Genomic DNA, 72,089 nt, shown 5'->3' with positions numbered 1-72,089 from the left:
GTATCGCTGGTTTTGCTCATTCAGCATTTGTTGCCTCTTTTGAGCCCAAGGATATTGGACACGCTCTTTCTGATTCCAATTGGGTCAATGTCATGCATGAGGAACTTGAAAATTTTGAAAGAAACTAAGTTTGGGTTTTAGTCGAGCCTCCACCTGCTTGTAATCCCATCGGAACGAAGTGGGTTTTCAAAAACAAGTAGGGTGAGGATGGTTTTGTTGTTCGAAACAAGGCTCGTCTTGTTGCCCAGGGGTTTTGCCAAAAAGAGGGTATTGATTTTGAGGATTCCTTTGCCCCTGTTGCTCGTTTGGAAGCTATTCGAATCTTTCTTGCATTTGCTGCTTCCAAGGGTTTTAAAGTTTTCCAAATGGATGTGAAATCTGCCTTCTTAAATGGTTTTATCGAAGAAGAGGTTTATGTGAAACAACCCCCTGGTTTCGAAAATCCCAAGTTTCCAAACCGTGTTTACAAACTTCAGAAAGCACTTTATGGTTTGAAACAGGCACCCAGAGCTTGGTATGATAGACTGAAAACACTTTTGCTGGCTCAGGGTTTTAAAATGGGATGTGTGGATAAAACTTTGTTCCTCATGCGGTCTGACAATGATTTCCTATCAGTTCAGATATACGTGGATGATATTATCTTTGGTGGCTCTTCTCACGCTCTTGTCTCCAAGTTTTCTGAGCAGATGTCCAGGGAGTTCGAGATGAGCATGATGGGGGAGCTGCAGTTCTTCCTCGGGCTGCAGATCAAGCAAACTCCTCAGGGCACGTTCATCCATCAAGCCAAGTACACTAGGGACTTGCTGTGGAAGTTCGACATGAGTGACTTGTCACCTCAGCCGACTCCGATCAGCACTTCGACAGCGCTTGATGAGGACTTGGACGGTGAGGCGGTGGACCAGAAGGAGTACAGGAGCATAACCGGCTCTCTCTTGTACTTCACGGCGACGTGGCCGGACATTCAGTTCGGCATCTGCCTCTGTACGCGGTACCATGCTTCCCCGCGCACCTCCCACAGGCAGGTGGTGAAACGCATCTTCAGGTATCTGAAATTCACACCTGAATTTGGTCTTTGGTACTCTGCGGATTCTTCTCTGGTTTTGGTGGGTTTTTCTAATGCCGATTTCGGTGGGTGTCGGTTGGATCGCAAGTCGACATCCGGCACTTGTCAATTTCTCGGTACATCTTTGGTGTCTTGGTCCTCTCGCAAGCAGGCTAGCGTAGCGCTTTCTTCCACAGAAGCTGAGTATGTTGCCGCTGCTAGCTGCTGCTACCAAATACTTTGGATGAAACAAACTTTGCAGGATTATGGTTTGAGTTTTGGTAGGGATCCCATCTTTGTAGACAACATGTCCGCTATTAGCATTGCAAAGAACCCTGTCCTACACTCCAGAACCAAACACATAGATATCCGGTTCCATTTCCTGCGAGACAATCATGAGAGAGGCCACATAGACTTGATCCATGTCCCTTCAGAGAGGCAAACCGCAGATATCCTAACCAAACCGCTTGAGCAGGACACCTTTGCTCGTTTGCGAGGGGAGCTTGGGGTTTGTTACCCTTTTTGATCGCTGACTTTTCTTTGGTTAGCTTTGTAGGTTGTATTTGCTTCTCTTCCTTTTCTAGGTTTGGTAGTTGCATTATGCATATACATTGTACATGTTTGCATGTTTCATTGTCTCACTTGCACTAACATTCTTGTATACATTGCTATGATCTTCTAGTGCCTGCTAGTGTGAGTTGATAAATTTGATCATGTATAGCTTGCTCCACTGTGTATATGACATCATCTGAGTTAAGCTATTTTGATTTGAAAATCTGAAAACATGATCACCCTGTCTTGCCTACTAGCATGTTAGGGCTTGTTGATATGCTTTGCTATCTCATTCATGCTAGTGTAGCCTTTCGTTCAGCAATTCATACTTGACATGATCTAAAATTGATAAAATTGCTTGAATTGTGCTTGAAATGGAATGGAAAGATCCAGGTGGGATTGCTTGTCGCACTAATCGAGCTTTCGGGACGGCTCACTTTGCACTTGTGAGAACCCGGGCAAGGCTGTGCATGACTGAAACGAGTGTCTTAAGCTTCTGACTGCCTTTGGCATAGGCTTGACCTCGTTGCTAAGTAAAGCATGACAAGCTTTCAACCCCTGGCATTAAGAATTGCTTGATATAATTTGATTGAAAAATGAATGTTTGCAACATGGTTTGGCTGGTTTGGCTCACCTTTATGAGTATCATTAGCACTGCTTTCCTTTCCCTTCTTGTTAGTGCTATATCATGGGTGATGTTTTTATTTCTCCTAAACTGAACTTGCCTAGCTCTAGACTAATTTGATATACCCTATTGAGCTAGATGCAGGTCTTGTTTATGGATACACACATCCTTGTGACTAGATGTTGCTCATATCCTTGTATCCCTGAATGCTTTCACTTACACCTCCTGCATTGCATTCATTGCATAGCATCTGTTCAGGGGGAGCCTCAGCTTCAGGGGGAGCTTTAGGTTTGTTTAGGCTTGATGTGTGCATGAGCCAACAAGGGGGAGAATTTTTTGGGAGAAGAGATCGAACAAGGGGGAGACTTGTTTGATTTTTGAGTTATCGAACAAGGGGGAGACTTGTTTGATTTTTGAAAAACTTGTTGTGCACAGGGCTTTGAGAGTGCATCATTTTGGGAGAGTTGCACTTGTGAGAGGGAAAAGCTTTGCTTGGGGAGTGTCTGCTTTGTTTCTGGCTCTTGAGTTTTCCTCGTTTTCCCTCCTCTTCCAGCATGACTGCGTCGAGCGTTACCTCTGTCTTTGAGGAGTCATGTTTTGGCTTTTGATCGATTGCGTCGAGTGGTTGCCCTTGTCTTAGGGAATCGATCTGCGTTTGAGTAAATGACTATTCTTGACTCTGAGCTTTTTGTCACTTGCTTGAGTTCTTCACTTTCTTGCTTCTACTTTATCACTTCTCTAGTTTCTGGTGGTGTGTTGACAATGCACTCATCAAGGGGGAGATTGAGGAATGTTGAGTACTCTATCCTGCCTATGATGAGTGAATTGTCAATCGTGCAGTGTGATCGTGCGCTTGGTCTTTGGATTGCAGGTACACAAGCGTCGAGTGTCGACGTTGAGCTGCCGTGGAGGAGCTCTGGCCTGGCGACAGCTGTGGCGTCCAATCCTGGATCGAGGGCGCAAGCGACGACGGAAGACGGGTTTCTTGGTTTGCACCACAAAACCAAGGAGGCGGACGGCGGTTGAAGACGCCAAGTCGTGGAGGCACGGGCGTCGTTCTCGGGACTGACGGAGGCGACGGGCGTCGACGGCGTCTAGGGCCTCGCTGCGGGCGAGGAGGTGACGGGCGTCGGGCGGCGTCTAGGGCCGTCAGAAGGCCGAGGCAGGAACGGCGTCTAGGGCCACGGCGTGGAGGCGGGAATCTTCCCGCGCGTGAAGTTTTGGCGGTTTTCTCAAAACCGGCCACCTACCCGGGTTTCGCGGACCCTCCAAAACCGCGGACCGGAACTTCGTCGACGTGGCGGCATCGCAGCAAAGACTTCGAGTCGAAGAAAGAAACTCCGCCGTCGATTGAGTTTGTAAAGCGGGCTGCTGCAGACCCGACCGATCTGACCGGTCCCATGGACCGGTCTGGCTGCAACAGCCAGGTATTTAAGTTGCCCCTTCTCCAGGTCGTGGGCTTCGAGTCTCTTGAGTCCTTTTCGGTTTTTCCTTCCCCTTCCCCCTGCTCCAGGTTAGGGCCAAGGTCTCCAATGCAAAGGAAGGTTAGATAATAGCTAATCTCTCCAATCTAGAGGGTGGATGATGGTGTGGTAGGCTCTAGCCTTTGTATAGGTGAATTCCTCTAAGATTAATGAATGAAATTTGTTTGAAATTCACCTTTGTGTGCTGAGTTCTCGCCCTCTCCCTCCTCTCTTGCGTTTTGGGTTCGAATTCTCCTCTTTTGGTGTGTTTTGTGTTTGGAGGAGACAGCCCTTTGAATTCGTGCTTTGAACTCTTTGTGACGATTCCGATGCATCTAGCCTAGTGTCAAACCCCCTGGAATCGCGAGTTCTCACGAATTAGAGTTTTTGTGTTCTTAAGAAAATCCCAATCCACTTTGATCTTCCCCCAATTTCTCAAGATCCTTTAATCTTTTGGGAGAGACCTCTTGGGGATATGTTCATGGGACAGGTGTGAAGGTATCCTCCAAGTTTCGTTGGATTTTGACTTCGTTTGCTTGAGATTTGCCATTTGGAGCTTTGGTTGCGAGCTGTCTAGGAGTGACCGGTCTGACCGGTCTGGGTAACCGGTCTGACCGGTCTGGATTTTCAATTTCTAGCACAACCGGTCTGACCGGTCTGAGCTAGCGGTCAGACCGGTCTGACTCAGCAGAGCTGCTGTCTGGGGAGTTTTCTCGTATTGTTTCTGTTTCTCTTCCTAGGGTTTTTTGCTTAGAGATAGCTAGTCCATAGCTACTCTCTCTTCCTAGGTTCGAGGGCTTGTGGTGATTTTCGGGATATAGGCCGACGGATCAAATAAGGCAGAAATTTTGATCGGCTCCCATTCACCCCGCCTTTGGTCGGCAGCTTCGGTCCCTCAGTTAGTTTGGCTCAAAGTGTGCGCAGAATAGAAGATGCTCAGAGCATAGGTGTTTGTGCTCAAATCTGCCTAGATATATAATTGCTCTTGCACTGCATATTCCTTCAACAATAATGGTACGTGCTCTATTTGGCATGGAGAATTGCTGAACATAAGGCAAATACAGTGTAGCAGCGCTGCAAATTCAAATGGAGAGACTCTTTACCTTCGCCTTGCTGCTATGGATATTCAAGGTTTAGAGAAAAACAAAAGAACGTTTATTATTGCAGTTGCCACTGGCACAAGTGTCGCTGCTTTAGGTCTCTTTGCATTCGCCATGCTAATAATAATTTGCAGAAACAAAAGAATGATTCCCGGTCATATATCAAATACTGCTCAAGATTGCAACGGAATTATCACATTCCGATACAATGATTTGAAACTTGGAACTAAAAATTTCTCGGAGAAGCTAGGAGGAGGTGGGTTCGGTTCTGTATTCAAGGGGTTTCTAAATAACTCAACTGCCATAGCTGTAAAGGAGCTTCGCCATCACGCTCATCAAGGAGAGAAGCAATTTAGAGCTGAAGTGAGCTCGATTGGAATTATCCAGCATATCAATTAGTCAAATTATTGGTTTCTGTTGTGAAGGTGCTAGAAGGTTACTTGTTTATAAGTACATGCCGAATGGCTCTCTTGCCACCCATCTTTTCCAGTACCATGCTACGGTACTGACATGGAGTACTAGGTATCAAATAGCTTTGGGAGTTGCTAGAGGATTGGCCTACTTGCATGAGAAATGTCGAGACTGCATCATACATTGTGATATCAAGGCCGTGTTTAGTTACAAAAATCAAAATTCCAAAAAAATTTTCCGGCACCTGCATGGAGACTTAAATCTAGACGAAATAAAAAACACATTGCGACTGCTGTCTGTAAATGGCGAGACGAATCTAATGAACCTAATTAGGCTGTAATTAGATGCTAAATTGCTACAGTAATGCTACAGTAAATAACCTCTAATGACAGCTTAATTAGGCTCGCTAGATTCGTCTCGCGATTTACAGACGAGTTCTGTAATTATTTTTGTAATTAGTCTATGTTTAGTACTTCAAATGTAGAAAGATGCCTTTTCAAAAACTTTACAACGCGCAACTAAACACGGCCCAAACCAGAAAACATTCTTCTTAGTGATTCATATGTCCCAAAAATTGCAGATTTTGGGATGACCAAATTTTTGGAAAGAGATTTTAGCCGTGTTATAACTACTATGAGAGGAACTATAGGATACCTTGCACCTGAGTGGATCAGCGGAGTGGCTATCACACCAAAAGTAGATGTCTATGCCTACGGGATGGTGTTACTGGAAATTGTATCTGGAAAGAGGAACTCATGTGTTTCGTGTTCTTGTGGTAGCAACCATGACATCTATTACCCCGTACATGTTGCACGGGAGATTATCGAAGGAGATGTTATGAGCTTGCTAGACAGCAGATTGTGTGGCGAAGTGAATTTGAAAGAGGCTAAAATAGCCTGCAAGGTTGCATGTTGGTGCATTCAAGATGATGAGTTTGATCGGCCAACAATGGGCGAGGTAGCTCAGATCCTGGAGGGTCTACTCGAAATCAACATACCCCCAATGCCAAGGCTGCTTCAAACTATCGCTGGAAGCTCAAATTATTCCACTTGCTGCTAATCCTCTTTTTGCCAAGCCAAATATATTGATTACAGTATCCATGGAAGTTGTAGTTTTGAATAAACTTGTGGTTGCCTTGTAATAAACTTGGTGCTTTTCTACCACAGATGCTTTTGTAATCCGATACTGTCCTATCTTCTCTTGTAAAATTAATCTGCGTTATCCATCATTTGAGTAAAATTTAAAAAGCAAATTGAATTACATGCAATCTTGCAGGCTATTTCAGCCTGCAAGGTTTTTGTATTTAGTCCAAATTCAAACACCCCCATATATTTGTAGCACTGCAAATTCACACATTCAGAAGAACAAGTACTTGAAGAAGTAAGTGGAGTAGAATTGAAAAATCAAAAGTCAAGCTCCCACGCATCAAGCACATCCATCACATTCAGAATGCACTACGGATCACACGAGCGACCTGTCGGCTGCTGATGGGGTCTCCGAGGTGGTACAACGTGAGGGCGAACTGCTCGCAGGTGAACTTTGGCGGTCGTAGCACCAGTGCCGGTTCGAGTGTAAATAAGTCTGATGATCTCTTGTTTGGTTTCCAGTTATCTTTTTATTTTCGGAATATTTTTTTGGCCTTCATCGTCATGTTTTTTATCCACTACGTCCTTGTTTTGATGCATTGCTTGGTATTTCACAGATCTTTGTTATGAGCCATGTATGTATTGACTATTGACACAAATGAAATGGAACATGGCCATTAAAGGGGTCATCTGGGACCATATGGACCTGCTTTTCTTTAGAGATTGCTAAATTAGTAAGGACATGAACTTGTGATTTTAGGGACGAGGACAAGGTTCCTCTCTTGTGACCGTACCCTATCTGATGGAGCTTTACAGACCTTTTGCTGCAAAATGAAGAAACGATTTGTACTAGCTCCTTCACTCATATATATCATCTGGTAAAGAAAAAGAAAAAGAAAAACAATTAATAAAGTAAAAGACAGAGCAAAGCCAATAGTCTTGCATAAAGTAAATAGATCCACAACGCTCTCTTGTGTGCTCGAGAGAGAAGATTAATGCTTGCTGACTCGTCGTTTCTTCAATGGACAGCAATATCTAAGGCAGAGAACACACTGATAACGCAGACAAGACCTGGAAGAATTTTGACAGAGGCACCAGAACTAAACCTAACAGGTAATGACCATCATCAGACAAAGCTTGGGACACACCAGAGCAGCTACCCAATTGCTACCAAGTTCATATAATTCTTAAAAACAATGAGTTAAAGCGACATAACTCATGGAACTTTGAAATCCCGCAGAGCTAATCTGTCGCTTCACTTCTCAGTCTGAAGTAGCATCCGTTCGGTCCACAGATCCAATGGATATGGTTGAAACTGCCATCAGCAACACGAACTTGCTATAATTAGAGCCAAATATCACACAAGAACTCGAGGCACCATTCTTCCATTACGGCTTCCTGTCTTGCCCTTACTGCTTCTTCATAACCTGGTAAGAATCGAATCATGCTAAGAATTTGTTCAATGTTTGCATTCCCTGGCCAAGCTCTCGCTCCGTCTATGCCTTTGCTGCTATAAAGCAGTCCATGCTCCGCCATGCCTTTGCTGCTATAAAGCAGTCCACGGTAACCTCAAGGAGCTCAGCATATGCCACCTTCTTCTTCTTCTTCTTCCCCGTCTTCTCCCTCTGCCTCCCCTTGGTTCCTCTCCATCTTCCTCATCGCTTTCTTCATCATCATATTTGGTAAAGATATATATGAGCATGAAAACAACAACAGCAAAGAAACTAATCACATAGCGCTCCCTTGCGTTTCTTAGTACGAGCCCATCTTTCTTATTTGGGTATGAACATGCCTGAGAAGACTTTCTTTTGTTGTTCCTGCCAGCCCTGACACCATCTCCATCCGTGCGCGAGCACACATCTGAAGGTTCGTCTAGCATTTCTACAAATAGAAAGAGATCAATGAAGATTTAAATAGGTATGTACATTCCAGTCCCTTCAGGAAGATGATGACTAATTCCAGTAAGAAATATGAACTGAATTTTGCACCTACACACATATACCAAATATCTAGAATACTAACAGTAATGGGGAACCATTCTAGATAGGGGATTTGGACAAAATCGTATAGGAAGTTTTTCAACTAAATATAAGTACTAGTAATGGAGATGTGTAATCAATAAAAAAAAGACTAGAAATTTGGGCGCATTTTCATGAGTAAGGATTCGATTGGATTTCCATAGCCCCTTAGTGCGATGTGACGGTGAGCCGTAGAACGCATTCCCCTCAAGCTGATTGCAACACGGAAGAATCAGTAAAGCAGACACGAGCCGACACGGTGAGGGAGACGCACGTACCGGGTCAGATCTCGGCGGTGGCACTCTGGCAGGCCACCGGCGGCGACGATGGCGATTTGATGCGGGGAAGATTTGAGAGATTGAGGATTTGAGGAGCCAATACCACGCCAAGATTTCCCCTTTTCAAAGCAAGCTGTGGCAACTGGACGCTTTTACATATATACCATTACAAAAGATGGCCCTGACGTCCATACCACTAAAAAGTTTGGTGATACTTCTATACCATCGTGTTTTATCGTTTTGACCTCTGTACCATTCCGTCCATCTGGTGTTAGAACTTAACGGATTGGCATCCCTGACAGGTGGTACCCACATATGGAATTGTCCATTGTGCCCCTAAATCCATTTACCCCTTCAGCGCTGCCTGTCCACGAGTCGTCGTCGTCAGTCCGCCCCCTCCCTCCCCTGAACCCTATCACCTGCAGCCGCATCCCGCATCTGGGGCCGCCGGCCAGCTGCCGCCCCACCGCCCCTCAGGAACCGTGCCGCCCCTCCGGATCCGCGCCGGCCGGCTCTCTGTAGCACCGCCCGCCGGCCGCGCGTGGAGGTAGCGCGGGGCGTGCGTGGGCCCGTGCGTGGTGGCGCGCGTCGGGGGCGCCGCGCCGGGGCGCCACGTGTCGGGGGCATGCGTGCGGACGCGCTGCGTGTTGGGGGAGGACGCTGCGCGTGCGGAGGCTGAGATCAACATCGAGCCTTTCTTCCCCCATTTTTCTAAAGTATTTGCAGCAGTTTTGATGGTCGCTACAAACAGAGGCTCATGATGAACACAAATCAAGTGAAGCTGGACTTCTACCAAATAAACAAGCCCTGAAACCAAGCAATAAGGTCGTGTTAAAATGGTCTTTCGCTCATTCCCCAGGACAAGTCAGAACTTATATCCTATAGTCCTTCCCAACTTTACATGGTTGAATTCCTGTTCGTGTGCCTGTGTTGTGTTGTAGAATGCTATGAGACCTTTTTTTTTCTTTTTTCTGCAGACAGCTATTGAGTGAGAGGGACGCACTCGAGCTCCATCTCAAGGTGGCCACGCTCAACATTCTGAAGCCTGACAGTGACCACCTGCTTCACCTTGCCGTTGACAATGGAGATGGCGCTGCGCTGTCCCTCGGGATCCAGATGCCATCTTTTGCCATCCATTTGTTAAGCTCCTCATAGGCTCTGGCTGCAGCAACCAGAAGCAAGAAGAAACTCAAGCTTGAATAATATGTGATCCCTGTGTGTTATTTTGTTATGTAATATTATGCAATGGATAAGTATTTAAGATACTTTAGTTTCGATGGCCAGTCCTTTTGTGGAGATGGAAACTAGTAACTTAGGTGCTTAAATGTTGATGCAATGAACAAATACTTTATGTTGCTATTTGTTACTATGAATTGTTGCTCTTAGGTATGCAAATATAATGTTGCGTTGCTGTCCACATGAATGGTTGTGATGCTGTCCAGGTGATGTTAGGATGTCACATGTTTTTCCCTTTTTTATTTAAGTGGTATATCATTTTTTCCTTCTTTTATTTGTGCAAGAATTTAAAAAAAAATATCTTATTGCAAAGTATATTGCATTTCTGCGTGGAGTGGCATGGAGGGCAAAGAAATTTTGGCCGTGTACTCAAATTTTGGAAGCAAAACAGAATGGCATGGAGGGCAAACCAATTTTTGGGCACCCAAGGGCATTATGGACTTTTTGCAACTCCATTACCTCCGTTAGCATCCCTTCTATCCATAATGGTACAGAGGTCAAAACGAAAAAATGCGATGGTACAGAGGTATCACCAAACTTTTTAGTGGTATGAACATCAGAACCATCTTTTGTAATGGTATACATGTAAAAGCCTCCAGCAACTGACGACCGCAGCGAACCAAAGTGGGTTGTGGCCTTTGACATCACGGCCTTAGCCCACACTCGAAATGCAGCCCATTAGCGGCCCTCATGGGTGGGTGCCTGGTCGTCTCCAACGAGCGGAGCCAGCCAAGCAGAGGCAGCAGCCACCACCTACCAAGTACCAACCCGTGAGGCAGCTCTCTTGGCGTGCTCACCTCAGTTTGTTCCAAGATTTTCTGTCACCTGCTCGATATCTATTTCCTTCCCCATCCCACCATAAGAACAAGGGTCAGGGAAGCAAGAAGGCTACAGCAAGAGCGCCCGTCGGCGGTCGTCCATGGCGGGGGAGGCCAAGAAGCTTTTCGCCGCGTCCGAGGTCGACCCCACTCCTCCAGGAAGGACTGCTGGGTAGTCATCGGCGGAAAGTGTTAAAACTTTAGGATCGACTAAACACAGATCAAGAGGGGTTTCCATTAATCTTTCCTTTTCATGAGTACAAAAGAGTCCTAGATCTAGATCAAAGAGAGGTAGATGAGAGTACACAGAGAGATGAGGGATAGACCATCACCGCCGGAGGAGCTTGAGGCCGCCATCTCGGGTTCGGTGATGCAGATCTGCGCTAGGGCAGTGGCGAGTGTCGCAGCAGCCTCACGGTCGTGGTGGCGTTGTCGTGGATGGCGCGCCAACGACGACAAGTTAGGGACAACGGCGGCGGCAGGGATGGCGGTGCTTCCCACTGCTCCAGCGCCCCCTCCAGATCGGCTTAGGGTTTAAGGATGTGGGTGAGGGTGTCGGCAGCACAGTGAACCTCATACTGAGCGTCCCGGCCCCTCACCCCTATTTATTATGGCGTTATACAGTGGGGCCCACCAACCATTAATGGGTTGGGCGCCCCCGATCAGGGCACGGATCAAGGGCCTAATAGGCCGTTGGGCTTATTAAGAAAGAGATCAATCCAACATTCTCTCCCTTGATCTCACTTTGTACTTCAAACTTTATACTTTAACTTAAACTCTTTGTCTTTAATTGTTCCATCACAGATTAGTGTACAGAGCATGCTTCATCGTCATGGTCTTTGGCCGATAGAATTAACAGCTACCACACACATCACTGTTTTGAAATAAATTCTTTAACTTTTGGGCCCTTTTATTCTCTAGAAATCACAGGCTTTCCCTTAAACCCATGCCAGCTATATGTTCATTGAACACACTGGGTGGTAAGCCTTTTGTGAGCGGATCCGCAAGTATTTTTTTTGTACTTATATACTCGAGAGTAATGGAGTGATTATGGATTTTCTCTTTCACAACATAAAACTTTATGTCAATGTGTTTGGCAGCACCACTTGACTTATTGTTATGAGCATAAAACACTGCTGGTTCATTGTCGCAGTACATTCTAAGTGGTCTTTAAATGCTGTCTATCACTCTTAACTCGGGTATAAATTTCTTTAACCATTCAACCTGCCCCGAGGCCTCATAACATGCCACAAATTCAGCGTACATCGTCGATGATGTCGTGACACTTTGTTTAGAGCTTTTCCACGATATAGCTCCCCCTGCGAGTGTGAACACATAACCGGACGTGGACTTTTGGTCATCGATGTCCCCCGCAAAATCCGCATCTGAGTACCCTTCTATCTCTAGGGAATCCGATTTCCTATATGTTTGCATGAGGCCTTTTGTGCCTTGCACATAACGTAAAGCTTTCTTTACCATGATCCGATGTGCCTGTCCTGGATTACTTTGATATCTGCCAAGTATCCCGGTAACAAATGCTAAGTCAGGGCGTGTACAAACTTGAGCATACTGTAGGTTTCTGACAGCTGAAGCATATGGAACCGCTTTTATTTGATCGATCCCATACTGGTTCCTGGGACATTAAAATTTCCCAAATCTATCGCCCTTGACTATTAGAGCAGGTGAAGGCTTGCACATATGCATACTGTACTTCTTTAGAACCTTTTCTAAGTATGCCTTTTGTGATAGTCCTAATACTCCCTTTGTTCTATCTCGGTGAATTTTAATTCCCAAAACAAATGAAGCTTCACCGAGATCTTTCATGTCAAAGTTTGAGGACAAGAATTTCTTTGTCTCCAGCAGCAGACCGACATCACTACTAGCAAGCAGAATGTCATCCACATACAGGATCAGGAAAATAAATCTTCCACTTTTGAACTTTGCATAAATGCAATTGTCCTCCTCATTTTCTTTAAACCTAAATTTCCTTATTGTTTCATCAAATTTTAGATATCACTGCTAGAGGCTTGCTTTAATCCATAAATGGATTTCTTTAAGCGACATCCCATATGTTCTTTTCCTTTCACAACAAAACATTTCGGTTGTGCCATGTAAATATTTTCATACAGATCCCCGTTAAGGAATGCCGTCTTCACATCCATCTGATGTAATTCTAAGTCATAGTGTGCCACCAATGCCATTATAATCCTGAAGGAATCTTTACACAAAACTGGAGAAAAGGTTTCATTATAATCTATCCCTTCCCTTTGCGTGAAGCCTTTTGCCACGAGTCGTGCTTTGAACATTTCTACATTCCCTTTGGAGTCATGTTTGAGCTTGTAAACCCATTTACAACCTACTATTTTGGCTCCTTTAGGAATTTCCTCTAAGTCCCAAACACCATTGGAACTCATTGATTTTATCACATCCTCCATAGCTTCCAGCCATTTAGATGAGTGAACACTTCTCATGGCTTCTTCATATGAAGTGGGATCACCCTCCATATGAAACTCTTCTGTATTGTATACTTCATAGTCGCTAGAAATAGCAGACCTTCTTTCTCTTTGTGACCTTCTAAGGGCCACTGCCTGTGGCACATTTTGTGCCTCAACTTCTGGCACTTTTTCTATAGGGGGCTGTAGCTCCTCCTCCTCATGTCCAACCGTGGGTTCAGGAGGCTCCTGGATGACAGGTTCCGAACCTTCACTCACTATTGGTATGGGTAGAATTGCGATAGGTGTTGACACCATAATATCTGGAATAGTTAGCGCAGCAACAACCGGAGAAGGTACTGGCATCACTATTTCTAGAACTTTCAGTGCAGCATCAACAGGTAGTGAGAAAAACGGCTCTTGAATCATAGGAGTAGTCACATACACCCACTTCCCCTCAAGGTCTATTTCTCTAGGTACTATGCTCCCCCTTATTATTTCGTCTTCTAGGAAGACAGCATGTCTCATTTCTACAAACTTTGTATGTCTGTCTGGACAGTAGAAACGAAACCCTTTTGATTTTTTAGGATAACCGATAAAATGGAAGCTTATTGTTTTTGGATCCAGTTTTCCAATATTTGGATTAAACACTTTAGCCTCAGTTGGGCTCCCCCAGACCCGCAGGTGAGTGGGTGAGGGTTCTCTTCTTGTCCATAGCTCATACGGTGTTTTGGGCACCGATTTGCTTAGCACTCTGTTGAGAATATGGATGGCAGTTTTTAATGCCTCCATCCACAAATTCAATGGCAGTGTGGAATAACTCATCATGCTGCGCACCATATCTATCAGTGTACGGTTGCACCTTTCAGCTACTCCATTTTGCTGAGGCTCCCCCGGTGTCGAATATTGGGCAACTATACCATTTTCCTGTAAAAATCTTGCAAAAGGTCCAAGAACTTGTCCATAAGGGGTATGTCGACCGTAGTACTCCCCTCCATGGTCTGACCTGACTATTTTAATTCTTTTGTCAAGCTGATTTTCAACCTCAGCTTTAAATATTCTGAATTTATCCAACGCTTCTGATCTTTCTCTAATTGGATAGATGTAGCCATAACAGGAGTAATCGTCTATGAATGTTATGAACGAATTATAGCCATCCACACTTTTCACAAGAAACGGTCCACATATATTAGTGTGGATTGTTTCTAACGTTCCTGCACTTCGCTTGGCACCCTTTTTAATTTTCTTTACAAATTTTCTTTTAATGCATTCAATGCATTGTTCAAGATCAGAGAACTCTAGTGGAGGAAGAATTTCATTCTTTACTAATCTTTCAATTCTCTCCCTCGAAATATGGCCTAAACGATAGTGCCTTAATGTCAATGATGTATCTTGAGTTCTCTTTCTTTTCTTTGTTTCTTTCTGTGACAAGGAATCATTCACATTCACATCACATATAGAATGTACTTTATCACGCATAGATAATAAATAAAGATCATTGTGAAGGAAAGCATCACCAATACAATTACTATCGAACCATAGTTCACATTTGCCATTTGTAAAATGACAACCAAAACCATCTGTGTCTAAGTGTGATACACTAATCAAGTTTCTCTAAAGTGAACGAACAAATAAAACATCTTTTAATACAAGCATGAAACCATTAACTAGCTCGAGGGAGACATCGCCAACAGGTTCAACATCTGCTTGTACTCCGTTTGCGACTTTAATGTGTCTTTCGCTTCTTAGCGTAGTCCTTGTCGAACGGAACCCCTGTAAAGAATTTGCAGCATGCACAGTTACACCAGAGTCAATCCACCAAGTAGATTTAGAAAACTGTATATACAGGGATTCATTTACAAATGAAATAACATTCTCACCATTCTTTGCCATTATCATCTTTAAGTAGTTGGGACAATCTTGCTTGTAATGTCTCTCCTTGTGACAGTAGTGGCATTCATTCTTGCCTGCTGGAGGGCGCTGCTGCTGATGCTGATGTGGCATAGGACCTTTATCTTTTGACTGTGGGGAAGAAGTAGCAAGGAAAGGCCTTTTCTTTTAATTTTGCACAAAGTTGATAGACCCACCATTTTGTTTCTTAAGTCTATCTTCCTCTTGTGCACACATTCCAATTGCCTTTTTCCATGCTCCACTTTTTTGGCTGCATGTTGTAGTTTACAACAAATGTTGCAAACTCCTTTGGCAGCGAAGCAAACACTAGGTGAACAAAAAACTCTTCCTTGAGATCCAAGTCCATTGGTTTTAGCTTGGAGTTCAAGTCGCTCATCCCCATGATATGATCCCTTATAGTACCGGGACCGCCATAGTACTTCTTTGTGATCAACTTCTCTATTATCTGTGTGGCATAAGTCTTTGAAGAACCAGTAAACTGGTTCCTTATCTTTTTTAGGTACTCTGTAGCAGTATCACACTCTCCAATTGAGCCTAAAATGTTAGGCTCAATTGTGTTCTTTATTACCGCCATACATTTCTTGTTGGCATTGGTCCACTGTCGTGGTGTGGCAAACCACAGCCGGGTGGCGGAAGGCACCCGCCTAAGCCCAGAGGGTGAGTACTCGGGGGGTTAGCTAGTGACTAGTTCAATCTCGCTCAAGAACACGATGAACACAGCAGCATTTAGAGTGGTTCGGTCCGCCAGAGCGTAATACCCTACGTCCACTGTGTGTTGTATTGCCTTACCTCGAGAGAGTCCGCGAGAGCTTGTGTGTCGTGTGTTCTCGTGTGTCTGTTGTGTACAGCGAGCGCCTCCCTTTTATATCTCAAGGGGACGCGTACATGGCCGTTGGGACCCCGACAGGTGGGCCCAATGATGTAGTACAAGATAACGTACTGTTCATAATTATGGCATCGCAGGCGAAGGAGATCTCTCTCCTGGATTCCATTGTCTGCTCCTGGAGTTCCCCGTTCAGCGTGTCCAGGCGCTGTCTTGTCGGAACGGCGCCAGGCATAGCTAGCGGCGTTGCCTGCCACTTAGCTGAACGGGCCGCGTAGCTTGCGGCGTAGGCGGCATGATGGAAAAGTGCCGTGCCGTCGTATCCAATTAATGCAGCAGACGGGCTCTGTGTGGGTGCGGCACAGGCGGCTGCACTGTATACCTTGGTAATACGCAGTGCACAGTGAGGCCTGACAAAGGCTGTCCCGCGTGCCGCGGCGACAGAGCACGCCTCAACCATCCGCATTAAATGCGGTGGGTGGGCGAGTCTTCCAGCGGAAGACTCGCACACGAGCCTGCGCCCGTGCCTCCGGGACACGTGGCGGCTCCGGACCCCCACGCGGTAAGGGAGGTCCGGATGGACGCAGGAGGTCCCGGACCCCTATGGGGGGTCCGAGGCCTCGGCTGTCAGCTCGGAGCTTCCCTTCCTTAGGGACACGTGGCGTCTCCAGACCCATCCCCAAGCGGGGAACGGGTCTGGGGCCGTTGGCCTGGTGAGGAAAGAGTCTGACCCGTGGGGCCTGGCTACTCCGTCATTTGCGCAGTTACGGATAACTACGCGGGTCCTGCCTTGCCGCAGTAAGAGTGGGTATCCCTGCTACAAGGTACCGACATCCACTTTGCGTTTGCCGAATCATATGACATCCTTAAGGGAGCATAGTCCCTTTCCTTTTGCTGCCACTCAGCATCAGTGTCAGCTGTCCCCCTCACTGGAGCCGGAGGCTCAGTGGGCTTTGGAGTAGTGATTATCTCATCCACTTCTCCAAAGACAAAAGCGAGATCAATCTTCTTGATCCATTCGCCATAATTGTCTCCTTTGAGAGTCGGGATGTGGTTGATGAAGCCCATCAAGTTCATCCCAGCTAAAAATTTCAAAAATAGTGAGAACATAATAACAATAATTGCATGTAATAATTCCAGTGTTGGTTAAAATTAAAACATATAACTGTATATGCAATTAAATCTATATCACCGTTGGGCAGAAATAGAAATAAATGCAAAAACCATTAAAATTACAGTATTGCTATTAACAATGTTAGTCAGAAAATAACAATACCATAATGCTAAAAAATAACTCTTTAATCATGCTCTTAAAATTTAATTGTCCCATTGGTTCTAATTAAATTAAAGAGCAACAATATGAACTTTGCAGCGGAAACATGTTGGAATTTCTATTTTCAGAAGCAATATTGTGAACTTTTATCTCTAAATAATATACATGTTGGTCCAGAATTGAATAGAGATCAAACTATAAACAAATGCATTCAAAATATATTGAAAATGCTTCTGAAAAAATATAAAAACAAAAAAGATCTTTCACTGTTCAGGCGGCCCAGGTGCGAAACCGGCCCGGCCCGCTTGACACGCGCACCCCTACCCCTCGCCCAGGCCGCAACCTGGGCCTGGGCGGGGAAAGTGGCCCGCACGGTGCCTCCCGCTTGAGCCGCATGGCCACGCGCCCGCCCAAAACGCCAAGGCGCGATCCTAGCCGTCGATGAGGATCGGACGGCCGTCCGCGCATTTCGCCGGAACAGAACCCGGTGACGCCGGTGCCCCCCAAACCCTTGGTCATTTCCTCCTTCCCCTTTCTCTCTCTAACGAGCGGCAGCGGACAGAGAGGTGAGAAGACGGCGTTCATGACAGCCGGGGAGGACTGCAGCGCTGCCGCGGACCCCCTCACCCGGCGTCCCGGCGGTGAGCGGCAGCCCCTGTCTGTTCTGCTCGGAGCGGTGGCGTGTCGGCGAGCCAACGTCCCTGCACGGCCGGCGGCTTGCAGAAGAGGAACGGCGGGTAGGTCCCACTGGCCTCAAACCCTAGGGTTAGGGTTTACTGTTTTTCTTCTATTCGAGATCGATTTGCATTTTCTATGTTCGATTTGACTCGAAATCGACCTTTTCTTTTTGATTTGTATCGCATTTATTTCGATTCGTGACTCGAATCCACCTTTCCCCTACTGGATCTATGCGCTAGCAAGGCGACTGATACCATTGTTAAACTTTTAGGATCGACTAGACACGGATCAAGAGGGGTTTCCATTAATCTTTCCTTTCATGAGTACAAAAGAGTCCTAGATCTAGAACAAAGAGAGGTAGATGAGAGTGCACATAGAGATGAGGGAGAGACCATCACCGCTGGAGGAGCTTGAGGCGGCCATCTCGGGTTCGGTGATGCAGATCTGCGCTAGGGCAGCGGCGAGTGTCGCAGCAGCCTCACGGTCGTGGCGGCGTTGTCGTGGATGGCGGCGCCAACGACGACGAGTCAGGGACGACGGCGGCGGCGGGGATGGCGGTGCTTCTCACTGCTCCAGCGCCCCCTCCAGATCGGCTTAGTGTTTAGGGATGTGGGTGAGGGTGTCGGCAGCACAGTGAACCTCGTACTGAGCGCCCTGGCCCCTCACCCCTATTTATTATGGCGCTGTACAGTTGGGGCCCACCAACCATTAATGGGTTGGGCGCCCCCGATCAGGGCGCGGATCAAGGGCCTAATAGGCCGTTGGGCTTATTAAGAAAGAGATCAATCCAACAGAAAGGTCAGTGAGAAGTAGATCTTTTCTTGTACCTTTCTCTTGGTTCACTAGGGAGACAGAGATCTGATTCGGCTTTGTCAGACTCTGATGATTTTGCTGGGCTGTCTGGTTGGTTTCAGGTTTATGATGTGACCAAGTTCATGGAGGACCACCCTGGGGGAGAGGATGTGCTCCACCATGCATCAGGTAGGCTAAGATGGTGCTCCCTGACTTCGCTTTAGTTTTCTTTCGTCTGCTTCATTGTCTTCAATGCTTATCTGTTCACAGAACTGTAATCCGTGTACCAAATCATTTTCCTACATCAATTTCATGATTTCTTATTACCGCTTCAAACTTTTCGAAATGGCATCCCGTTGTCTCTAGCTCCTAGCATAGCTGTTTTTGCCGGAGAGACTTTGCCACGCAAACTGAAGTACTGAATTTGATTGGAAGTTCTGTAACCGGTACATGAGAAATCAGTTTGTAAAACATCTTGAATTTCTCCTTGGAAGATGGCATTTGGGATGGTCCAAAATGTGCTAAATACAGTCGAGTTTCTTATTTGTGTTCCAGGATCCCTGGTTGGTTTAAAAGGATTTAACCTGTTCTAATATGTTATCGCCATGCTATCCATGACAAAATATTTGGTACACTTAGAAAGAATCAATAGCTGGTCCAATTCAAATGTCGACGGAAACTAAAACTCAAATCTGAGTATGCCAAAGCTGCTTGCCAACAGTGAGACTAGTGCATTGTACCACCCCAGTGATAAATTTAAAATTTGAAGTTGAAACCCCGGACGGCTCTGACCGGTATGCCAGGCCGGTCAGACCGGTTGAGCGGCTCCGGCGTGCAAAACGCACATCGCGGCGTGCTGCGTCTCGAGTATCGACGCCGGCAGTGCATCCCCATTTTCCGGCTATCCTCGGCGTCCTGGATGTCCTCATCCATTCCCCCAACTCGAGCTCTGACTGTCTCTCTCTCTCCCTCCCTCAGCTTCTTCTTCCTCCATTCCACCATGGACAGAGCTTGAGCAGCTCGTGTCGTCGGCCAAATCTGTGAGCTCCCCTCCATGGATTCCAAATCCACTGCGCCCGAAGCTTCTTTACCTTCCCAGCTTCCACCCCAACCCCTCCAATCACATCCACAATCATCACCTCGCCGGGTAACAGGGATTCTCTCCGGCCACCGGTCTTCCTTTCGCCTGAAATCCACCTCGCCGTCGAACTCTCATCTCCGGCCACCGTTTTGACAGCCCAGCAGCTCAAATTGATTGTAAGTGGCCCGTTGATGCTCATGCTTCCCTCGTTCTTCGACGTTCACATGGTTTCCACACTCGTTCCCGAGCCTCGCCATCGGTCGGCGCCACCTCCATGCCGCCGGCCATGCCAGGCCTCGTTTCCCCGTGCACAACACCCAGGTCTAAGTGTTATTCATCACGTTGATCGTGTAGGTGCAGCCCTGCGGTCAGTCGGCCTCGCGCTGGCGAGAACGGCGCACCGCGCCGTCAGCCATGGGCACTGGCTGGGCGCGGCTCTTACAGCCGGTCTGACCGGTGCGAGTACCGGTCTGACCGGTCATAACCGGTCTGACCGGTAGCGTCTGAATTTGAATTGAAAAACAAAGTGTAGGCATAATTTTGTGTAAATCTTGGTATTTAATTTGTATAAATCATTTATGCATTCTTATATCATATGCATACGTGTAGAAACCGCAGCCGAGGAGCTTGTGTACACCACGGAACCACAGGAGCAGTCAGAGCAAGTCCAAGAGGAGAGGCGTGAGAACCCGGCCCAAGGCCCAATCGATCCTAGTGTGGAGCAGCAACCCGAAGGCAAGCCCCAGTGCATAACCCACTAATTTAAATTATGAGCATTATATATCTATTATTTGTGCATTACATTTTCAGGAGTTGTTTGTGTCGGTGTTCGGATTACTAGCTAGTAAATTTGTTCGCGCATCATGGGCCCGGATGGTAATGCAAGGAAAGACACAAGGATTATACTGTTTTCGGGCGGAATGTCCCTACGTCTAGTTCGGGCTTCTCGTGTTCTTGCACTCAGTTCATAGTAGGGGTTACGAATAGGCGAGAGAGGGAACAAGGCGTGTTGCGTGGGTGTGTGTGTGTGTGTTCCAAAAGAACGGATCGAGAAAAAGGAAGGAAGAAGTCCCCAGAAAGGGCCCGTTTCCTCCCTCTTATAGTGCAAGGGAGGGAACAGGGGTCGGGCGCCTCCCGACCCCTGCCTTGCGGTCGTTGGTCCTCGTGGGCTCCGCTGATGGTGATGCGGGTCGTGCGGTCCGATTCCTAGCACTGTTCGGGTTGTGACGGCCAGGGATGGGCGGTTGACTGTTGATGACGTCTCCACCTATTGGGGATGGGCGCTTCGTCTGGTCCTTGCCTTGTTGGTCAGCGCGCCTACCATTGCACGACTTCGAGGAGTGGTTGGGTCGCGTCCCGTCACCTCTGCTGTCGTCATGATTCGTACCAGGGCGTAGGAGCTGTCGTGGGCGGCCACGTCCCGCACTATTCGACGCGTTAGCTTGTGAGGGCCCCTCATTGACCGGAGGGCGCCCTATTCGGGCTAGGGGTCGGTCGGCCACCACATTGCGGCGTGGGCCTCCCCTCTGAAATTGGGGGGAGCGAAGAATGCCCCTCGGGGGTCGGGCGAGGCGGTCTTCTCCCATGGAGGTCGGGCGAGGCCGTCCCTTGATGGGCTGCAGGCCGTCCTCAGGAGTTGGGCCGCCAAGCCGTGGGCTGATGCTTGTTGATCAAATCTCCTTGTGTATTTCGGATAGGGGTTTAGCATTAACCGGTTGTTAGCGGCACCGATTACTTTTATCCTCATCACCCCCCCCTCGCAGATGCGCAGGAACCACGCCGCAGGGCGGGGGGGGGGGGGGGGGCTGTTCATATGAGCATCTCGTTGGTTCGAGCGAACTACTTGCTTCGTTTCTTTGCAATCATCGGTAGGTGCGCGCGAGCTGCTATGTTTTTCAGAAGCACATGTACAAAATTTCATGCCAGCATGGACCATGGGTAAGTGGCGTAATGCGATCCAATATTGTCCACTTAAGCTTTGAAACCCCGGAAAATTTCCAATGGTGTTGAACTGCATGTGAATGCGAATGAATACTTAGTCTGAACTCTGAACATTGGGCGCGTGTTGCTGAACTAAAAGTCCCATAGTCTTTCTGACTGAAAATAAAACATCTAGCACCTTTGTGGCATCACAGGTCACAATTTCCCCATAGTCCATACTAAGAAATCATTAACTGCAAATCCACATCCTTTCTCTAGAGAATCCACTAATAACTTTCGATGGATTCAAAAGTCACTCACAACCCTCCTAAACCACGATCACAACAACTCACACATTCTCCTTCTTCTCCCTGACGGTTAGGTGCAGTTTTGTACAAGGAAATTAACACCACCAGAAAAGCAGACACCACTCACCTCAAGCTCAAGTTCACCATCAACGGGGGATCAGCATAGCTGCGGCCATCAATTCAGTCCTGTGCCTTGGTAGGGAACGGCAGGTTCATGTTCTTGTAGCTCGTGAACCCGCCGTCGACCACCAGGTTGTGCCCGGAGACGTACTTGGCGTCGTCGGAGGCGAGGTACACGGCGGCCCTGGCGATGTCCACCGCCTCGCACGTCGCGCCCCTCAGTTCCCAGAGCCCCCGGATGATGGCCGCCACCTGCTCCTCGCCGCCGCCGCCGGCGGCGCCCCCGAGAAGCCCCGAGAACTGGCCCACCACCATCGGCGTCGGCACCGCGTACGGCGAGATGCAGTTGACGCGGACGCCGAGGCGCGACAGCTCGGCGGCGGCGGCCTTGACGATCCCCGCGATGGCGAACTTGGACACCGAGTACGGGTACGTCCCGAGCCCGCCGAGCACGCCGCTGACGCTCGCCATGCACAGGATGGACCCGCCGCCGCCGGCCGCCGGCGGCGCCATGACGCGCGTGGCGTGCTTGATCCCCGCCAGCGTCCCGCGCACGTTCACGGCCATGACGGCGTCGAACTGCGCCAGGTCCAGGCTGGCGAGCCGCGACGTGCCGGGGGTGAGCGGGCCCACGATGCCGGCGCTGTTGAGCATGACGTCCAGCCTGCCGTGCCGCGCCACGGCGGCGTCCACGGCCGCGGCGACGCTGGCCTCGACGGCAACGTCGCAGGGCACGAAGTGGGCCTTGGGGCCCAGCTCGCGCGCCGCCTCGGGGCCGAGCTCGGAGTTGATGTCGGCGAGGATCACGGCCCGCGCGCCCTCCTGGATGAACTCGTGGGCCGCGGCCTTCCCGAGCCCACTCGCGCCTCCGGTGACCAGTGCGATCTTCCCCTCCAGCCTGTGCAGAATTAAGTGCTTGGCGTCAGAATTGACTGCGAATTGAATATAAAAGGCTTGTTGGGGGCTTGATTAGAAAAATGTAAATTGAAAATTGCACAAACTATTTAATTAGTTAATTAAGGCTAATCACAATACACGAGTGTCGTCTATATTAAATGTCATGCCACACCAGCAAATTTGCTGACATGTTGAAGTGATTTATGTGGAGAAATGATAGGGAGTTTCCATAGGTATCATCTCCATGGTAGTCCTCCGGTAAAATTATTAAGTTTTCAGTTTTTGTAACTACTATATGATAACACTCTCCACTAAAACTGGCTTTAAGTTAAATAAATTACAAAGGGGGGGGGCACACGGCACGAAAATATTTTGTGAGCATTGATATGGGACAATATCCTATGCAAAAACAAAGGAAAATACAGTAGATTCAAAAAAAGCAAAGCAAAAATAGAGGCAGGAAAAACGATGCTTTCTTTCTCGTGAACTAAACGTTGCATTTTTATTCTTGCGCGAGAATTGGGTTGGAATTTCAAATACTTTGTGCAATGAGTTTAGAGAAGCTTTCTTCTTCTTAATACAAAAATACATAGATCTCCTTTGTATTAGTAAAAAAATGAGTTTAGGGCAGCTAAGAAGGCCTGAGATTTGCAAAGACAGGGAGCAGACACTGTCAGATTAAACAATTGGTGGGTTGGCCGGCCGTTGGCTGACAAATCCAGGAAACCCTCGCGCGTGGTTAACGGGAAGATTCTTGGCATTGGCAAAAGGGGGCCTGACTGACATCACTGTTGGCCGGCCCTGCCCTTTGCAAATAGCAGGACGCTCGCTGTTCTTGGAAGCTGCCGTGCTTCCAACTCACAAGCAAACGTACACGCGGGCCCACACATCCCCTCTCTCTACTCTTCTACGAGTAGTAATTCTCAAAAATCTTTCTCTGTCTCTCTCCTCTCTCTGGCCCTCACTCTCACTGTCTCACTGAGAGGCTGAGATCAATCACATGACACAACAGTGCCGGTAGCTGCATTAAACCTGCCGTCCTGGAATCTTAACACCCTGGAGAGATCTCATTAAGCAGATAACACCAAAGTCTCTGCATGCACCATGGATCCCCTCTTGGCTAATGGCTAGTAGTAATGCCTTAACTCAATGTAAGAGCGGGATGCATACATGGTCCTAGTATAATGGGAGTGTGGTGTTTGCTCTCACCTTCCTTTGTTGGCCGCCGCCGCCGCCGACAGCCACCGCTCGCCGCCGGCCATCACCGGAGCCGCCCTTCTCCTGGACAGAATTGAATTAACGGACCACAGATCAGAGATTCAGTTGGATGCTACGTACGCGCGGCTCAATTACGGGACAGGATTATCGTCGCGCTAGCTAGGCCATCTCTTTTCGACGGGGAAAAGTGGAGAATGGATGAGATGAGTACCTAGCTTCGCCGGCGAGCCTGTGCATCATGTCGACCTGCTCTTCTTGCTTCTTCCTTGCTATTTGAGACTAGACAGAGAGAGAGGATGATGGCTGCTCTCGTGTGTATGAGAGAGGATGAGGGGTGTTGGAGCGTCCGGAGCTTCAGCTACAGCCTCTTTATATAATAACTAGAAGAGCTTGAGGCCACTCCTCTCTCTCTCTCTCTCCTGTGTAAGTGCAACCAACCACCCTATTTATTAATACAGGAACAATCTGGTGACCTCAGAAAATTAACTCCTACTAATACTTTTTTATGGTCCATGCATGCCATTGGGTTCATCTCTTCTGGCTGGAGGCAGAATTGAAGGCTAACGACTACATTAAGGCTGTGTGCTGGCTCTGATTCTCTGAAAGCCGCTGTGTGTGTATGAGTGTGATGGAATTCGGCTGTGTAGACTGTGGAATGAAAAGGGTTGTTGAATCGGAGGGAGAAGACCAATCAATCAGACTGAAAAGCACAATGCTTGTGCCCCCTTGTCATTCTCTTGTTTTGACCAGCTGTTGAGAGAGCTGCAGACGCTAATATAATTTATGCTGGCGCAGCAACAAATTATTTGAGTGTACTATACATAAGTACATGCCATGCATGTGCACCATGGTGCTCAGTTCACTTAAGGACAGTTCCAATGCAGACTTCACTCGTAGAGTCTAAGCCTCAAAGACTCCATCACAAGAAATTATACTTCCCAATCCAAAGTGTGTTACTTTAGATTATATGGCCTACTTATCTCTCTCACATTCATTCTTGGTTTGCGTGAAGACTTAGAGTCTAAATAAGACTTGGAGTCTTGATTTCTCTCCCTCTCTCTTCCATAAATATACTGCCACATCAGCAAAATACAATAAATATGAGGCTTAGCCTCCATGGTAGAATCTGGGTTGGGACTGCCCTAACTGACCAGTGACCACCACAAATTAATGAGTGCAGACAGCACTGACATATATACAAAGAAACGCTAACTGCTAACAAATTAAACAAAATAAAGAGAACACAGACAAAATATCTGCAATTTGCTAACCAAGCTTGTGTTTAACTTCTAAATAACCAAGTAAGGGTAACAGACTAACAGGGACATAAATAATGTTATTGAATTATTACTACAAAATTTCCACATTTCTTTGCTAGCTCATCATAATAATTTGGATGAATTGGCTCGTGACTCAATTTTGATACCAAGCCAAAGGTAATTCCCTCAAGCCTTTCCTGGCATACGACACGTGTACATATAGGTCTAGAACTTGCGGAAACATCAAAAAGTGGGGAAATAAATTCAAGCATGCACGCTTGGAGATAGAGACGTCCAAAAGAACTCTAGAAACACATCGACTTCCAAGACTTTACCAACTACTTACTCCATTTTTATTTAAATGTATTAGGTTTGTCATGAGTTAAATTTGATCAATTTTGATCAAGTCTATAAAAAATATAGCGATAACTATACTATCCAACATGTGCACTATCAAAATATACTTTATTGTGGATTCAATAAAACAAATTATTTGGTATTGTAAATATTATTATTTCTTTCTATAAGTTTGGTCAAAGTTTGCCAAATTTGACTTAAGACAAACCTAATATAACATGTAAATAAAAAACAGAGGGAGTATTTGTGAATTATAAGCAGGTGTGTGGTCAAAAAGTTTGACACTTTGGAAAAGCACTAGTGCTTTAAGCAGAGGCGTAAACTCAGGAAATAATAATAAATTAAATAGCAGAGGATTTCTCGTAGAGTAATTTCGCATTGCGATGCCGACACATAATGTGCATTAGCTGAATGTCCACAGGCAACATATATAGGCCAGTCCCAGTGAAAGTTTTATGAAGGATTTCACAAAACAAGATAAGTAGATAAAACTGAAACTAAAATTCGGGTGGTTTATGGGAAAATATATTGGTGATTTAACGAGTCTTTCGATCTTATGAAGCCTGATGAGTGGGCAATTTCGTAATTGCAGGACCACACATGTATAGTATCCGAGGCAATCTATCCTATAATAAAGTACGTCCATGGCCTGTCATGTTATCAGGTGGCATATGTGCGGAGCTAGGGCAGCATTCCGAGCAACCTGGTAAGGCTAATTGCCGTACATTTTGAGAATGGAGCAACGCTAGCATTCCTGTTCATCAAACGTAAACAAACCATATTTTAATTTATTTTAAAATACTCTCCAATTTAGGGCTAGTCTGATAGAACTTTTAGCTCCTCTAGAAACGCTTCAGCCATGGCTCTTGTGGTGAAGTAGCTTTTTTTCTCTGGATTGTCTTGTTGGAAAAATATTTGGTAAAATCACTACTCAAAAATACATTAGCGTCCCCATAACCGGCGGTTCAAAATGGGTATCACCGTTAATTGTGACCGTTAGATCTATATAGGCGATGCCTCAAAAAAAATGAAGCCGGCCGCACGCGCCGCCTCGCATGCGCCACCCTGCATGTGCCGCTGTGCCTGGTCATGCACTGCCGCACCCAACCTCACCCTACCCAGCTCGCTCCCTGCCCCGCCCGTACGTAACACCTCGACGCCGCCCAGTCGGGAGAGGGAGAGGGAGAGGGAAGGGCAATGAGAAAGGGCAAGGGCGAAGCTGCATGCAAGCGTCCAGGTCCGCCGACCCTGGCAATTTTTTGCAAAATCAGTGGTAAATTACTGTTTCACACTATTTCACAATAAAGTCGACCTCGACGTGCAATGAAGTAGACCCCGGCGGCGTTCTCGGCTGGCTTCACCCCTGAGACGGGGGAGGGGTAGTGGGATTGGGGAGGTACGTACTAGAAAGGTTTGGCGGGAAGGGGAGGACCAGAGGAAGAGGTGGCACTCGGGAGGGAAGGAAAGACTGACGAAGGTGGCACTAGTGGGGGAGGGGAGGGTTGGAGGGGGAAGACAGAAAAGGGGGGCAGGAGCAGAGGAGGGAGCTAGGATCTGTGTGTGGAGAGAGAGAGATGGGAGAGAAAAAATAACATAAAGCTTCTCATCACCATTGGTTGGTACTACGACCCGGCGATGATTACCGTTGAAGTCACCACCGCGGGTTTGCAATAAGAACCGGTGTGATGCCCACTATCACCACTGGTTCACAATACAAACCGATGGTGATGGGGCATTTGGGATATATTGTTACATTGTAGTACATACTACTCCATATTGTTTAAAATAAATAGAAAATAGAAAATATCTATAATACTCTCATTTTTTCTATTTCTTATTTTTCTTCCTATTTATTTTCCTACTCATTTTTCCATTGCCGTTCTTTCTCCTTATCCTGTTCTTCCCCCAACACCTTCCTCATGTTTGCCTCGTGCCTTCGCCTTTGTCTTGCACTCCCGCCGCCGCCTGCGATCTCCGCCCCACCATCCCACTCTCATTATATATGGGACACCTCATGCCGCCCGCGAGCCACTCCCGGGTCAAAGTAGGTGACAAATGATGGGGTTGAGCTGCGGGGAGCAAGCTTTTTGGGCTCTTGCTCTGTCGAACTACTCCACTCAGTTGGATTGGAGCCGTTTACCGCATAGGTGTCTGGTAGGGCTCCAGCAGGAGCCGTCGAAGGAGACGGAGACGGAGCCCTCCTTTACCATTTTCTCAAGAAATTACCATTTATAATTGAATCGCATACACAAACACACTACATTTTGACATTCTAATTTATTACACTAAAATATGGTTTGACTAAATGGTGGACTAAAATACATAACGTTTGACTTTTCCAAAACAAAATGCACCTTATTGTATTTTTCGAGTTTTGAATGGCGGGAGTACTTCGTGATTTTTAGGTAAGCCATGTTGCTCCCTACCGTTTTCTTAGAGATGGGTTGCACTATAAATTCCAAAAAACGGATAAAAATATGTACTACAAGCTTTGGCTGTCAGTGTACGTGGTTGTTACTGAATGCATCTTGCAGTGTGCACGACTGACAGGACGAGCCGATCGACCACTGCACGGATGTGATCTTTTGCATGCGCAGCGAGATGACCAATGCTTGGACGAAACGAATTAGGCCCTGTTTAGATCGCAAATTTTTACACCTAACAACATCGCATCGAATATTTAGACACATATATGGAGGACTAAATGAAGTCTATTTATAAAACTTTTTGTACGGATGGGTTGTAAATCGCGAGACGAATTTAATGAGCCTACTTCGTCCATGATTTGCAATAGTAATGCTACAGTAACTATTTGCTAATTATGACTTAATTATAGATTAAGTAGGCTCATTAAATTCGTCTCGCGATTTACAACCCATTCATGCAAAAAATTTTATAAATAGAATTCATTTAGTATTTCTAAATGGTAAGATTCTGTTTCTAAAAATTTTTGGGAGAGGAACTAAACGCGGCCTACTGAAAGCGGTTCCAGACGCGGTCTCTCTCTCTCTCCAGACGGCCCTTCAACGACGACGGCAACGCCAACACGGCCGCTGGCCGGCGGCGGAGATAGGAGAAAGAGAGATGAACGCTCGGCCAGGCACCTGTCTCGTCATCATCTAGGCCCGTGCATCATCCCTGTCATGCATGGGCCGGCTGGGTGCGCACGTTGCTACATCTTCTAGCTAGCTGGAGTACGTGCCTGACTGCAGCAGATAGATGACTTGTGTGGACTGTGGTTGTAGGGTAACCTGACACGCACTCATGCATATGGCCACACACGCTGGCCGGCGGCGACACCGGCATGGTAGTCCGGTCCTGCGCTCTGCGTGCCTCAACCTCTACTTGAACGGAGGATCAGACGCCACCGAGCAGGACTCAGGTACAGGGATGCACACGCGTGCAAGCAAAAGAAAAAAAACCCAGTTGGAGCGATCGATCGAGAGAGGATTGGTGCAGCAAACTTATAATGGACCTGCAGAAGATAGATGCATACAGGCGCAGATGTCTGCACGGGCAGAACATACATGCTCAGAGGTTGCACTCAACTCGTTATATATAGGATGTCCCGTATTAAGTTGGGTACACTAACTAACTCAACTAAAAAATTGAATTACTAATAAGGTTTACATGCTCATAATTGACATGAGTTTTCTTTCTCTTTTCAACCTTTTATGCGAGGAAGGGTGCACTACTAAAAAAATGATTTGTAAGAATACCCTTTTTTTTAGAGCCGATCAAAAAGAAACTCGCACCTACAAAGAGAGTGAGAGCACTGTAGCAGTTTATCCGGGCGGGTGACGAAAAAATGGTGCGGTGCCAGAGTTCACCCACCCATAAAAATGGCGTGGAGTTCGCGCCATTCACCACGTACAACGCGCGGTGGCGGATGGCGCACAAGGAGAGAGGCTCGCGGGGAGTAGCGGCGGCTTGAGCACGGGAGCAGCGGTAGCTGCCAAGGATTTTATTTGTTTTCTATTTGATCTACAGGGGCGGGACACCCCCTCACCCGCACCTGGAAATGGATTTCTAGAGTGGGTGAGGGGTGACCCGGCCCTAAAAATTGGTTTTCAGGGGCGGGTGTTGCTCGTCCCCTCCAAACTGCACTTTTAGCAGCGAAAAACAGGGGTGGGTACCACAATTGCCCCTACAAAAGGGTTTTTACCCGCTCCTATAAATCTTTTTCGCAATAGTGGTGTACACACATTAAAAAAAACATTCGTCTTGAACCAGCAAGGTCTCTCCTAGATAAGGAAGATCTTGCTTCAATGTCATGTTTAGAAACTGTTTGGGAGGGCTTATTGCTGCTTCAGCTTCACCTGTTTTGCGCAAAATGAGATCCTTTAGCGTAAATCCGTTTTATAAGCCTGGCTAAAACAAACTAGAAACTGGAAGAAACTGTTTTTTTTTCTTTACCCGCTTTAGCTTCACTAGTGAGATAGTTTTAGAAGAAGCCCTTCCAAATGGCCCTTTAATTTTACTAGGCAATTATATCCGTGTGTTGCTACGGACAAAGTTGGTATAAGTATATTTGTGCTCGTGTGTTAATTTGTAGGGATCTTCGTAATCGAGTTGTGGACGGAAAGGGTTGGTCCGACTCACCTACGGGATGGACTAAGACCCACCTGTCAATAACATAGGCGGACCAAACCAACATACCAAACCAAAAAGTTGGGTGGAAACCTTACTCGCTTTAGTAATATATTAGGTAAATATGCCTGTGCGTTGCTACAGACAAAGTTGGTATATGTATTGGATACATATTGGTGTCCGTGTGTTAATTTGTAAAGATCTACATGATCGAGTCGTGGACGGAGGGGTTGATCTGACTCGCATACGGGATGGACTAAGGCCCACCTGTCAATAACACAGGTGGACCAAACCAACATACCAAACTAAAATTTTAGATGGAAACCTTACTCGCTTTAGTAATAGATATAGATATATAGAATAGATTTATAGTGGATCTTATATATCTCCACCAGGCCTCATTCCCAAAACGTAAACCCTTTGTTACAATTGCTTTTTTATTAGAAGGAAATTTGCTTTCTTGGTCTAGTGCTCAACAGATCCTCAACACACGAGGGCACAATGGGGCGGGGACAAAATTAATGTTACAAATAAAAGAGTGCACTAGCTACATGCTACCAACATATACTGTACTACTCACAGGTCACAGCCTCCTACTTATTACACGTCCTGAACAGCAAAAGGGCCACTACATGGGACACGGAACGAAAAGGGGAGCCCTTGTGCCGTGGGTTAGCCCTACAGTGCCGGTCTTTGCCTGCCGATCTGCCCTAAAGCCCCCGCCGTGTCCACCTAATCTACACCCTTTCCGCTCAAAAGCATCCGTGCACCACGCATGCCTTCCGTAAATTACTAACACGTACATTTTAGCACTAGCATCCAAAGAGATCGCCCCATCCTACACAGCGTGATCCACACTGATGGATCGCCAGCACAAACATTTTCTTTTCTCTTTTCATTCAGTTCAGATGGAGTACTTCTCCTATCATTGGGCGCTGTTACTGTTTTTTTAATAATTTTCTTAATCAGCGCAAGGATATCCAAAGTCCCATCGATGCATTTATTTGTACTTAGCTAGGACGACGCATCCAAGAATATTTGATATATAGTAGTTTGTGTGGTTGGATAAGTTCTGAACTTCTGAGTAAGACATCACTAAAAGGTTCAGAAATGAAAAGGGCAGCCATGCATTTTTAGCCCCACTATCTGCCGGTGTTGCTGAACTGAACCTATACATTGTCAGCCAGTCTCTGAACTTCCATGGATACAAAGTGGTGCCGCACCACCCATAATAAATCATCTCACCATCATATCATAATCTGCTCGATTTCTCCGAGTTATCATTTGACATGATCCATACGTATGCATTTAATTTATAACAACATTGTACTAGGCGCTAGCAAATCATGGATGCATATTGGGTGCAGTGTGCCAGTAAGATGAGAGACAGGGCAGAGACAGGCCCTGGTGTGCCCCAGCTGGGCTCGCCATTGTTTAGCTGCACCAGATCCAGCTTTGCGTCCTCCCAGTTTGTTTAGCAACCAGGTAATCAAACTTAGTGGCGTCCGCTTTGTGGTACATGCATGTTAGTTTTATCGCCCCCTCGATCCGACTTGGGGATTCTGTTCATACGCGGTGGTTTGGTTTTTCAGGCACAGCCAAATCTGTCCAGCACTTTGCCCAGCAAACAAAGCGATCGAGGCGTGCCGTATTCCTTGCAGCTGCTTTAGTACCTTTTTGTTCTGATTGACACACACACACACACACACAGTATAGTTGATCAGCAATTTTAATTACTTGTTCACACGCACGGGCGATCTCCTGGATTTCGGGGTTTTGTGAGGTTCAGCTGTGAGGGTCCACTGTTCACCGAGATCTCTAATAAAACCACGAATTTGAAAGGAGATATGTCCATTCAAGACCATCATGATACATATTAGGAGCCTACTTTACTCTATTTTTCATAATGGCATAGGTGGATACTTTATTATTAGGAAAGATAACAGATTCAATCACTATTCTAATTAGAGTTGTCAGATTGATGGTTGAATGTTTCTGATTTTTATGAGAATTTCTCTATTTTTTTATAGTGTATACCTGGGATCCTAGGTAGTTTCACATCGAGACTTAAAAACAGCCTTCAATTAGTAGTAGTAAGATTGATATGATCATTGCATCAACCTAAAAAGTTGGTAAAATAAATTAGAATGGCATTCTGTGTAAATAATTTAAGAGGAGAAATAAAGTGTGTGGCATGCCATCGTACCCACTTGCATTCATACACACAATATATATTTGATAATTCCTTTAATTTTTCATTTACGTGCAGTGGCTGGAGTCCAAGCTAAAGAGCAAAATGTCTTCATGGATGAAACGACACAAAGCCGCGTCCTCATCGTCTCCCACGCCCTAGGTGTCGGCTTAACTTTGTGTGTCTACATATTCAGCGCATCTAGTTCAAAGCCAGAAGCAAGAGTACACTCGCAACTACTTATTTGCAGCATCTGGAAGGCGCTTGGGTGAAGGACCAAATAGGCGATCAGAGGGGGACGAATGGGAGCCTAAAATTCGATTTGAAAAACCGAAGAGAAAAGTCCCGATTACACTCAACGCACCTCGGACGAAATGTATCAGTACCGCATAGCTCAGAACGACTATCGGCACTAGGAATACTCACACGTCAAAATCCGAACACGCACGCGAAAGTACAGCGATGAGAAATTCGAGCGAAAACTCAGATGCGCGAAAACACGAAAACCGATCAAAGTTGAACCATCGAAAAGAAGCCGCTTCAAGAGCTCTATCAGAGGGGTTAGAGCACAAGTAAATCTAAGAACTTGAAGAGTAGGAAATACATCTAGCTAACACAATCACAATTAAACTAATTTTTGTTTTGTTTTCTTTTTAACTTAGCCCTAACAAAAGCATACTGAAATTACCTAGATACTAGACAAGCAAAGATTAATTAAAAGAAAGAGAGAACTAATAAGCTACACAACTGGACTAACTAGCACAAAAGTAGATATACGTGAGAGGAGTAGAAGAAAGGAAAAGAAAAGCTTACAGTGCTGGACACGAATCTACTTGCTCCACGTTGGCCTGCTACTGGTAGGCTGCACTCGGCCTCCTGTGTTGCTACTGCTATGTCGTCCCTTTGGATCAATTCATCAAACAGGTTGAATGCGCCTTGACACCTCCGCTGGTTCATTGCTCCAGAGACAGCAGCCGTCGAAGCAAAGACCCTGCAAGAAACATATGCAGATACATGCTTGCTGAATCGCCCTGCCTGCAGCAGTGATGTGCTCGTGGTGCCTGTCGCTGAAGGTGCCACGCGAAGCTGCTGTGCCGGCCGCCACCTGCCCGAAGATGTGCTGCCGAAGAGGCACTGCCTGCTGCTGCTGCCGTCCTGGCGCGCGTGCGGCCCTGTGTCAGCACGGGCATCCGCTCCTCGTCCCGAGCGCCGCACCGACGCGGCAGGCGCCGTGCGCCTTGCCGGCGCTGCTCCTTGAACTACGCAAGAACAGAAAAAGAGACCAAAGGAAATAACGCGAATCCAATCACAAGAACAACACCAAACTACTCAAATCAAAAACCCCAGGAGGGCACAGGAGGGAAGGGCCTCCGTTCCGGTTGAATTGCAGTACAAGGTCTCAAGATTTCATCCCCAAATTCTAACCATAGATCAGGAGAGGAAGAAAGGAAAAAAGAAAAACGTGAGGAGGAGGGGCGACGGGGACTTGTGGGCCAGGCTAGTTAGCTGCCCTCCTCTCTCTATTTGATCCTCTCTAACTCTCTAGACTAAAGACTAAAATACCCCTAGACTTAACTAGATACTAGAAAGCCCGTAGGGGCAAAACCGGAAAAGATACATTGGACTCATCCGACGGCCGAGGTTCTTTCTTCGACTCGAAGCCTTCTCCGCGATGCCGCCATGTGGACGAAGATCCATTCCGCGGTTTTGGAGGGTCCGCGAAACCCGGGTAGGTGGCCGGTTTTGAGAAAACCGCCAAAACTCCACGCGCGGGAAGATTCCCGCCTCCACGCCGTGGCCCTAGACGCCGTTCCCGCCTCGGCTTCCTGACGGCCCTAGACGCCGCCCGACGCCCGTCACCTCCTCGCCCGCAGCGAGGCCCTAGACGCCGTCGACGCCCGTCGCCTCCGTTAGTCCCGAGACCGACGCCCGTGCCTCCACGACTTGGCGTCTTCAACCGCCGTCCGCCTCCTTGGTTTTGTGGCGCAAACCAAGAAACCCGCCTTCCGTCGCCGCTTGCGCCCTCGATCCAGGAGTGGACGCCACAGCTGCCGCCCGGCCCGAGCTCCTCCTCGGCAACTCTCCGTCGACACTCGACGCCCGTGTACCTGCAATCCAAAGACCAAGCGCACAATCACACCGCACGGTTGACAATTCACTCATCACAAGCAGGATAGAGTACTCAACATTCCTCAATCTCCCCCTTGATGAGTGCATTGTCAACACACCACAAACGAACCAAGAGAAGTGAAACCAGAAAAGAACAAAGAAGCACAAGCAAGTGACAAAAAGCTCAGAAAGGCAGGAACAGTCACTCACTCAAGCAAAATCGATCCCCTCAGACAATGGCAAAGGCTCGACGCAATCGATCAAAAGCCAAAACATGACTCCTCAAAGACAGAGGTAACGCTCGACGCAGTCATGCAAGAAGCAGAGGGAAAACGAGGAAAACCAGGAGGGAACAAAGCAGAAACTCCCCAAGTAAAATTTTTCCCTCTCAAAAGTGCAACTCTCCCAAAATGATGCACTCTCGAAGCCCTGTGCACAACAAGTTTTTCAAAAATCAAACAAGTCTCCCCCTTGTTCGATCACTTCTCTCAAAATTCTCCCCCTTATTGGCACATGCACACATCAAGCCTAAAAAGACCTAAAGCTCCCCCTGAAGCTGAGACTCCCCCTGAACAGATGATATTCAATGAATGCGATGCAGGAGGTGTAAGTGAAAGCATTCAGGGACACAAAGATATGAGCAACATCTAGTCTCAAGCACGTGTGCATCCATAAACTAGACCTGCATCTAGCTCAACAGGGTATATCAAATCAATCTAGAGCTAGGCAAGTTCAGTTTAGGAGAAATAAAAGCATCACCCATGATCTAGCACTAACAAGTAGGAAATGGAAAGCAGTGCTACTCAAACTCATACAGGTGAGCCAAACTCAGCCAAAAACAAGTTGTTAACATTCATTTTTCAATCAATTTTATATCAAGCAATTCTTAATGCCAGGGGTTGAAAGCTTGTCATGCTTCACTTAGCAACGAGGGCAAGACTATGCCAAAAGACAATCAGAAGCTTAAAGCACTCGTTTCAGTCATGCACAGCCTTGCCCGGGTTCTCACAAGTGCAAAGTGAGCCGTCCCGAAAGCTCGATCAGTGCGACAAGCAATCCCACCTGGATCTTTTCCATCCATTTCCAGAACAGTTCAAGCAATTTTATCAGATTTAGATCATTTCAAATATGAATTGCTGAACGAAAGGCCACACTAGCATGAATAAGATAGCAAAGCATATCAACACGCCCTAACATGCTAGTAGCCAAGACAGGGTGATCATGTTTTCAGATTTTCAAATCAAAATAGCTTAACTCAGATGATGTCATATACACAGTGGAGCAAGCTATACATGATCAAATTTATCAACTCACACTAGCAGGTACTAGAAGATCATAGCAGTGTATACAAGAATGCTAGTGTAAGTGAGGCAATGCAAAATGCAAACATGTACAATGCATATGCAGAATGCAACTAACCAAGCTAAAACTAAGATAAGGACAAAGAAAAAACAAAAGCTAAGCAACTGAAGAACTCAGCAAATACAACGGCTCAAAGACACACAGGACTAGACCAAATGGATCCAACTGAGTACCATGGAAAAGGTAACAATCAGAAAACCACAAGTCCATCCTGAGAGGAAAACGTACAAGCCGAACGCTCACATAACTCGATGAAGATCCCGCTGGACCTAGAGCATAGCAAGCTCGAGGTCACCTCCCCTGCGTCCTCAGCGGATCCATCATCTGCTCGAACAGGTTCTTGTAGAGGTGAACGATCGAAGTGGAAGTAGTGGTACTGGATCGTCCTCCTGAGCTGAGGTAGTCGAAGCAGAAGGGGCCGGAGCCTGCAGCCGGCGCAGTAACTCCGGATCATCATCGGCACCTGAGGTAGAGCTCCTCCTCAACAAGTGATACCTAGCACAAGAGAAGCTAGGACACAAGAAAATAGCAAGCACCAAAGATCCAGAACAAAACTCAAGCAAATGGTTAGGTGTTAGTCAAGCTACATGCAAAAGTATACCAAAAGACACTCTAGAACATATCAAGACAGAAGATATTCCTAGAAAAGTCTAAAGGCACTTAATAGCATGAACCAATGTAGCTAGACGAAATGAAGGAGATACTTGAGCTAGCACCTAGAACTAAGAAGCAAAAGCTACACAAGCAGAAGGAAACTGAACAAAGCACACACCCTGAGCTAGCAAGAGTCATGACAATATGAAAACCACAAAAACTAGCATACAGAGTGGCTAGTACACCATAGCACAAGTACAGACCTAGCAAGCAAAGCAAGTATGAGATAAAGAATCTACAACATGTCACAAGCAGAAAATGTACAAAGAACTCAAAGGGCAAACTCAAATGTACATATGATACACAAACCACCACGGACTATCCATCAGCCTTGGAGAACCATCAATTCTTGATCAAATCTGCACAAGACCAAGATCCATGGAGCACTTGTTCTCCAAGCCACCAACCTGCATCACCAACGAGACATAGGGGGAGCAAACGTCTCGACACTGGGGTTAGTAAAGTGAGAAGCAAACCAGTGACGAGCCATTTGCTCTACAGAAGGGTAAGCAAAGTCAGGCAAAGCGTATCCCCTGTCCCGTCTATCACGAGACTGACGGACACCACCGCGAGGAAAGCGTGGAGCATCGAAACCTCCTCCAAAGCCTCGGTCCCGTGGTCCATAGCCGTACTGACAACAACCAGGAGCACGACCGGCAAAGCGACCACCCGCTGGAGCACGGTAACCACCACCGTCTCCCTGACCTCCACCTACACGGCGCGCCCTAGCATCTTGCCTACCACCACGCCGAGGAGGACCATGCACCCGAGCAGAGTACATGTCCGCGTTCCGTCTCTCCTGCTCACGCCTCACAGCACGCTTCCTTCTGAAGCAAAACTCCTCCAGGTGACCTTCCCTGTCATAGTACTCGTAGTGGTACCTCACCTCACGCTTGGGAGGTGGAGGCCTAGCCTGCGGACGGGGAGGAGCAGCCCCCTTCTTCTGGGCAACCTGGGCTGCGGCAGCAGGGAGCGTATCAAGGGGATTCTTCAGCTCATTGGGCTTTGGAACCCAAACCTGCTTCTGCGGAGGTGCTTTCGGTGGTTCTTTAAACACACCATCTACGGAGTCAACAAGCGAAGGCTGCGTGCTCGTACTAGCAGTGTTTCCAGCAGCCTTGCCGATCTTACCATACAACTTCTCAAAGTCTGACTTCGTGTATGTGTAACCAACCCCAAAACCATCACCACGCTTGAATTGCTTAATCATCATGCCCAACTGCGGCTCACTAGCAGAAACCCAACTAATAATCGCCCTAAGATATGTATTCTCATTCTCCAAGTTGGCTTTTTCTACCTCAAGATTATCCAAATCAGAGATCAAACCAGGACAAACAGAGCAGTCAATAGGTGGGCTAGACTCCACGACCTTAGTCTTCCCCAAAGACTTAATCAAGGCATTCTTCTCATCTAGCTCCGACCTAAGCGTGAGACAAACCTTGCAAGCACCAAGCAGAACTGGCCTAGACTTCATCTCCTCTAGCTCGCACACAACAGTAGCAAACTTGGACTGCAACGAAGCTAGATCGGACTTAAAGATAGGACACTCATCACATTCAAGCACATCGCTAACGATAGGAGCGTCCTTAACCAGTTCTAGTTCATGCTTGGCCTTAGCGAGCTCATGAGACACGTCAGCAAGCGAAGTCTTAGCAATATCTAAGTTCGCGACGTTCTCATCATGCTTGGCACGGAGAGCAACAAGATCGTTCATGTGAGATATGCAGCCAGCGCACTCATCCTCACTAGATTTCTCCCTAGCACAAGCCAGCTCAGCCTTAAGCTTTCTACGCTCTCTGGCTGCTTCCTTAAGCAGCCTCTTATGGTTGTCGAGAGCGGCGTACAACTCCCTAACCTCTGTATCAAGCAGGTCGATCGTGGAGTTTACCTCTGAATCGCTCTCGGATCCAGGAGAAGAGCCGGAGTGCGTCGGTGTAGCATGTCCACCCGAAGACGCACGAGCACCATCGGCTTCGCCTGCCATGGTGCAGAAGCTCTTGCGCCGACCGGCCGCCAAGCAAAGGCCGATGAATCCGGTGGCTTCCTTGTCCCGCTTCTTCTTCTTCTTGTCGTCGTCGTCGGAGGTCGGTGAAGAAGAGCAGTCGGTGTCGGAGCTCCTGTCGAGGTCGCTGAGCTACGCCAGGAAGGCCTTCTCCCGCTTCTTGGCCTTGTACTGGAAGCGCTTCTTGAGCGACTCCTTATCGAAGCGTCCTCCCCGGTCACGACTGCGGTGCTTGTGGCGCCGACGCTCCTTGTTGGAGCCTCCCTCATTGCGGTCACGGTGGCGGTAGTAGTCGAAGGAGTTGTTCTGGCGACCGCCGGACTTCTTGGGGCAATCGGCGACAAAGTGGTTCAGATCGCCGCAGTTGTAGCACCCGGGGTTCTTCTTCCTCTGCCTGTTGTGGTAGACGCGCTGGAACTTGCTGATGAGGAGGCACAAGTCGTCGTCGCCCAGCGTCTCCAGCTGCTCATCTGAAATAGAAGGCAAAGAGGCAAGAGAAAAGCCAAGAGCAGAGTTAGCGTTAGAGCCCGATCCACCACCTGGGCCAGTCACAAGAGCGACGCTCTTGGAAGGAGGGGCACCATTGAGCTTGGCTCGTGTCTGGTTATCCACCTCCGTGGCCTTGAGCTTGCTGAAAAACTCGTTCACCGTCAGAGTCTTATAGCCAGCAGACTCAATGATGGTGTTCACCTTGAGATCCCACACAGAGCGATCAAGTGCGTAAAGCAACTTAAGGGCCTTCTCATGCTCTGTGTACTCAAGGGCACCAGCAGATCTGTTCGCATTGATCTTGTTCACAATCGACTGAAAACGACTGAACATTAGGTCAAGGCTCTCACCCGGCTCCTGTGTGAAGTTCTCATATTCACGCCGGTGAGTCTCGTACAGCCTGGCCTTGACCTGAGGTGTGCCCTCGTGGTAGTTCTCAAGGCACGTCCAAATCTTGTGGGCTTCCTGAAAACCCTGGATGCGTGAGAACTCCGCACGAGAAACGCCAGCGAACAAGGTATTGACAGCCTTGGCGTTAGCCTCGTGCTCGGTCACTTGAAGAGGAGTGACCCGAGCGGCAAGCACCACGTAACCCTGGTTCTTGGTTATATCCCAGACATCGGCTTCCATGCTCTGCAAGAAGGCTCTCATGCGAACCTTCTAGTAGGCATAGTCCTCGCCGGAAAACACGGGGATCTTATCAAGACTCGCCATGGTCGCCAAGTGGTTTTCGAACCGGTTAAGGTACTGAAAACCTCAACCAAGCTCTGATACCAATTGAAGGACCAAATAGGCGACCAGAGGGGGGTGAATGGGAGCCTAAAATTCGATTTGAAAAACCGAAGAGAAAAGTCCTGATTACACCCAACGCACCTCGGACGAAAAGTATCAGTACCGCATAGCTCATAACGACTATCGGCACTAGGAATACTCACACGTCAAATTCGGAACACGCACGCGAAAGTACAGCGATGAGAAATTCGAGCGAAAACTCAGATGCGCGAAAACACGAAAACCGATCAAAGTTGAACCATCGAAAAGAAGCCGCTTCAAGAGCTCTATCAGAGGGGTTAGAGCACAAGTAAATCTAAGAACTTGAAGAGTAGGAAATAAATCTAGCTAACACAATCACAATTAAACTAATTTTTGTTTTGTTTTCTTTTTAACTTAGCCCTAACAAAAGCATACTGAAATTACCTAGATACTAGACAAGCAAAGATGATTAATTAAAAGAAAGAGAGAACTAATAAGCTACACAACTGGACTAACTAGCACAAAAGTAGATATACGTGAGAGGAGTAGAAGAAAGGAAAAGAAAAGCTTACAGTGCTGGACACGAATCTACTTGCTCCACGTTGGCCTGCTACTGGTAGGCTGCACTCGGCCTCCTGTGTTGCTACTGCTATGTCGTCCCTTTGGATCAATTCATCAAACAGGTTGAATGCGCCTTGACACCTCCGCTGGTTCATTGCTCCAGAGACAGCAGCCGTCGAAGCAAAGACCCTGCAAGAAACATATGCAGATACATGCTTGCTGAATCGCCCTGCCTGCAGCAGTGATGTGCTCGTGGTGCCTGTCGCTGAAGGTGCCACGCGAAGCTGCTGTGCCGGCCGCCACCTGCCCGAAGATGTGCTGCCGAAGAGGCACTGCCTGCTGCTGCTGCCGCCCTGGCGCGCGTGCGGCCCTGTGTCAGCATGGGCATGCGCTCCTCGTCCCGAGCGCTGCACCGACGCGGCAGGCGCCGTGCGCCTTGCCGGCGCTGCTCCTTGAACTACGCAAGAACAGAAAAAGAGACCAAAGGAAATAACGCGAATCCAATCACAAGAACAACACCAAACTACTCAAATCAAAAACCCCAGGAGGGCACAGGAGGGAAGGGCCTCCATTCCCGTTGAATTGCAGTACAAGGTCTCAAGATTTCATCCCCAAATTCTAACCCTAGATCAGGAGAGGAAGAAAGGAAAAAAGAAAAACGTGAGGAGGAGGGGCGACGGGGACTTGTGGACCAGGCTAGTTGGCTGCCCTCCTCTCTCTATTTGATCCCCTCTAACTCTCTAGACTAAAGACTAAAATACCCCTAGACTTAACTAGATACTAGAAAGCCCGTAGGGGCAAAACCGGAAAAGATACATTGGACTCATCCGACGGCCGAGGTTCTTTCTTCGACTCGAAGCCTTCTCCACGATGCCGCCATGTGGACGAAGATCCGTTCCGCGATTTTGGAGGGTCCGCGAAACCTGGGTAGGTGGCCGGTTTTGAGAAAACCGCCAAAACTCCACGCGCGGGAAGATTCCCGCCTCCACGCCGTGGCCCTAGACGCCGTTCCCGCCTCGGCTTCCTGACGGCCCTAGACGCCGCCCGACGCCCGTCACCTCCTCGCCCGCAGCGAGGCCCTAGACGCCGTCGACGCCCGTCGCCTCCGTCAGTCCCGAGACCGACGCCCGTGCCTCCACGACTTGGCGTCTTCAACCGCCGTCCGCCTCCTTGGTTTTGTGGCGCAAACCAAGAAACCCGCCTTCCGTCGCCGCTTGCGCCCTCGATCCAGGAGTGGACGCCACAGCTGCCGCCCGGCCCGAGCTCCTCCACGGCAACTCTCCGTCGACACTCGACGCCCGTGTACCTGCAATCCAAAGACCAAGCGCACGATCACACCGCACGGTTGACAATTCACTCATCACAAGCAGGATAGAGTACTCAACATTCCTCATTGGGAGAGGGATCAAAGGAGCTCATTTCCTCATCAATCCATCCTAGGCGATGGGGCTTAACCACACGGTAAAGCTGTATCTCCTACTCGTCCCCTATGAAATGTTACATCGCTTGAAGGCATGAATCATGCATGCATGTGCTTTAATTTGCTCTTGGAGCAAAGGCTAGGATTAAAGCCATCAGCTTATATATATCTGAAGCGTGCAAACTGTGTCAGTTAATTGTCTTATAGTGGATTTTGGCATGAAACTGGGTAGGCCCATTTCTGAAAGAAATACTATCGTCAAAATTATTCAAATTTGACAGAGTTCAGTTGATTTTCTCATTAAAGAAATTATTCAAATTTATTGAAATTTGACAAATTTTTGAATAACACGAGTGGTCAAACATGGGATCAAAAAGATCAAACGACCTACAATTTGGAATGGATGGAGTAGTATTGTACCTTATCGCACATCTACCATTTGCAGCTTACCAGTTTTTTTTATAATGTTGCAGTTTACCAGTTATTGCATTGTGTTGATGCCAAAGGGTTATCATGCGAACACCATATCCTTTTCAAATTGTGCAAAGGATCTTTGGAGGAGCCCCAGGGGAATAGAGTTACTTGTTGTACTGACAGCTATCAACCTGTTATTCATGGCCACCTTTGGGTCCTGGCGTCGCCGAACCAGAAACTCATTCATCCAAAATGGTGTCTTCGGCGCATACACTTTGTCCTCCTCCCTGGTAGCATACACACTTGGTTCAATGCAGTCATCAGCGGTGAAGAGCAGCATGTATCCCATTTGGGCCATATCCCTGTACGTCCTTTTTGGTTGTGCTGACTCTACTACAGCTTATAGCCTCAATGACAACAACCAGCAAGGAAATCTTATCTTTTTGTTTCTTCTTTACCAAATATATATCTCGTTAATAGTTGCACCTGATTATATTTACTTGGCTCAATTGGCTTCTTTCAAACTTGTGCATATATATTGGGCACACTATCTGGCAAGTGAATCATGGAACTTGAATAAAATGGTTGCTGACTACATGTATGAGGAGCACACCAGGAATGGAGTATCTTACGATCCAGTCACCATGAAAGGTTACCGTTACCTTGTTGATTATCCCCTCGGTGAGTCAAAGCTGGACGATGGGACACTAAACGCAACAGAACTAACAGCAGCTGGTGCTCAAGTCATTGACATAGAGAGGATATGTCAGTGTAGCGAACTAAGCCCAGAATTGAAGGATTTATGCCTTTCCTTCTCTTTTTCATCTGTTGAGAAGGCGCTGCTTTGAGTTCGCATGCGCTGAGTCTTCGCTGGAGAAGACGCATGATTTTGTGTTTAAGGGACTTCTGTCAGAGAATGACAACGGAGACACTGACTACAATCGGGTTTTCAAGGTCATTGAGGTTGAGTTAGCATTTATGTATGATTTCTTCTTCACCAAGTACGCTGTCCTGTACTATGGATCTAAAATGGTTTCAACAATTTGGTCCTTGGCTTCAGCTATCTTAATATCTGTAACAGCCTACGGGTTGATAGCCAGCGCTGTCCACAATCGGCTTGGATCTGATTTCCAGTACACCACAATATCTGATGTTGCCATCACTGTACTGATACTAGCATGTATTGCTTTGCTTCTGTTTCTCCAAGAGTTATTTTATTGGAGCACCATTTGGGGCAGAGTATCCATTGTTTGCCATTATGTTCGAGAACAAGCAGTGAACACAAGGAAAAGCATCTGCATGAATTTTTTTCAGAAAATAATCTGCTGCCTGAGATTCAGAGAGATTATTCTTACCATGATTATTGGTATGTCAAGGTTAAGCAAGTGCTACTACCAAAATAAGCTTGGGCAGTACTCCTTGCTTGAATCTGTAAGGTACAAGCACAAACAGCCAAAAGTAGGGCGTCGTAAGTTTATGCGACGATATTGTAGCCTTATACTACCTCCAGACTTTGGGCATCTTTGTGACTCAAACAAAAACAGAATTTATGCACGATGTATCCGCGAGGGATGCGGGACACCTGCAGCTGTTAAGTTACCTGCAGAGGTTAAAAAGGCACTTGTCCATTCCCTGCAACGTACTCAGGGTGTTCTAGTTGGTGGAGAATCATCATTGGTGCACAATGCAGTGGATGACCTCTTATGGGCATGCAGGCCTGGTATACAGTCAGGCTCAGGCATCACCTGCATCCGGGACAAGGAGAATCAGACGCACATCATTATGACTTGGCACATTGCAACATGTTACTGCGAGATGGCAACACTGAAATATCTTTCCCCTAGGAATGGGGGTGAATTGAAGTTTCATCTTGATGTTGCTACGATACTGTCTAAATATTGTGCATATCTGGTGGTCTCAGCGCCAAAGTTGCTTCCTGGGAACCACTATGATACAAGCCTTATGTTCGATGCCATTGCAGTGGAAGCAGCGCAATCTCTGCGAAAAGCAAAAGACAAGTATGAGGCTATGAGAAGTCTAACTGAATCAACAGAATTGACCATCTTCCAAATGGGTGTGAAGCTGGGGAGGCAGCTCGAGGAGATGGAAGACGGCAAGCGTTGGAAGGTGCTGGCAGATTTCTGGGCCGAGTTGCTGCTCTACGTCGCACCATCAGATAATGTGAAGGAGCATATCGAATGCCTGGGAAATGGTGGGGAGTTCCTCACACATTTGTGGGCGTTGCTCTCCCATGCTGGCATTCTGGACAGGGGGAAAAGGAATGTCGTCGACATAGAAAATTCAGCATGTGACCAGCCTTGTCCTGGAGAGGTCTCATACTCTGCTGCTTTGAGGCTTTGGCATGCAAGCTCCTACCTTGATAGGTGTAGAGAAAGGGCTAACCCTGCCGTCTGCACCTCAAGTCAACCTCCAGCAACATATGAAAACTCTGTGCAATGTAAGTGTTTCATCATTTGTTTGTCGAAACAGCCATTTACCGCAGTAGGTACATTTTTTATCATCGTGCATCATGTTTGGGTACAAACTACTTTTGTAGTTTTAAGAGATAGTCATGGTTTTTGAAAATAGTGTCATGGCGAGAATCGTTGGGCGTCTGGATATAAAATCTTTTGTGATTTGAAAACCATAGTATGCAAGATACTAGTGTTTGGAGGAACTCTTCCAACCTGTTTCCAAACCAGGAATTGAAGCATGTCCCATCCACCCCACTGTTGGTCTCAGTTCCTGTCACGTAGTGCAGCAAGGATTGATTGATGATTAGACTCATCATATTTTCATCATCTCTCTGGTTGCAAGTTGTAATCATGGCCGCGGTAGTCTGTAGAGCTGCTCTGTTCTTGCCGTTGACCTTCACCAAATATCTTGCTGCTGTCAACATGGCAAGTGCACAAGCGCAGAAGAACTTGTGTGCGTAGTCATCTCATCCAGAAATTGAATTTGTTTGGAGATTGTTTGCGTATCTGGCCATTCAAGAATCATACAAACTATAGTTTGCATGTATACTGAAGAAAAGCTATCAAACAAGCTTCTCTTAATAGGCATTTTTGTGAAATGTTCTATTTAATGCCGGTGTCTACAATCATCTTCAACTTAATCTTGTGACTGAAAAGAAACTGATTAAACACCTAGATTGTCAGGCCCTGATTGTTTGAGTCCATTATGCTCATCGTATCAGCCCCTGGATCCGTAGCTGATGTACTCGCAATTTCACATAATGGCATCAGAAACCATACAACATCACACTTTATTGATATATAGTCTTACAACACCGGGCTTTAACTGAGAATGGCCACGAGGCCTACACATATGAGGAAACACACCGAGAAAACTTCAAAGGGAACACAGCAGAAAAGACGCAGCTAGTCCCCATGCCACATGCAACTTGGGGTTCGGACGTAGCCCTATGCGCCTTGTTCGACATCCTCCCGGTTGATCGAGTCGTACTTAGGAGTTTCATCTGAAAAACAGAGACGTTTGAATACAAACGCACTCTGCTAGTCCTAACACCACCACAAGGGGGAAAACCATGCATAGGGATATAGCCAAGGATGGGCTTGGGTAATTTTGTGAAATAGCCTAATTTTTATGTAGGGGTTTATTTGTAAATGTAGTTGTAAAATAATTTTCTAAAACTAGGTATTTTGTCAAGTTTTTAGTTGTTGCCCCCCCCCCGGGGGGGGGGGGGGGGGTAAATCCATCCCATGAGTTCCGAAATTTTATTCTGTGCTGGTAGACAACCAGCTTACGGCTCACAACCGCCTTTCCGAAAACCCGGGCACCAGCCCTACTCACACACCACCAAGGAATACTCACACCAAAAAACCAATCGTTGGGACCTGACCATAATGTGTCCTTGACTGCAGACCATGCCTATCCGGATAGGTTTAAGTCTGCAGAGTGTGTAAACTTCATCCACACGATATGCACCGCATCCAGCCATCCGGTCTGATGGGAACGGGCATAACAAGGTCGATTCCCAACCAAACATATAGCCGGTATTCACCCGGGGGGAGTCTACCAGGGGCATGACTTTCAACAAGTATCACATATCAAGTATTTCAATTTCATTTTATGGCCCGACCATAGTACTCACTTTTCTAGGTCTGCTCCTGGATTCCGTTGCCACCACCAGTGTAATTACCAAAAACAAAGGAAAAGGGCTTTTAGAGGGGGGGGGAGGCAAAGCCCATATAGCCCACTCCTTCCTCTCCTCCCCAGGCCCAACACCTTCTCCTTCCTCTTTTCGTTCTCTTTCTGTTCCTCCTCCTCCCATGGATGCTCCTCCCTAGATCCCCCCAATACAGCACTCAATCCTTGGAGGGGAGTAGCAAAAACAGAACGAGAAGAGTAAGAGGAGCTCGAGGAGGTGCATCTTGAGGGCGGATTTACTTTTCCCCTCACCTCCCGCTGCCTAGGGTTCGGGGGAAACCCAATGTGAGCTAGATTTGCCCTTTCCCTACACTAATTAGGTGTTCATGGTGGAGTTTGGCCTTGAGTTTTAGGAGATTAGTGGGGAGAAAGGACATTTTGGTGTCTTCCTAGAATTTCAGATTCACTATTTCACTGTAACTATGCTGAGAGGATGATTTGGGCTACTTAGAGGCCAAACTAAACCATAGGGTTAACTACAAAGTTGTAGGGGACATTCAGATATAGTAGCTTGTCAGATTTTGTGATTTTATCCCAAGGAATTTGAAAGATATGGATTTTATGAGCTAGCTATCATTTTCAAACAAAAATCTGGGCAAGAATGGACTAAGGAGGTTTCTGAAAACCTTAAAGGAAAAATTAGACTTTTTGACCCTGAGAAACTCATACTTTTCGTTACCTTTCCAGATTGGTAAAGATTGTATTTTTAGGATAAGTATAGCTTAAGTTTGAGATTTTATAAAATCAATCTTCTTGTTTTGTCAGCAGAATTTTGAGTTAAGGTTTAGCCCTTCTTTAGGCCATCTTATTGACCCTTTTAGCAAAAGTTTATACTACCAAAGTTGTGGGTTATGTACCTGCCTAGCTTCTAATGAAGTTTCATAATATTTGGACACATGAATTTTGGAGATTCATAATTATTAGGTTTGCTGTCCTGATTTCTAGGCAGATTCAAAGTTCTGTTTTCAACTGTAGTTTTGACCATCTTAAGGCCATAACAAAAATAAGGTTCCTCCATGAAAATTTTAAGTATTTCTCTGTATGTAAATTCCAATAATGTATTATTTGCTATCATATCTATGTAGATTAAAATATATAAAAAAGTGAAGCCGCAGTGCTGCAATTGCCATGTGGTCTTTTCGATGTTTGGGTTGGATGGTGGTTTGGGAGGGGGTGTAGGAGTGCTCTACTTATCGGAATACTTGTTGGTACGAGTTGTTATCTGATCTTGCTTTGTCAAACAGGTGGTAGTGCCTCAGGTCATGCCTAAAGCGGTCGAATCTTCGTTGGAGGCAAGTAAAAAGTACCGGTGATAGCTACACGCTTTATCTTGTTATTTATTCTAGGTTAAAAATTCTGAACCACAATTAATACAATATAATCTATTTGACCTTATTTAATTAGTATGTTATATCTTCTGTATGGATTCCATGGAAAATCTATGATTTCTTTATCCATGGCCTGATGATGCTTTTGGTGGTGGAATGGAATTATATTTATCCTCTACCAAGATAGATACTTATGGCGATATATATGGTTTACCTTTTTCTTTTTATGGCATTTGCATTGCATTGGCATATGGAGTTATGTCACGAACCTATGGTTCCGACCGTACCGGTACAGTATCGTTTATTGGGCATAACGATGCAGCTTCACACCTTGTTGGGTATGAAAGCAGGAGACATGGCATTGCCATTGCATTGCATTGCATTTGCATTATGATTTTTGGATGAGGAGTATGTTTTGGAGTATGGCTTTGGGAGATATTGGTAAGAAGTGATACTTAACTAACAATTGGTGGTGGTTAATCTCATCCTTTATGCGGTTGTATTATTTGTTGTTCCTCTTTGGTTTACCTTTTAGCTGTCATGGAAATTTTAAATCGATGCTTAGTGACCTTGTAGTTTAAATAGCTTGTTAAAGCAGTTTACTTACTGAGATATCGCATCTCACACCCTCTTTTATCTTTCCAGGTACTTGAGTGGCTTTTGCGTGAAGGAGTGGAGAATTAGCAGCTCACGTCACACTTTCACACCATTATCTAGTTTAACTTGTGTTGTAATATGAATAGTGCTAGATTTTGTTTAGACTAAAACTTTAGACTTGTGTATCATGTTATGTTGTTGCTTCCGGTTGAACTCAAAACAGGGGAGATGCTGCAAAAAAAAATTATTGGCTTGGTATATGTTGGTTTGGTGGCATCCTGGTTAAGGATTGCTGAGGGGGTGTTAAAGTCGGCCTCTGGGTGAGTACCAAACTAAGTCGGTGGAAAAGTGAATCAGGCCATTCCCATTTATGGCGTGTGGTCGCACAGGTATCACTTGGTTGGATGTCACCATGAATCGGTCCTTATGTGACCGAGACGAGTGTTTCCTAGCAGTACCTTTTTAGTACCATCCCTAAGGGACGCATCAATATGAGGCCCTTACTCTTCCTTGTCAAAATAACTCTGGTGGAAGCTCCAAACGATAACCTTTCGGTATGATGAAAGGTCCAATATATCTAGGTGCAAGCTTGCCTTTCACACCAAACTGCTATACCCCCCTTGGTAGGAGATACATGAAGATGGACTGACTTGCCCACCTCAAAATCCAAGAGTTGACGTATTTTATCAATATAGCTCTTCTGTCAGGACAGGGCGGCCCTCAAATTGGATTGAATCAATTGCACCATTTCTTCAGCTTCCATGATCAAGTCAGGGCCAAAGATAACTCTCTTACTAGGTTCAGACCAATTGAGTGCATGGAGTAGGGCACCGATAGCCATACAATTCTTCATAAGGTGCCATATTAAAACTGGCTTGATAACTGTTGTTGTAGGAGAATTCTCCAAGGCCAAATATTCATCCCAATTCTTGCCATAATCTAGCACACAGGCTCTGAGCATATGTTCAAGAATTTATTAACCCTCTCTGTCTGACCATTAGTTTGAGGATGATAGGCAGAACTTTTGATCAAACGAGTGCCTAGAGAACTCGGCAAATGCTCCCAGAAGCGAGAGATAAACTGAGATCCTCTCTCAGACATGACGGTCTTGGGAACCGCATGCAAACATACAATTCTAGAGATATACAGCTAAACATATTTCTTCATTTTGTACCGAGCATTGACTTGGTTAACCGGTCAACAATATCCCAAATGGAGTTATGCTTGTGTTGTGTCATTGGTAAACCAACAATGAAATCCATGCTAAGTCCTCCCATTTCCATTGTGTTGTGTCTTGCTGCTAAATTCCCAATTCTCCACTCTTTTGCTAAAGATAACAACTCTTTCGTACAAGACATCATGAATGCTGAAGATCTGGATTCACTCTTTCACCTACCATTATCCTTGCCTGCTATGAATGAGTTGATGAACCAACAACAGATGCTAATAACTATTCCATACACTGAGGAATCTACTAATACCTGGACATTGATATGGGGCAACCAGATCTACACCTCTAGAAAATATTACAAGCTGGTGTACCAATATTTGCAGGCATCACCAGTCTTCAAAATGTTGTGGAGTTCTAAATGCACCCAAAGAATCAAGTTTTTTGCATGGCTCCTACATGTAGAGAGGCTGAACACAAAAGCCATGCTGCTCAGACGCCATTTCCATGTCCAACCACCTAACACTCTCTGCGTCATGTGTACATCCACAATAGAAGAAGACATTGACCACTTATTCTTCTTCTGCCCTTTTCCCATCTCTTGCTGGAATAAACTGGGAATACAATGGTCAACTGCTATGAACATCAGTGACAGAATTCCCCTGACAGCTAGAAATTCTAACGTCCCTTTCTTCATGGAAATCTTCCTGATTGCAGCTTGGGAGATTTGGAACTTGAGAAACTCAAAGATCTTCGACAATGGTAGACCAACAGTTCGACTCTGGATACACAACTTTAAGCAATAGGCTCACCTCCAACTCTTGAGAGTTAGAGAGATAGATAGACCGCCTCTTGTACAATGGCTAGCGACAATTTCTTAATCTTGTATTTATTCTTCCTCTCCCCCTAGTCTGTCTCTCTTTGTAAGTATTTTCTCTCCCTGTATAGTTTTATATTAATGCATTTTCTGTGGGCAAGTCCCCCACAGTTTTCTTCAAAAAAAAAAGTGGACTAGTAAGCTTCAAATGATCAGCCTTGACCCTCTTGCAGGTATCACATTTTGCCAAATACAAGGCAATTTCTTTCTTCATATGAGCCCACTAGAAGCGCTACTTTAGGTCCTGTTACATCTTGTTGCAGCCTAGATGAATAGAGAACCTATAAAGGTGTGCCTCATCTAGAATTTGCTTCCTCAGTTCATACTGTTTTCGAATGACCAACCAATCCTTGAACCAAAGCATTCCTTTGTCATCTTGACGGAAGTGGCTGACTTTCTCATCTCCACTGGTAGCCTTTGACAAATATGCTTTACATAGGAATCTACCTTCTGAGAGGAGATCACTTGCACACGGAGGTTAGAATTGATTCTAAGATTAGCACAATACCCTTGTGGCACCATAGCCAATTTGAGTCCTTCCATTTCCAGGCATAAGGACCTTGCATCCGAAGAGAAAATGCAATTGCATTGAGTTTTACAACTCAAAGCATCAGCAACCACATTAGCCTTGCTTGGATAGTATTGGACTTCAAGACCATTGTCCTTAATTAACTCCAGCCATCGTCTCTGATGCATGTTTAGGTCTAACTGATTGAAAATATACTTCAAACTCTTATGATCAGTGTAAATATTGCATTTGTTTCCCAATAGATAATGTCGCCATATTCTCAAGGCATGAACCACTGTAGCAAGCTCAAGATCATGAGTTGAGAAATGCTCTTCATAACGCCTGAGTTAGCGAGAAGCATAGGCAACCACTCGACCTTCCTGCATCAGTACACACCCAAGAGAAGCATCACAATAGACATCATTTGGTTTTCCCAGATCTGGTGTAACTAAGACAGGCGCAGTTGTCAATAGCTTCTCACATTGGGGACTCCAAGTGAATCTGTTGCCCTTCTTCAAGAGTTCGGTCATAGGCTTGGCTTCTAATCTCTGAACAAATGTAGGTGCTTTCCAATTTAACGCATCCTGCACCATGCTTGGATTAATAGCTATACCGATTGCAGAAATGATATGGCCCAAGAATGGGACTTCCCGCAACCAAAACTCACATTTGCTAAAGTTGGCATACAACTGATGATCTCTGAGTCTCTGGAGCACCATGTGCAAATGCTGCTCATGACCGAGACTTGTGGAATATACTAGGATATCATTGATGCGGCTAAGCCATGCACCAGTTCCAATTGCTCTTGCGTGCGGATCATGCTGCGTCGGTGGCGGAGGAGCTCGTCTTTGACGACAAGCTGATCGACGCCGGCGGACCAGGTACACGATGCATCTGGGAACGCGGCCTCACCCTCACCACGCACTCCATCTGTGGGGGAGACCGGGAGCGCAGCACCGATGGGCGGCGGAACATCCCCTATTTCCGCGTCATCCTCTGCTTCCACATCTTCCCCTGCTTTAGCATCGTCCCCTCTGCTTCAGCAACTCCTGGAGGGGCCGCACAGACTCAAACTGAGTTAGCCACTCCTCTGCAGGATGATGAGGATTGTCTTGACGCATTCTACGATGGTGAGCCCCTCCGGTACCGCGGGATCAACAACATCCTCAGTGATGAAGCCGTGCCGGAGGTGAAGCCGCGGGTGTGCGCGGAGCAGCATCTGACGCACGCTGGCAAACCATCCACATACGCAGAGGCAAAAGGCGATCCAGCATGGCGTGAGGCGATGCAGTTGGAGCTCAAGTCCGTGGAGAAGAACAGGACTTGGGAGCTCGTGGACCCTCCGACCGGCCACCACCCAATCACCCTGAAGTGGATCTTCAAGCTCAAGAAGGATGAGAAGGGTGCCGTGATCAAGCACAAGGTGCAGCTGGTGGCGCGTGGCTTTGTCTAGCAAGAGGGGATCGACTATGACGACGCATTCGCGCTGGTGGGGAGGATGGATTCCGTCCGTGTCCTCCTCGCGCTGGCGGTCCAAGAAGGATAGAGCGTGCACCACATGGACGTGAAGTCCGCCTTCCTCAACGGGGACCTCAAGGAGGAGGTGTACGTGCGGCAGCCACCCGGCTTCGCCGTTCCCGGAGAAGAAGGCAAGGTGTACCGTCTGCGCAATGCGCTATATGGGCTCAGGCAGGCGCCGTGGGCCTGGAACGCGAAGCTGGATGCTACGCTCAAGGAGATGGGCTTCCAGCAGAGCGCGCATGAGGCGGCGATATATTGGTGGGGCAGCAGGCGCTCTGTTCTACTGGTCGGGGTCTACGTCGACGACCTCATCATCGCTAGCGCAGATGCAGAGGAGGTAAAGAAGTTCAAGGCGGCCATGAAACACAGGTTCGACATGAGCGACCTTGGGCTGTTGAGCTTCTACATCGGCATCGAGGTGCGTCAGGACTCCAGCAGCATCATGCTTCGTCAAGCTCACTACGCCAAGCGCATTTTGGAGCTTGGCGGCATGGAGGGTTGCAACCCCATCCACATGCCGATGGAGGAGAAGCTCAAGCTCAGCCGCGACAGTGAAGTAGAGGAGGTCGATCCCACTAACTATCGTCGGCTGGTGGGCAGTCTCCGCTACCTGGTTCACACCAGGCTGGACCTGGAGTTCATGGTCAGGTACGTGAGCCGATTCATGGAGCGGCCAACGGCGGAGCACTTGTAGTCCATCGAGCTGATTCTGCGCTACATCGTAGGAACGCTGGACTACGGCCTGCACTACAAGCGTGCTTCCCGTGCGATGCGCATCATCGGCTACTGCGACAGCGATCTCACCGGCGACATTGATACAAGCAGGAGCACCAGCGGGACCATGTTCTTCCTCGGTGATTGCTTGGTCTGCTGGCAATCGACCAAACAGAAGGTGGTCGTGCTGTCAAGCTGTGAAGCCGAGTACATTGCCGCCGCCTCAGCTGCATCACAAGTGCTGTGGCTGTCCAGGCTGCTCGGAGAGCTGCGGGGCAGCAAGGTGGATGTGGTGGAGCTCAAGGTGGACAGCAAGTCTGCCTTAGCCCTGGCCAAGAATCCCGTCTTCCATGGGAGGAGCAAGCACATCCGGATCAAGTACCACTTCATTAGGAACGGCCTGGAGGACGGTAGCATCAAGGCCGATCACATTCCCACTACTGATCAGCTGGCCAACATTCTCACCAAGTCTCTGGGCAAGAACAAGTTCCAGGAGATGAGGAAGAAGATCGGACTGGAGCAGATCACTCAGCACTAGGCTTAGGGGGAGATTGATGGCCTATAAGCCCAGTGTTTGTATCATAATTATGTATTTAGCTTTGCAGTTAGACTTGCCTTGGCTTCCAAGTTGAAGGGCCTTGGCTACTTTTTGCTTTAAGCACTTTAGTGGGTGAGCTCCTTCTATATAAGCAGAGCATCCCCTCCTCTTATTGTAAACGGAATTCTACTCAATTCAATCAAGCGGCCTCGGTTAAGCTGACCTCTGGCCTTTACCAAGAGATTGTGAGTTATTTTGGCATCAAAGTCCATGGAATGCCACAGCCACGACGGACTTGCCGTCCTCCCGAACGAGGTGGCAACCGGCTTGCTCGGCGCCGGCCACGCCGTCGCCCGACCTCGAGCCGCCGGACGACGCGCTGTCCGTGTCGGAGGACAGCGCCAACAGGTACTCGTTCACCCCTTCCACAGATGCGCGGCGCAGCGCCGCGTTGAACGCCGCCCTCGACTGCACGACAGCACTGAAGCAAAGTAGCTATACTCCGGGACCCGCGCGTGACCATTGTCCGTGTCAGGCCCCGCCGATCCCGGCCATTTGCACGTGTTCTGGGTCCCGTCAGACACCTTGGCCCACACAGCCATGCCCGCCTTCTCCGGCGTGCACAAGATGGACCGTGCCGTCCTGCTGGTGCTGAAGCAGTAGGTCGGGCCCTGGAAGGCGACCGAGAGGAGAGAGCATCCGCATGGTCGTGGCCGCGCTACCGCTGGTGTCGGCGGGGACGGCGTTCGGCGGCGCCGGACGCGAGCGCTCGGTGGACGTGGCCAGCGGCCAAGCTGTGTTAGAATAATAGCACGGAAGCAATAACCGAAGAACGTAAAACCAAATCACAAGATCACATGAATGAGAATGACTCCGAGGCACGATGTTTTTTAACGAGGTTCGGCGATGTGCCACCTACATCCTCGGGGCGTGACTACGGGCGCTCCTCCCCATAAACAGTAGCTACACCGGCATCCGGGTACTACCGTGGCCACGCCACCGCCCACGCCAGCCGCCCAAGTAATCTCACGGTTACACGGTAGTGCCCTCATATTTATGGGCCCTAGGGATATAAAATACGACCCAAACTCTATTCCTAACTTACCAAATTACAACTTAAGTCCAGTCGTAACCAAACTGTACACATATTCGACACATATCTAACAAACTCCACCTTGGCGAATATGCACGCCACATTGAAGCCATCCATGCTCGAACTTCAGTGTACTGGACTTGAATTGTCTCCCTTTGCTGCTCACTTAGAACAGCCCGACGAGGCCGATCCCGCCGCCTTGTCGACCTTCGGACAGAACACCGCCACTGTTGCATTGCCATCCATGACTCCACCTTCAACAACCCTTCCTATCAGCTTGTATTGGTATGCACTTGACTTCTCACCAACCATGACTGTCTTGCCTTCCCGCATGACTCTCAAGGTCTACTTATCAGGCGCCGCCTGATACAGCCATCCTTCATCATTCAATAATCCAAGCGAAATCATATTCCTCCGTAGCCCCGCCACATGCTTCACACCCTTAAATAGTATCTCATGTCCATCACACATCTTGAATTTGATATCGCCCACTCCTATGATACGATAACCTGAATCATCTTCCAAGTGATCAAGACCACCACCCTCCTCAATGTATGACGAGAACCACTCTTTCTTTGGTGTTGCATGAAACGAGCTAGCTAAATCCAACAACCACGCTTCTCAAGACTTTTTACTTGATACTATGAGAACATCACCATCACTATCCGAATCATCCTACTTCTTAGCAATCATCACACTTGCGGTTCCTCCACCTTTCTTCAGTTCCGAACACGCAACCTTTTTATGTCCCCATCCCTTGCACTTATAGCACTGCGGCCCCTTCTTCATGTTGCTCTTCTTATCTCCAGCACTGTGATCACATCCAACTACAAAAACACCTCCAGAAAAATCTTCTGATAAATTGTTCTTCCTCCTTTGCTCATAACCGAGTCAAGCAGTAACAATTTTATCCACCTTAACATCTTCCTTGCCATATGTAAGTGTAGTAACCATGTGCTCATAAGACCCTGGCAACGAACACAGAAGAATAATAGCCCTGTCTTCCTCATCAATCTTTACTTCGACCTTCTCAAGATCAATAATTAATTGATTGAAGACATTAATATGCTCTGCAAGATCCAACCCCTCCTGCAGCTTTAGCCCATACAATTTTTGCTTCAGGTACAATTTCTGGGTCAATGTCTTGGACATAAACTGCTCTTCCAACTTGTCCCAAATTTTCTTCGGCGATGTTATATCCATGACATGGTACATGATCTGATCTGTGAGACACAACCATATAGTAGCACACGGTTGCACCTGAATCTCCTCCCACTTATCATCATCCACGCCGGCTTCTTCTCGTTGAGGGCCCTTGAGATACCCTACTGAGCCAACAGGTGCTTCACTCTCATCTGCCACAATCCGAAGTTTTCAGTGTCATCAAACCTTGCCACCTCAAATTTGGAAGCTATTGACGCCATCTGCCTGTTGACACAGATCATCGAAAAAACCTTCGACTATATGCACAATACGCCGTTTGCGCACTTCTTGCACACCCGTCAATGAGCACACCGCTCGCGCACTCCTTCCTCGCGCCCTTTGCCTGGACGCTCCGCCGTGCACCGCCTGTGCACAACCCGCAGCTCATGAGCCTCGTCGATCTTCACGTTCGTCGCACACGAACGATGCCTACCCGCTCGAGCGTTGCCTGCCGTCCGCCGTCAACACTACCGTCGCAAGCACCGGTCACGGATAGCCAATTGCACCAATGCAATCTTCTGTGGACTTCTTTGTTTATTATGTAGAGGCAGAAACAGTTCCAAAAAGGAAAAAAATCCAGTTAGAATAATCGGACTCCTCTATCCGCCGCTTCCTTTCCTTGCTGCTTCCTTTCCTTGTACGCAAGCTTTCACATCTAGATCGGAGTTTGTTTTCTTTTGCCAACATTTGATGGACTCCTGCATGCAGTGGGCCCATCATGTACCTGATAACACCAAATCCCACGCAAGGCTGATTTTGATCGAGCAAAAGATTATTTCACGCATGCATGAGCGTGAATTGAATTATGCATGCGTGATGCATCTACATAATTCAATTCCAGCTCTAATCTGCCACACCATCTCGTGAGTCCTAGTCCTCACCATGGCCCACCTGCACATCCGTGTCCAGGGCACCAACGCTGTGCCGTAGCCGAGCCAGGTGCCGCGCACGCTGCCGGTTTCAACCTCCACGTATCCGCGCTGCTACTCGCCGGCACATATTCCACCAGATCATCATGAATTTGCTTGAACAAGCCACCTCCGTCAACATGTCGAGTCCACCATGGCTTTCGCCACCATCCTTACAACTCCACTTTGAGTCTGCCACGACCACTCCAATCAAGATCGACTACACATCAATCTGATCACGAGTCAAAGCCGCCGTCTTCGTCCACAACACCTTCCAGCCGCACTATCGAATTTGGCCATCACGTCTCATCAGCCCCTATCTAATAGCAGCCTATAGCCGCTATCAACCCGATCTCCATGTTTAGACACATCCCTGTTGATTCCAGCTCATTGGATAGTTCGAGCCACCCGCTCGAAGTGTCCAACACCACCAATCGAGTCGTCGATCGCCACCATGCTCTACCTTGCGCCGTGTCCCTCCTAGAACAGCTTGTGCGACCTTGCGGGGTGTGGAACATGCCCATCGCACCTCCACGTGGATCTTCTCCCTGAATTTGGCTTTGGTACCACTAGTTAGAATAATAGTGCGGAAGCAATAATCCAAGAACGCAAAACCAAATCACAATATCACACAAACGAGAACGACTCTGAGGCACAATATTTTTAACGAAGTTCGGCGATGTGCCTACGTCCTCAGGGCATGACTACGGGCGCTCCTCCTCATAAACAGCAGCTACTCCGGCATCTAGGCACTACCGTAGCCATGCCAGCCACCCAAATCGTCTCCTGGTTACACGGTAGTGCTCATGGGCTCTAGAGATACAAAGTATGACCCAAACTCTATCCCTGACCTATCAAATTACAACTCAAGTCCAGTCATAGTCAAGCTGTACTCATATTCGACACATATCTAACAAGCTGGAGACGCCGCGGAGGAGGAGGTCGAGTTGGGTTTGGAGGAGGAAGAGGTGAGGAGGTAGCGGGATGCGATGCCCATGGCCTTGGGCTTGCTGGGCGTGGCGGCGGCGGCTGCGGCGCCGGCAATGGCGTTCAAGAGCTTAATGGTTTAAAAATTAAAAATGATGAGAGATCAAATGACGAGATTTTTAATAATTGCGGCGAGTGCTGCTTTACTAATGAGTCGATTGAAGTTGATAGTTTTTATGAAATTTACTAATATAGTGCCCGTATCTTGAATAAAATTTATCCAGATCTACATAAGATCGTCAATTTTTTTTTGCTTTTTCACTATACTAGACAATTATGCTCGTCGTTGCTATGGACAAAGTTGGTATAAATATCAGATACGTATTGGTGCTCGTGTGTTAATTTGTAGAGATCTATCTGATCGAGCCGTGGACGGAAGGGATTGGCCCGACATGCATACGGAATGGAATAAGACCCACATGTCAATAATACAGGCAGACCAAACCAACGTATCAAATCAAAAATTTGGGTAAAAACTTTACTCGCTTTAGTAATAGGTACAGACATAGATTCACAAACCGTGCTTTGATCGCACGAGGTATTGATTGTCCCGATTCCGACTAGGATTCGAATTGATTTGTTCGGATTTCGATTAGAATTTCGATTGCCGAATCAAGTAATCATTGCTTGTTTTAGAAATAGTAGAAAGATAAATATTGAGATTGATCAGTTTTGTATTCTATTCTGGTACATTGCAAACAGACTCATGCTCTGAAGACGATATATGCAAGAGTGTATGCATTCTACATTTTACTTGTAGCTAGTTGTGTTGCGTGGCATCATCTCTTTTCTCAAGCGAGCTCAAGAATGCCACTCAATCTATCTCGTATACGTACATGGCAAGCCACGTCATACCAGCACACGTACAAGTTATTGCCGGGCCGCCCCATCTTAGGCTATTCACACTCATCTTCCTCTATTTCCCTTCCTTAAAAGGATATTTTTAGTCTGGTCATCAAAATTCTCTCCTCCATACCTAGTTTTCCTGCACCCATCCATCCTCCATATCTCTTCTCTATACCAACTACCTTATGCGGGCCCCACATGTCAGAATTATTTTATTTTTTTTCTCCTTCCTCTCCTATCCCCTCCGCCCCTCTCTCTCTCCTCCCCTCCCCCGTCGCTCTCCGTCTCCCTCTGCCTCTCTCTCTTCCCCTCTCCGCCCCTCTCTCTGGCATCCCGCGCCGGACCATGGCGAGTGCCCGCGCGGGCCATGGCGGCGGCGGCAGAGCCGCGCGTGGCCATGGAGGGGTCCGGCCACGCCTCCCCGCCGACCGCCCGGCTTTCTCGCCGCGTTGGCAGAGCAGGGCCGCGGTGGCAGGGCTCGCCGGCCTCCATGGCTGCGGCGTGGGCTGGATCCGGCGACGCCATCTCCCTCCTCCCTCTTGCTTGCTCCCTCCTTGCTCTCGCCTCTGCTCTGCTCTTGGGCCATGGCGCTCGGCTTCACCTCCCCCTCCTCCTCCTTCCTTGCCGACGATTGGATCTGGGCGCCACCGGCCCTCTGGCCCCTTCCTCCCTCTCCGCCCACCCTCGCCGGTGTTGTGCTATGGAGGGCGCGTGCGCGGGCGGCGCATGGCCACGGCGGCCTCGAGCGCGCGCGGAGGGGCTCGGCGAGGCGGCGCCGGGCTCATGGAGTGCCAGCAAGCAAGCAGGACGGCGCCGGGTGAGCGGAGGGGCGCCGAGTGAGCGGAGCGGCGGCGAGCAGGGCGGGGGGTGCGGGGCGGACGCGCCTAGGCAGCCAGCGAGCGCGCGGCGAACGCTCGCGGCGTGGCGGCCAGGACGGGTGCGCGCGGCGGCGGCGGCCCCTGGAGCGACGCCCGCCCTCCCTCCCTGCAAGCAGGCGGGGACGGCACGCGGCGGAGGCGGGGACGGCGCGCCGCCCCTCCTCTGCTCCCTTCCCCGTGAGGCGCGCGCGGCGGCCGCGGCCACCGGCCGCGATGCCATGGGGAGCAGGGCGTCCACGGCCGGCCTCCATGGCGGACATCCCTCTCCCTCCCTGACCCGCGGCCATGGTGGATCCATGGCGGCGGCGGCAATGACCCCTCTTGAGCTCCCTCCGCCGGTGAGCCGTGGCGGCGTGGGCACAGTGCCGCCGACCCTCCTCCCTCGCATAGCCTGCGGCCCACCCTCCCCCGGCCTCCGGCAACACCTCCGGGCCGGGGCGACGACTTCGGCGGCGGAGGACGGGCGTGGGGGGATGGGGCGCTATGGCTTGGAGCCGATTCTGCGGGTGGCGGGGGTGCTGGTAGTTGAGAGATCGAGGATGAGAGGAGGATACGGAAACCCTCTGGGAATAGAGGAAACGGGAGGTTACTATACCGTGGAGGAACATATACGGGAGCCCGCTGCGGACCTTTTTTCCTGGACGCTGTTCCTTGAGGAACATATACGGGACACCGGTGTGGATAGCCTTAATCATGGAATCAGGCATGGAAGCCGCACCAATGACACGCAACGCCCGCGCCTAGCTATGCTATATCTAGCTGCCTCTGCTCGCTCTCTCCCATGCCGGCCGGCAAGTAGCGGGCACCTACGCCGGCTCCTCGATCGCAACTCAACATGCGGGTTCGGTCTGTCGCTTACATATTACTACTCAGATGTAATAATCACATTGTAGGAGAGCATAGCCGAGCTTTTATTATTACTGATTTTTTCAATCAATATTTATTCATATATATTCACACACTGTCATCCAGCTATCACTTTAGTATACAGGTGTCAGCAAATATCGGCATACATCTATCACTCTCTGTGCTCAGATGCTGCAGAATATACAAAATATAATGATTGTGCCTTGGTCCTTGCACAATCAAGCCTTCAGGAATATTCAGAATCATGTCGTGTGCAGAGTGTGCATGTCTTCTGCGAAGTACTTAAGGGTTAAGCATGAAGCGTGCTCCCTCCAAATCGCGTGCACATGAGGAATATTTTATATCATCCAGGCATCGTTGTTTAGAGACTCTGAGATGTCTCTCAGGCGTGAAGATAAATAAAGCGTCACTCCGCTCTGCTATATAAGCAGAGGCAGATCTTCAGGCGAAGGAGAGCGAGAAAGCAAGCAATGAAGACACCACACATCCTTCGAGTCCCTGAGAGAACTCATCTGTCGTAGTAGAAGTATAGTGTTTAACCAGTACACTGTGTAATATTCAAGAAGACCGTTGTATTGCATTCGTTGTGAGGTAATTCACGTAGTTTTCTGTGGGGTTTCCCAAAATAGAAAGCCATATGTAAGCATGTTTGTCTTAATGGAGTAGTTTGCCTTTGAAAATCCCTTTGTCTTCTCGTCTGTTTGTGTGCGACAAGTTTCTATACTAGGGACCCTATAAAAGAAACTTCTGTGTTTGATGTTCTCGTTAAAGCCCCGAGAGTGGCGTGTTGGAGAGCCGTGTCCGTAGAGAAGTGTTCCCTTCAGGTGGAACTGCCTGGGGAGCCCATAGGTCTCATTTTGCATAGGCGCACGACTTGGGAAAACTAGAAAAGGTTACCCGCTTCTTAGGATAGAATGCGATAAATATAGTGAGTACCGAGTAGGACAAACACAACTGGTGAGACACCCCGGTTGTACTGTTGGTTTCGCCAACCTGCAGAAATCCTGGAATATAGCTGTTCGCTAATATGATCATCTTGTGTAATACCTTGATCAACAGAGACACAATATTATATACGACGAAATATTTTAAGCTAATCACAATTAGCTTAATTAATCACAAGCCTAATACCCCTCTCACGAGAGCCATACTGTCTTTAAATATTGGCCGCAATATTAGAATACTCCGCCATCATTATCATATAATATATATCTCCTAATCGTGCTTAGTGTGTCATATAATTTAATCAAAGTGTCACCCCTGTTATTTTATTGTGTTGGTATCAGAGCATGTGCATGCAATTCGGAGGAAGCACGCGTGCATTCGTAAGCCTTAAGTACTTCGCAGGAGGCATGCACAGTCTGCACACGACATGATTCTAAATATTTCTAAAGGCTTGACTGTGCAAGTACCGAGGCACAATCATTATATTTTGCAGCACCTGAGCACAATGAGTGATAGATGGATGCTTATATTTGCTGACACCTGTGCACTAAAGTTACAGCTGGATGACAACATGTGATTTTTTTCAGAATTGGAAATTTTCCTCTTGGGTGGCCTTCCACGCCCGAATAATTGATAGCTATATCAATTTTGTACTGGGTAGGGTCTTCCACGCCTAAATTATTCATAGGCATATCAATAAATTTGTCTCTATGTTACTCCTCTTTTTGCCCATGGCCTCTGATGCATATCAATAAATTTGTCTCTATGTTACTCCTCTTTTTGCCCATGGCCTCTGATGTCTCCGGTACAATCAATTCCTCCAATATCTATTTTGATGTCATCATTTAGAAATTGGTCAGTATCAAATTTGTTGTCATATTCTTTCTTCATATTGATAAATTGCTGCTGCATTTTCTTCTTCGCTTCTATCATAATTTCTTCCTTTAATTCTTTCTTCTATTGTGGAAATATTTTTTCGTATTTTTCCTCTAACTTGGAATCAATATATTCACTATCTAAAGGATCAACTCCTTTCACAAGGCATTCTTTGTACGTTGGTTTCTTAGATGATCCTTCTTCCTTGATATTCACTACTGGTGTATTCACTGAAACATTCTTATTTTTTGCCTTCTTAAGCATTTGTATATATCTTTTGCAGCTGGCTCGATGAAGTAATTTATTCCAATCATTTTTCTTGCTTAGGCCAATGCCTCATCAATGGCAAGATATTTTTTTCATGATAGTATTCCATCATATTTAGCTTTGTTCTTCTGAAATATTACACTTTCAAATACCACATATATAAGTTTGATCTATGGTGGTTGTGGACTCTCAGATGTAGGGATCAAGTTATTAAACATATTAAAATATTTGGCAAGGCTATTGAGTATTGATAGAATGTACCCCTTTTCTTCTCTCTTCTTGTAGTATTGAAATCAGAAATTGTCCAAAATGCATTCCTGAACATCATCTAGCACAATATGATTTTTTGGGCTTGAATTTGTATGAATTTGGTGGGAAAATCTTTAGCTTATTTTCTATCCCAAAGGTGAAAGTTTCAACTCCATTAAAGGTCATTCCCCTTTTCATTCCTGCAAAATAGTTGATGGAGAAAACAAATCTGGTAAGCTATTTTCCTTTCCTTTAATATGTTGAAAAATAACTTTATAGCCATTTTCAGTAATAATATCTTCAAACAAAACCCATCTCCAGGTTGAACTTTTATTACTATTAGTCTGATTATAATACTTGCATATGGCTTCACAGTCTGTTCTAATTGTGAATTCATTAAAACCCAAGTAAAGTCTAAAAGCATTTATTGCATATATTACTGTCAATATCTCTCTATCAGTATTATTCACGGTATATAGCTTATAACTTCCTGAAGTATATCTACATATTTTCTCTTCTGCCTTAGGTCAGTATTTATTAGGCTTTTCCTTTAATATTGCACCCCATCCTAATTTATATGCATCTGTTTCAATGATAAAGTAATTATCATCAAGGAATAATTCCAAAGGCTTTAGATTTCAGACTTTTTCTTTTATAGCCTAAACTAATTTTATATCTTCTGAGTTAAAGTATTTTTGGCCATTCACTACTACGAAAAACATTTGTAGGGGCGGGTAAAAACGCATTTGTAGGGATGGGTATAAAATCCGTTGCTAGTTTTCGCTGCTAAAAATACCCTTTTTCAGGGACGGATAATGAAACCGCCCCCCTCAACCGCCCCTAGAAATGCATTTGTAGGGGCGGGTCTGTAGCAGATCCGCCCAAATTAAACCGGCTTAAGAGCGCTAAATATCATCTTAATGAATAATCAAGTTTCCACGCACATAAAATGGTGTAATCCGGCAGTCTGTCGGGTAATTCCCGATTAAACAACTGTACTCCTGAATCACAATTGCACTAGAGATTCTCAAATTAATTTACAATACTGATCTTACATAAAAGGTTTGAATACAAACGACAGAGATCAAACACACAGCGGAAGTTTTAAAACGGAGTTCGAAGTATAAAACGATAACTACGAACGACGATACAAGGTGAGCTCCACATCCTGCCCACCAATGTGATGCCAACCTGCCCGAACTTCACGGGGAAGACGGGGCCCACTCAACTGTCCACCCTGGAGGAAGCGGTTGTCCAATCCAGGACGCACAGACCTCTTCGAAGTCAGTGGGGACACAACCTGCTCAGGAGGGTTACAACAACAACCCTGAGTATACTAATACTCAGCAAGGCTTACCCGACTATGGGTATACTTAGCCCAATATCTAGACATGCAAAGCTTTTTGGCTCTGGAGTTTGTTTTGCTGAAAAGCTACTAGTAGTAAATCCTTACTTTCAATATTTTAACTCAAGTTTAGTATTCGAGTACCCACTAGGTTTGCTATAGCATCTAGATCATACATGGTAGATCAAATTATCTTTCCGTAACATACAAACCAACATTTCCATTCCGTTCTCGTCCCACTTCTTTACTACGATGTGACACAGTGACCAAGGCTCTCATATCCGCGAGTCACGGCGAATCGATCCGATTTAACCTTGCAAAGTGGACCTAACCAACACGACATATGTAAGCCCCGTCGGGCCACACACGTCAACTGTTCCCATCATCACCCCTACGTCTGAATCACGCCCGCCAAAACTCGGGTGAGGAGCCCCACACGGCGAACACCCAGTGGACCCGAGGGCGACTACAATACCCGCCATCATCCCACTCCCAGAGTAGCAAGTCGCGATTCAAAGTATCGTTGCGAATCAAGTAATGAGCTTACCGGTTTCAACTACCTCCTACTCCCGGCATATGGTTAGTACTGTTCAATCCTCGATCAACAATGCCAACAACGGTACGGTCCTCAAACGACACAAGCGGAGGCTACTCTCCATTCATTTCATATCCAGAACCAAATTCATCTCCGCCAGGTCTTCATTTCTTTTTCCTCATTGATTCATTCTCAAACCACATTGCCATAAGAAACCAGATCTTAAATCCCGCGAGTGACAGGAATCGCTCGACTTCTACCGAGATCCTACTTAAGCATTTCTAACGACATCTGCATTAGTATGGACTCACAGGTACCTAGGGAGAACATGCATACTAGGGTTTCATACAACTTCTAGAATGTAAATGCACAATTATTTAAATAAACATTGAATACATAAATTAGGGTTATGCTCTGGGGCTTGCCTTGCAGGTCAGCGGGGTTAGCAACTTCTTTGGGAGAGCGCTTGACTGCGTCCTCCTGTTGCTCTCCTGCTTGCGGCTCCTGGATCGGCTCAGCGACCAGCTCGTAGACGACCTCGGTTTCAGCATCCACACAAATAAAATATGCCATGCATAAGACTCATGAAATGATGCAATGCAATGCCATACACACAATGAGAGGCACGGACCAAACTCTGAAAGCTTTTACGGAGCAACCTCACAACTAGGGTTACGACGGAAATGGTTTAGAACTGATGTGCAGCCTTTGGTTCTAATGCCTTTAGCCTGAAGTGTCTCCTATCAAGTAAAAGTTACTAAACTCACTTCGAAGGATTAAACACAACCCTAGAACAACATGGATCAAACTATCCAGGAGCTTGTTTTGCTACAAACACACATGCATGAAAGAATTAATTAACAACAATTATAAAAGAAAAGAGCATAGCTAGGAGCAAATTAAAAGCAAAAACTTAACTTGCATATACGATCTAGCACATCAATTTACCAAACTAACATGGTATAGATAAAGCATGTCATATAATTTTTCCAACATTTATTGATGGTAAAAAGTATTTATTTTAACTCTAGCAAGGTAAACTAAACATAAATAGATGTACTCAACAGTGCACAGCACCAGCACATGAAATTTTTACGGTAGATTACACATACAAAGATTGAACTGCTGCCTAAAATTCATGATTTTTAGAGCAACAAAACAACCGATATAAAATAAACAAGCTTGAGTACAAAGTAAAATATAGCACATGTAACACTAACATTTAACGCGTATGAGTATTTTTTTCTCTAAAGATCTTGATTTAAGGAACCCAACAAAATTTAGTTTGCATTTTTAGCATTTTTCTATGATTTATTATGCATGTATGAAATTTCAGCCGAAAATAAAGGATTTTGAAAAAAAAGAAAAACAAAACGGCTGACAGCTGGGCCCCACATGCCAGTGGGAGCCCAGCTCCCAGCTCCCTCCCCTGCTCGCTCGTGCGCCATGGCCGGCGCGGCCAGGCAGGCTTGCAGCGACGTGACTTTGCCGCCGGCCCGCGGCTCACCAGCGCCGGAGGTGGGTGATCGACGTAAGGGGCGGAGCTCCGATGAGAACGTCAATGGCGGCCGGCGATGGCAGGGGCGATTCGGCTAGCGTAGGGCTCAATCGAGCTCGGGGATGGGTGGAGGAGGTGAAGGGCGAGGCTGCGCGGCTCGGGGCGGGTGGAATCAGGGCGGGACAGCGAGGGGTGGTCGGAATCGATGTCGACGGCGACTCCGCTCGGCTCTCCTCGGCGCAAGTTCGAGGAAGGGGAAGAGGAGAGGGTGAAAACGGACACGACTCCGTGGGGATAAGGACGGGCGCGTGAGTGCGGCGGGCGAGGTTCACCGACGGCTGACGCGTGGAGGGGCTCGCCGGCGTCCAGGCGCTGGTATGGGCGCGGGTACGGCGTCACTTGAGAGCACAGTAACCGAGTTGAATTCGTTTGAATTGATTTTGACCAAAGTTTGACCGCCCAAAACTCCAAATTTCATATAGAAACTTGAAATTTGGCCAAAATAGAAGTTGTAGAGGAAGAGAAGATCCGCAACTTTTGTTTTGGGCGAAAGTTGATTGGAGGCTCAGATCAAGAAGAAAAACACGGTCGAACACGGCTAAATCGATGTTTAACACGCGAACTCGATTAACGCTAATGACACGCTTAAGCCATGATTAGTGATTAAACACGTGATTAGCACCTTGATTAACACAGGGGTGTTATAGCCCTTCCTCCTTAAAACAATCTCGTCCCAAGATTCATGCACGCTTGGAAGTATAAGGCAAGAAGGTTGAAAGGTGAAGTAACTGGATGAGCATTTAAAAAGTCCGGTTACTTGGATCTCAGAAATTCCTCTTGCTCCCAAGTAGCTTCATCTTCGGAGTGATTACTCCATTAAACTTTGTAGAATCGGTTGGTTGTGCGGCAAGTAACTCGATCCTTGCGATCGATAATCTTGATAGGATGTTCAGGATAAGTGAGATTCGACTCTAATTGAATCGAGTCACTTTCAACAACATTAGTCGGAACCCTAAGACACTTCTTGAGTTGTGATACATGAAAGATGTTATGAATTGCAGAAAGATTCGTTAGAAGATCCAAACGATAAGCTACAGGACCGCATCTTTCCACAATTGGATATGGGCTAATGTAGCGGGGAGCTAACTTTCCTCTTACTCCAAATCTCTGAACGCCTTTCCAAGGCGATACCCTCAGATAGGCATGGTCACCGACTTCAAAGACCAATGGCCTACGCCTTCTATCAGCGTAGCTCTTCTGCCGAGACTGCGCGATCTTCAAGTTTGCTTGAATAAGACGAACTTGTTCTTCGACCTCTTGAACCATGTCGGGCCCAAAGATAGTTCTTTCCCCAGTTTCAGACCAATTGAGAGGTGTACGGCACTGACGACCGTATAGTGCTTCAAAGGGTGCCATTTTGATGCTTTCTTGATAACTATTGTTATAAGAGAATTCAGCTAATGGCAAGCATTCATCCCATTTCTATGGATAGGCTAAAACACAGGCACGAAGCATATCCTCCAAAATTTGATTTATCCTCTCGGTTTGGCCGTCTGTTTGAGGATGATATGCAGAGCTGCGAATAAGATGGTTTCCCAAGCTAGCATGTAGTTGCTCCCAAAAGCGAGCAACGAACTAGGTCCCTCGATCTGATATGATGGTCTTTGGCACACCATGTAAACATAGTATGCGATCCATGTACAACTCGGCATACTTCTTTGCTGGATATAGAGTTTTGACTGGAAGGAAATGTGATGACTTGGTCAGTCTGTCCACCACGACCCAAATGGAGTCGTACCCCTTTTGAGTTCGAGGTAAATCGACAATGAAATCCATGCCGATATCCTCCCATTTTCATTCAGTAATATTCAAGGGTTGCAGAGTTCCAGCTGGCCTCAGATGACTAGCCTCAACCCTTCAACAAATATCACACTCTGACACATATTTGGCTATTTCTCTTTTCATCCTTGTCCACCAAAATCGTTGTTTCAGGTCTTGATACGTTTTATTGCTACCTGGATGGATCGATAGTCGAGAAGTATGAGCCTCATTAAGAATTTGTTTTCTAAGCTCAAAATCCTTAGGCACCACTAATCGGTTTTTGAACCATAACACATTTTCACTGTCTTGGTGGAAGCAATTTACTTTGGGATCTCCCTCTGATATCCTTCTCTGGATTTCCTTCACCCTTTTATCCTTCTTTTGTGCCGCGACAATTAGATCACGTAGGGTAGAAGTAAGCTCTAGATGAGCCAATGTGCCGTGTGGTACAATGCTTAAATTTAGCTTTTCCATTTCAAAGCAAAGAGACTCGCTTAATGGTATAGCTGAGATGCAATGGCAGTGAGCTTTGCGACTTAGTGCATCTGCAACCACATTTGCCTTACCAGGATGATAATGCACTTCGAGCTCATAATCTTTAATCAACTCAAACCATCGTCTTTGACACATGTTCAAATCAGCTTGAGTGAAAAGATATTTGAGACTCTTGTGATCAGTATAGATGTTGCATAAGGTACCCAGAAGATAGTGTCGCCAGATCTTTAAAGCATGGACCACAGCTGCTAATTCTAGATCGTGAGTGGGATAGTTTTCTTCATGCCGCTTGAGTGATCGAGAGGCATAAGCAATCACTCGATTCTCCTGCATCAAGACACAGCCAAGTCCTGTGCCGGAGGCATCACAGTAGACATCGAATAGTTTTGTAGTGTCAGGCTAGGCCAAGATTGGGGCTGAAGTGAGAAGTGTTTTCAATTTTTTGAAAGCTTCCTCACATTGACTACTCCAATAGAACTTGACACCCTTCTTAAGAAGTTCAGTCATCGGTTTCGCAATTTTGGAGAATTTCGGAATGAACCGACGATAATACCCAGCTTAGCGCAAGAAACTGCAGATTTCAGGAACAGAAGTTGGGGCTTCCCAATCTAGTACATCCTGTACTTTACTGGGATCTACGGAAATACCTTCAGCAGATATGACATGACCTAGAAATGGAACTTCCTTCAGCCAGAAGTCACACTTACTGAATTTGGCATAAAGTTGATGTTCCCTAAGATGTTGAAGAACTATGTGAAGATGATGAGCATGTTCTTCCTCATTCTTGGAGTAGATCAAGATATCATCAATGAATACCACGACGGACTTATCTAACTCCGGCATGAATACTGAATTCATGAGGTACATGAAGTAAGCGGGAGCATTGGTTAACCCAAAGGACATAACCAAATACTCATAAAGACCATAACGAGTAGAGAAAGCTGTTTTTGGTATATCCGCCGGTATGATTTTAATATGATGATAGCCAGATCGAAGAACTATCTTTGAGAATACTTTGGCTCCAGCTAACTGATCAAAGAGATGGTCAATACGAGGAAGTGGGTATTTGTTCTTGATGGAGACCGCATTCAGAGGTCGATAGTCCACACATAACCTTAACCCTTGGTCTTTCTTCTTTACGAACAGAGCCGGACATCCCCAAGGTGAGGTGCTCGATCGAATGAAACCTTTATCTTCTAGATCTTGCAACTGGACCTTTAATTCAGCTAACTCACTTGGAGTCATTCTATATGGCCTTCTAGATATGGGTTATGTGCCAGGCTGTAACTCAATGACAAATTCCACATTCTGATCTGGAGGCATGCCCGGTAGCTCCTCCGAAAACACATCGGGGTATTCACAAACCACAGGAATTTCTTCTAAGGATTTTGCCTCGAGATGGAATACTGCTCCTATTGGAATCTCGTGCTGGGAAAGATGAATATCTATAGGACCATATGTGGGAGAGTTAAGTTGGATAACACGAGAAGATGTATTGATGATGGCACAATGCTCTTTCATCCAATTCATTCCAAGTATGACATCTATCCCCTAGCTTGGAAGGACAATGGGTGTGGTCTGAAAAATCTTCCCGCTCAAGTCAAGGGGCACACTTCGAACTAATTGGCTAGTATTTAACTGTGCGCCCGGAGCATGAATGATAAAAGGCTTTATCATGTGGGTTACTTGCAAGTTAAGCCGTGCTACACATGCTTGACTGATGAATGTATGAGATGCTCCAAAGTCAAATAACACAATAGCAGGGCGGTGGTGAATGGAAAACATACCCGCCATCACTTGAGTACCCTCAGGAACATCCTCCAGAGTGGTGTAGTTCACACGTCCAGTCTTAACAGGTGCAACCTTCTTCTTCTGAGTCTGCTGGATAGAACCTTGAGCCGGTGTGGGGGTCTTATAGTTGGTCTGCTTAGGCGGCATATGGCAATCACGTGCAAAGTGCCCATAGTTACCACAATTGTAACAGGGGTAGTTGCTGGGGCGTGTAGCTTGCTGCCCTTGTTGTTGTGTCGAGGGACGTGGTGCCCACTGCTGCTGTGGCGGCCTAGCGACCCAACGACCCTGCTGTGGAGGGCGGTTCAAAGCTTGCTGAGTCCCTGTCTGAACCAGCTTGTACTTCTGAGGTGCATTGCTGGAGAATCCAGCAGGTGCCTTCCTTTTCTTGTCAGCTTTGTGCACTAGCGTGGCATCTTCCTGGGTGATGGCCTAATTAACTAGCTCAGTAAAGTTGTCACAAGCTGTGAGAGGTAACTTGTCCTAAAGCTTTGTGCTGAGTCCCCTCCTAAAGCAATCCTGCTTCTTCTCATCGGTATCCACATGGAACCCACCATACTAGGACAGCTGATTGAAAGTTTGAGCATACTGGAGAACAGTGTTATTCCCTTGCTTCAGGGCTAGGAATTCTGCCATCTTTCTCCTCATCAAGCTAGTAGGGATGTGGTGGGCTTTGAAAGCTGCCACGAATTCATTCCAAGTAAGACGCGTACCCTCGGAAAGTAGAGCCTTGTGATTAACCCACCATATCTTTGCAGGTCCTCTCAGCTGTTGCGCTGCAAAGGCAGCTTTGTCCATTTCCGTGAAATTGAGAATACTAAACTTGTCCTCAATGGTGTGAATCCAAGCATCTGCCTCAAGGGGATCATCTGCCTTGTGGAACAGAGGTGGCTGGGTGGCCAGAAAACCGACATAGTCAGTTTCTGCTGGTGGTGGCGGGGAAGCTTGTCGGCCTCTGCCGGCATTGGCTTGCACCAGTTGCCTCATCAACTCAGTCTGCTCATTGCGGTCGGCGATAAGAGCCGCAATAGCTTGAGCCAAAGAGGGTGGTGGTTGGGGTAGTGCTCCGTGATTCTCATTGTTATGGTTGGCAGCATGGTTATCACCCATCTGCAAAATAACCACCCCTTGGTTAGCCATTCCGCTATCAGGACTAATTCATGCAAATAAAGAATGTGCATATATAATATGAACACACGGCATAAATCATTTCCCTCGCGATATGGTTCACCAAGGGAAAAAAATAAAATGACTTGCCTCGGTTGAAACCGCATCTACGCACTTTGAACCGTAGATTGGTAACTCGGGTTGCACAAGTTCCACCCAGAGTAGCTCTAGCATAGGTGGTACTGAACATTGCTCGCACAGAATTTAGATTCGCAGACATCCAAAGCACAGATCATCACTAGAGTTCCAAAATTTTCAAGTACCCACAGAATAATTTTTTTTGTACAAAACATAAATAAATTTTACTAAAGCGCAACAATAAACAACAAGGTGATCAAACCAACTCGAATATGCAAGATGTTATCGTTTCTTACCCAAACAAGTACCAAAATATGGTATACGAGGACAACCGGTAGCACAATTACGTACTCTCCCTATATATAGACTAGTCGTTCCTACGATCAAGGATTTCATAACGTGGTTAATGTGGTTAGTTACCTGCAAAAGAACACAGAGTATAAATAACCACTCACGAACAGCTCCCATGTGTCCTACGTCACACGAGTAATGCATATGCAGTTTCCCACATATTCACACATACATTACCATCCACTATAGAGATGGCACCCAAACATTCGACGCTGAATGGGCAGCG

General features: G+C 46.9%; 2 protein-coding genes across 2 annotated transcripts; one reads left to right on the top strand and one right to left on the bottom strand.

Moving 5' to 3' along the window:
• Positions 1-21,683: 21,683 nt before the first annotated feature.
• Positions 21,684-24,443, bottom strand: LOC120644470 (sex determination protein tasselseed-2-like). Its single transcript, XM_039921102.1, has 3 exons — positions 24,293-24,443; positions 24,073-24,144; positions 21,684-22,864 (listed from the first exon to the last, which is right to left on the bottom strand). The coding sequence occupies exons 1-3, from the start codon at positions 24,319-24,321 to the stop codon at positions 22,027-22,029; spliced, it is 939 nt and encodes a 312-aa protein (XP_039777036.1). The 5' UTR covers positions 24,322-24,443; the 3' UTR covers positions 21,684-22,026.
• Positions 24,444-41,738: 17,295 nt separating this feature from the next.
• Positions 41,739-48,597, top strand: LOC120644469. Its single transcript, XM_039921100.1, has 3 exons — positions 41,739-41,869; positions 42,302-44,700; positions 48,386-48,597. The coding sequence occupies exons 2-3, from the start codon at positions 43,221-43,223 to the stop codon at positions 48,391-48,393; spliced, it is 1,488 nt and encodes a 495-aa protein (XP_039777034.1). The 5' UTR covers positions 41,739-41,869; positions 42,302-43,220; the 3' UTR covers positions 48,394-48,597.
• The last annotated feature ends 23,492 nt before the right edge of the window (positions 48,598-72,089 follow it).

The sequence above is a fragment of the Panicum virgatum genome, chromosome 8K (genome assembly GCF_016808335.1).
Source record: "Panicum virgatum strain AP13 chromosome 8K, P.virgatum_v5, whole genome shotgun sequence".
NCBI classification, from domain to species: domain Eukaryota; kingdom Viridiplantae; phylum Streptophyta; class Magnoliopsida; order Poales; family Poaceae; genus Panicum; species Panicum virgatum.
This window is presented reverse-complemented; position numbering and strand designations above follow the sequence as displayed.

Coding starts and splice junctions, on each gene's coding strand:
- LOC120644470 (XM_039921102.1), bottom strand. CDS start 24,321: ATGATGCACAGGCTCGCCGGCGAAGCTAG. Junction 24,145..24,292: donor AGGCTCGCCGGCGAAGCTAG/GTACTCATCTCA, acceptor AATTCTGTCCAG/GAGAAGGGCGGCTCCGGTGA. Junction 22,865..24,072: donor GCGGCGGCCAACAAAGGAAG/GTGAGAGCAAAC, acceptor AATTCTGCACAG/GCTGGAGGGGAAGATCGCAC.
- LOC120644469 (XM_039921100.1), top strand. CDS start 43,221: ATGTATGATTTCTTCTTCACCAAGTACGCTGTCCTGTACTATGGATCT.